Source organism: Mesoplodon mirus, assembly GCF_964341445.2.
Source record: "Mesoplodon mirus genome assembly, contig: HAP1_SCAFFOLD_247, whole genome shotgun sequence".
Lineage (NCBI taxonomy): Eukaryota > Metazoa > Chordata > Mammalia > Artiodactyla > Ziphiidae > Mesoplodon > Mesoplodon mirus.
Genome location: NW_028295663.1, coordinates 784,906 through 856,994, shown reverse-complemented (window position 1 = coordinate 856,994; position 72,089 = coordinate 784,906). Strand labels below are relative to the sequence as shown.

The 72,089-nt window shown below is 37.7% G+C and overlaps 2 pseudogenes across 2 annotated transcripts in view; both read right to left on the bottom strand.

Moving 5' to 3' along the window:
* Positions 1–1,698, bottom strand: part of LOC309797329 (uncharacterized protein C2orf78-like) — a 9,726-nt pseudogene extending 8,028 nt beyond the window's left edge. Inside the window, exon 1 of the transcript in view lies at positions 1,689–1,698. The product of the transcript in view is annotated as an uncharacterized protein C2orf78-like (transcript). The remainder of the gene's footprint in view (positions 1–1,688) is intronic.
* Positions 1,699–15,136: 13,438 nt separating this feature from the next.
* Positions 15,137–63,786, bottom strand: LOC309797328 (ferritin heavy chain-like; annotated as a pseudogene). The gene is made up of 2 exons: positions 63,698–63,786; positions 15,137–15,736 (listed from the first exon to the last, which is right to left on the bottom strand). The product of its transcript is annotated as a ferritin heavy chain-like (transcript).
* Positions 63,787–72,089: the final 8,303 nt, after the last annotated feature.

Below are 72,089 nucleotides of genomic sequence, written 5' to 3'. Positions count from 1 at the left end.
TAAGTACGTATAAGAATCTATTATACCATAAAAGTGACATTTCAAATCAGTGGGACACATTAGTCAATAAATTGTGAAACATACATGTTGAGGTATAAGTAATTCTCTGGAAGATTCCACGGCACGGCAAAAGCAGATGTCTCTGAGGAGGGAAATGTGTGGCTGGGGAATGTGGGGAAAAGGGTGTCTTTTCTTTGAGTGCCCTTGTGTACCTTTTCTAATGTTCTGTCATGTGAATTTATTACCTCTGAAGTTCACCTGAGTTCAAACCCCAGTTCCCCCAATTGCCAGCTCTTAATCTTGGGCAAACTCTTCACACTCTCCAAGCCTCTTTATCTGTGAAATAAGGTCAGTAACTTAGCCTGGTGCTGCCTGGCACAGAATACACTGTCAATAAATGGAGATTATTAGTGTAAAAAACCGAAATGCCCATCGATGGATGAATGGATATTTTAAATGTGGTGTATATGTGAAATATTACACAGTCATAAAAAGGAATGAAGTACTGACACGTGCTACGACACGGACGAACTTGAAAACATTATGCTAAGTGAAAGAAGCCCCACACAGTGGTCACATTTGTATTATTTCATGAAATGTCCAGAAAAGGCAAAACCATAGCGACAGAAAGGAAATGTGTGGTTTCAGGGACTGAAGGAGGAGGGGATGAAGAGGGCCTGCTGATGGTTATGGGGGCTTCTTTGTGGGGTGATGAAAACGTGATGGGATAGATGATGGTGATGGTTGCATAGGCTTGAGAATGTACGAAATGACACTGAATCTGCGGTCTCAGGTGGTGAATTTTATGGCATGTGAATGACATCTCAAAAAAATAATTTTGAAAATGAAAATTGCCAGTTTTCCCATTTTCACTATCCACTATCCACTGCCTCCATCTCTCCCTTCTCCCCACGTCATTCCTTTTGACGCCCACCCCTGCCGCTCTCTCCCAACCTCACTCCCTCGAGCTGCCCCACGAGGCCTCCCAGGGAGCCCCTGAACCGCTGGGCGCCTGCGTCCTGTGGCTGTTGGAGCGGCTACCCAGTGCGCGTGCCCCCACCGCTCTCACCCGTGAGAGTGGACGCTTCCGTCGGAATTTTCTCGTGCGTTTCAGTTGATGGTGATGTTTACAGAAGGTGGCACACCCCCTGGTCAATGGAGGAAGCCCCTCAAGTTAATACTTAGGCCTGTCCAGAAGTTTGATGTCGTCCAGCAGTAACGTCAGCATGCTGTGCTCTGAAAGCCAGGTTGGACGCCTGCAGGCACTTGCAAATACTGAGGACTTCAGAGGCATTTGGGCCTCAAATTGAGGCCTTGTACCTCCACATGCGATGTGACCTCAGCCCTTTGCTGCACGTCTCTAAGTGAAGTGGCACAGGAATACTGGCCTTGCCTGTCGTTGCCAGGATTAACTGAATAGTGCATTAGCTGCCCTGGTGCTTAGGTGTTGAGTACATGGTGATTTACATACCAGGCCCTATCCCCTAGGATAACTCTGAGCCCTAGCCACCTCTCTGGTAGATTTCCCTATACCCCCACTATAATCACACCTGCATAAGGCAACTCAAACCTTTCCGAGATGTGTCCTGAACCTCTTGTTTTCTTAAATACCTGTGTGGTGGTTGTGAGACTTAAGGCCAACCTCCCCAAGAGACTTTTTCTATTCCTCCTAGTAAACCTAGACTCACCTTCCGTCATCTTCAACTCTACTCACATTTTGTTCTTTCAGCCCTGACCTCTGACCCTGCTCTTTACTTCTGCCATTTCCTCCTCACTCCTGCTTCCTTTCATAAATCCATAAATCTCTTCTGGCCTTCCTAGCCCTGGGCCACGTTCCTTCCTCTTTCCTCAGTTTTTACCCCTTTCCTCCCCTTTCCTTCATTTAACCTGGTATAAATTTGAGTCCAAAACTTTAAAACCATTGAGAGCACTTAACACCATCCATCACTTTCTTGTACCTTGAGAACAGAGTAAAATATTTAAATATTTAAATTTACATATTTTAAATATTTAAATATTTTACTGTAATAAATCAGCTAAAGACACAGAACCTCAGGTCCATCCTCGTCACACAGGGTAGTAAATTAGAGAACGATTAATATCACCATTTAAAGAAGTGAGACTGAAATCTCAACCATCCTGAACATGGGAACTGAAGGGGCCTCTCAGCAGTTCAGAGAGTTATTACCAAGCCAGTCGGCTGATTTCTGTTCAGTTTTCTCTGTAGCAGAGCCCTCCGGGTCCTTGTTTTGAGCTTGTTTATTTTTATACACAATTCTCCATGGATACTGTACATAATACTAAATAGTTGTATTAACTGGGTTTAACTGGTGATGTATTTACGTGGAGATCTAACTTCGTTTTGTTGTTATCTTTTTAGTCGCTTTCCATTCATCAAAGCTCGTGATGTATGTAATCAGTTGCTGGTGTTTAGCTATCATATTTATGATATATATGGCTTGAATTGGGAAAGGTGGATGGTCATTCTTCTTGCTTTTTAAACTGACGGAGCCTTACAAGAAGCATTTCCCTCTCTGAAATAAATCCATGTAAAACATGTTTGGTTGCTCTCCGAATGCAAGTGTGTAGTTGTGTGGATTTGGCACACAACTGGCAGCCTTGTGGTTATGTCTGTAAACAAGGAAGCCTGTTTTCCAGTCCGCAAGTCAGCTGTTACCCAGTGAAACGAACTTGACTGCCATTTCTGACCCCTCACATGGAGCTGTCATACTCAAGAATGTTCACATGTTTTCAAGAAATGTTGTTTGCGGGCTATATGTACAAATTCCTGATCTGAAAGCCAATATAAAGCAACATCTCCCAAACCTCTGCTCTCTCACCAAGGCCACACACATTCCCTCGCTTATGGCCTCATGGCAAGCTAATACTGTCAGTATCAGTTTCTCCTTCCCAGTGGTCTTGGGAGACTGCATAGTTGCTCTGCGAAAGGCACCACTGCTGAGGTTGAGAGAAGCGCATCTTGGGTGTCAGTCCTGCCCTTGCATGCCCAGAGAGAGGGGTGTGCACCTCGTTCTCCTGTTAGGGTTTTCCTATGCTGCAGGGTTTGCTGCTTGTTGTCAAGATGATGTCCTAGTGATTTGTCTTCTGCGTGGTTATATAATCCCAGCACACTTCTTTATGATCTGTAGACTTTTATGGGGTTGTGGCCAGGTCCGTTTTTAAATATTTGGAAATGTCCAATTGAACAACATTGCAGTGACAGTGAAGCTTGATGGGAGAATTGTATTACTGTTACCCTAGTTTTGGCTTAAGGGTGGTGAGAAGATGAAATGTTTGATGGGTCAGTTTTAGTTGTGTATGTGTATGTGATTTATTTTTAAAAATTCTAATGTCTATTATTCACAGCTTATGTTGACTTTCTGATTATTCATCAGTCCCTTTAGTGATGTATTTTCCTCTGAAAAACTACATTTTCTTCCAGACTGTTTTTGTCTGATGGTGAAGAATAAATTTTTCATTTGCTGTATAAAGTTGATCTGAGAAAAAATGTTTACCTTGGATCTTCACTTGGCTTCTGTGAAAGAAACATAATAAAATAATATGGGCAATTCCCAATACTAATCCTAACCATATACAACAGAGGTCTGTAGAGTAACATAGCAAAAATTAGTTCCTGTAATTTTACTTAGTCATTGCCTGTTTTAGACTAAGGAGCAGTGAGAGACATTTATAAATAATGATACCTCAGATCACTTTTGTTAAATGTCCTCTAATATTTGGATCTGGCTTGTGTTATCTTTTTTACAATCTTGTCTTCTTTCTTTGCACTTTAGTGTAACAACTCTGTGATTTCCTATCTTCTTCAGACACTCAGGTCCATCAGAATTTCCTGTGACTGTGACAGTAGAGAGTCCTTCCTCCTCAGAAATCAAAGAGGTCGATGATTCCTCAGAACGTGTTCAGGAAGAGCCAGAGAAAATCCGTTTGAAACAAGAAGCATTGCAGGTACAAAGATATCACTTTAAAGCTATAGAGAAGATTATTTTTCAAATGGAAGGCTGATTGCAACACTGCACAGCTTGTGTGAGGGTTCTGTTTTCTCCTCCCATCTGCATTGTATCCCCTTGAATGGTTCCTTAAGCTTAGACCAAGGTGAATGGTGGACATTTGAACTCTAAGAAATAAAAATCAAAACATGTCGTTAGTAATTTATTTTCCTTTCCTTAGAACCTTATTATATTAGATTTAGAGAGAACCTTAGTGATCATATGATAAAGAAATTGAGTTCTGAATGAATATAATCAGCTGATTCAGTGCTCTTGTTTTACAGATGAGAAAATTGACAGTTCTAGTTGAACTATCTTTTTATAAGAGGAAAATATGGCCTCATTTTAAATAAAAGTAAAGTTGAAAAAAAGTTTTGTTGTTGATATTCTCCTTTCCTAAAATCAAAATTATCAAGAAGCTACATTCTATTACCAAATAAACCTGACCTCTAATGTCATTCCATACTTTTGTTTGTATGGACAGAAAAGAAAAATTGATTTTCATAAGAAATTTTTGCACCTCAAAAGTAATATATTTATTTTATTTCAACTTTAATGCAAGCTGAACACTTCTAGTAAATAAAGGAACACCATTTGGGGGGACCTTGTCTTTGTGCTACAAAGTCCATGTTTAATTTTTAAAAATTATTTAATGTGATTTTCTTTTCATATGAAACATGAAACTTGACAGGTTTCAGAACTAATTATCCCATTATTGTAGAACTATGGGAATTACTTTTTGATTTTCAAAAGAGAAAGTTAGAGTTTTATTTTTTTAATTAAAATTAATGATAATATAGAGAAATTTTAAGAAAAGAACTTAGAAAATTATGAAATGTTAGAGTAGGAGAAATCTATAGTGCATGTAGAGTTACTCCCTTTCGTTTTATAAATGAGCACCTCCAATTTGTAGCACGTAAGTGGTTTATTAGTGAATGGCAGAGTACGACAAGACCCTAGAGCATCTAACCCGCATTCCTTGTCATTTTAGATGTGGTGTATTCATTTCCTTCACGAGTAGACCAGGAGATTGTATTTCTAAAAGCAATGATAGACACTGGCGAAAACCAAGATGTTTAAACACTGGGACCACAGAATAGCAGATTCAGAATGCACTGAGAACCCTTTTAGCTCTTCTCTGTTTTGACAAGACACTACAATGATGGTATCAAAGTGTTTAAGCATATAAACCCACAACAATCAAGAGATTTCAACATAGTTTTGAAAGATGGAAGACGGGTGGAAGAGTGTGAAACTGAAGCAGTAGAACCGAGGAAAAGCATCACCTAGAATATGCACAGGGACCACCTGCAACTGAGGAGGATTCTGACCCCACCTGCAGAAGTAGCCCCATGCTCAGATGCGCATGTAGGAGAGAGGGTGGAGTTAGTTAAAAGTGTGACTGAAATAGGGGAGCTCATTGAAGGGTTGTGTTTGGAGGAGTGGACTCCCAGCTCTGCCCTCACGCTCCTGAAATGAGATGATTTCATTTTGAAAACAGTGAAACTGGCAAGAACTAGGGCAGCTAGTGTGAGTTTTTACACCCTAGAAAATTGTGTTTGGGGGAGATCCTGTTACAGTTACTCCCCACTTCTTCCTGCATAGAAGCCAATCAATCGTTGACTTCAGGGAGCTTTCTGTACTCATTCTTAAATAGAAAAGAACTGTCATTTGCCTGATAGTTGTGTAAAGCTTACAACATGAGAGAGGGGGAAAAAGAGTGAAAACATATCCTAGTAGGACCAGGGACAATTTAGGGAACAAAATAATTTAAGAAAAAACCCTAATTAATATCCTGAGAGAGGTTTAAAAAGAGCTAGCAACTATAAAATAAGACTAGGGTGTTAACTAAAAAGAGAATGGTCAGAAAGCAAGAGAGGTCTCCTGGAAATGAAAATATGGTTGCTGAAATAAATTCAGTAGGAATTTTAAAAATTTCTCAGTATATAAAAAAGAAAGACACAATGGAAAATGTGATAGAAATATGTTAGAGAGGCTGCACCTGGGAGATCCAACATGTTACTATTAGAAACTCCAGACCCAGAAAAAAAATGGAGGGAAGCTGTCAAAGGGCAGCAAAATTCCCACAGCTGAAAGTAGACATCAGGTCTCAGATTGAATATAGTTATTCAAGATGAGCAAGAATAGACTCATACCTAGGCACCCTTCATTGTGAAACTTTAAAATACTGAAAAAATAGATTAACATAGAATAAAATACTGAGAGGATACATCCATTCCAGAGAGAAAAATACTGGTCACCCAAAAAAAAAAAGTTAAAATCTGACTTTATCATACTTGTCATCAGCACCATGGATCCTGGAAGGCATTAGAAAGATACCTCTAAAGTTTTTCAGGCACATAATTTTCACCCTAGGGGTTTGTATCCAGCCAAACTATGAGTCATAAGTGGAGGCTGAAGAAGATATTTTGTACACAAGGAAATTTGAAAAATTGACCTCCTGTGCTACACCTTAAGCTATTTATAGAAATAATCCAGCAAAATGAGGCAATAAACCAAGAAGGAAGGTAATAGGGGATTCAGTGCAGATTGCAGCTAGTCTAGAGTGGAGAGGCTTCTATTGATTGTGTGACTGAGAGCTTAGAAACACCTTGAGGCATATTGTACTTACTAGGTATTAGGCACTGTTGGAAGGGAGGAGGGAGAGGAAGAGGAGAAGGAACTTGAACTCCAGAGGAGAAAAGGCTATATGGACATAAACCTGAAGCAAGCTAAGCTGTGGTTGATTTTTAACCTACTATTGGTGAGGAAGAGAAGAATCCACTTAAACTTGACACTATAGATGTCCCTCTTTTCAGTGACACACAGGGGTAATGACCACCTATCTAATTTGTTGTCCAAACCAGAACTTGTCCAAACTCCTTACACTTCAATAGTGTAAGGAGGCACTCTAATGCTGTAACATCAGGACAACAGGTATAAACTGGAACAGCCCAAGGCAGCTTGGAGTATGTGGTCACCCTGCACAAGGGCAGTGACACTAGCACAGTATGGAACGAGGTGTAGTCTATACACAGAGACACAGTACATCTGCAGTGGGCAATATTAATTTCATTGTAATAATGGCAATATTGTCTTGGTTTGCAGGTTTTATTGTCAACTTGCATGTAATCACAAATAACTAAAGTAAACTATACATAGTATGTATTAGTATTAACTTGGTATGTACTGAAATGTATTGTGTACTAGTGTGTACTTAGTATATATTAGGCTCTAAGTGTTTTTGCATATATTAACTCATTGAATCCTCTGAATAGCCTTATGAGGTTGGTGCTAATATCATTCCCGATTTTGAGAACAGGAAGCTAAGACAGGGAGGGAACTTGCCCAGGCTGTACCTAATTTAAGGTTGGATCGAGGCTTTGAGTTTAGGCTCTCTGCCTGTTCTCTTAAACCTTACTCCGTACTGACTCTCAAATAACACAAGACTTAACTGCACATAGAACAGAATATAAATTTCAACTTTGACAATGTAAAAGCTAGGTTTGGAAGGTAGACAGGAGGTAGAAAAAAGGGAAGATGGTATGAATGTCCTCATTTTACAAAGCGTGACGTTGAGAGAGTTTATAGATGATGAACAATGTAAGTTTTTAAAGTATATCACTCCAAGTCAAAGAGATCATGAGCAGTGGAATAACTCATGATGACATAACTTTACTGAGCAGTGTGGACATAGGAAAGAGTGTAAAGGAACTAAACCCTTACTTATTAGTAAGTTAGAAAGTGAACAGATAATGCCTCCAATTTAGTGAGAAAATAGTCATGTAAGAGTATCACTTGGAAATGGAGAAGAATTCAAAATAACAATAATTGGACTTCCCTGGTGGCGCAGTGGTTAAGAAACTGCCTGCCAAGGCAGGGGACATGGGTTCAAGCCCTGGTCCGGGAAGATCCCACATGCTGCAGAGCAGCGAAGCCCGTGCACCACAACTATGGAGCCTGCTCTCTAGAGCCTGCAAACCACAACTACTGAGCCCACGTGCCACAACTACTGAAGCCCGCGCACCTGGATCCTGTGCTCCATAACGAGAAGCCACCGCAATGAAGAGTAGCCCTCACTCGCCGCAAGTAGAGAAAGCCTGCATGCAGCAACGAAGACCCAACACAGCCAAAAATAAATAAAGAATAATAAAAAAATAAAAAATAACAATAGTTGACGTAGACCTCATAAAAAAGGAAATCCAAACAGCCAGTAAACACAGAACAGTGTACGACTCCATTAAGTAATAAGAGAAAAGTGAGTCAAAGCCAAGGAAACTACATGCCAATGAGATGGACAAATACATAAAATCTGGTAGTATCAGGTATTGTAGACCTGGAGTACTATGGGAATCTTCTACCCTGTTTATACTGGAGTATAAATCGACACAACTACTTTGGAAAACATTTAGCACTCTCTATCAACTGAAGGTATATAAATAGCCTGTGAGCCAGCAGCCCTCACCCCCGCCCTGTGTAAATGCACCAAAATAACCGGTACAGCAGGATTCCTGTCCATGTTTTTTTTTTTTTTTTTTTGTGGTACGCGGGCCTCGCACTGCCATGGCCTCTCCCGCTGTGGAGCACAGGCTCCGGACGCGCAGGCCCAGGAGCCATGGCTCATGAGCCCAGCCGCTCCACAGCACGTGGGATCCTCCCAGACCAGGGCACGAACCCGCGTCCCCCGCATTGGCAGGCAGACCCCCAACCACTGCGCCACCAGGGAAGCCTCTGTCCAAGTTTTGCATTAGCACAAACTGAAAACAAACCAAATGTCCATTAAGAGTCAAAATTAAAGATGATATAAATAGATGGAGAGGTATACCATGTTCTTAGAGTGGAAGAATCAACATTGTGAAAATGACTCTACTACCCAAAGCAATCTACAGATTCAATGCAATCCCTATCAAACTACCACTGGCATTTTTCACAGAGCTAGAACAAAAAGTTTCACAATTTGTTTGGAAAAACAAAAGACCCCGAATAGCCAAATCAATCTTGAGAACGAAAAACGGAGCTGGAGGAATCAGGCTCCCTGACTTCAGATTATACTACAAAACTACAGTAATCAAGACAGTATGGTACTGGCACAAAAACAGAAAGATAGATCAGTGGAACAGGATAGAAAGCCCAGAGATAAACCCACACACATATGGTCACCTTATCTTTGATAAAGGAGGCAGGAATGTACAGTGGAGAAAGGACAGCCTCTTCAATAAGTGGTGCTGGGAAAACTGGACAGGGACATGTAAAAGTATGAGATTAGATCACTCCCTAACACCATACACAAAAATAAGCTCAAAATGGATTAAAGACCTACTTGTAGGGCCAGAAACTATCAAACTCTTAGAGGAAAATGTAGGCAGAACATTCTATTATATAAATCGCAGCAAGATCCTTTTGGACCCACCTCCTAGAGAAATGGAAATAAAACCAAAAATAAACAAATGGGACTTAATGAAACTTCAAAGCTTTTGCACAGCAAAGGAAACCATAAATAAGACCAAAAGACAACCCTCAGAATGGGAGAAAATATTTGCAAATGAAGCAACTGACAAAGGATTAATCTCCACAATTTACAAGCAGCTCATGCAGCTCAATAACAAAAAAACAAACAACCCAATCCAAAAATGGGCAGAAGACCTAAATAGACATTTCTCCAAAGAAGATATACAGATTGCCAACAAACACATGAAAGAATGCTCAACCTCATTAATCATTAGAGAAATGCAAATCAAAACTACAATGAGATATTATCTCACACTGGTCAGAATGGCCATCATCAAAAAATCTAGAAACAATAAATGCTGGAGAGGGTGTGGAGAAAGGGGAACACTCTTGCACTGCTGGTGGGAATGTGAATTGGTACAGCCACTATGGAGAACAGTATGGAGGTTCCTTAAAAAACTACAAATAGAACTACCATATGACCCAGCAATCCCACTACTGGGCATATTCCCTGAGAAAACCATAATTCAAAAAGAGTCATGTACCAAAATATTCATTGCAGCTCTATTTACAATAGCCAGGAGATGGAAACAACCTAAGTGTCCATCATCGGATGAATGGATAAAGAAGATGTGGCACATATATACAATGGAATATTACTCAGCCATAAAAAGAAACGAAATTGAGTTATTTGTAGTGAGGTGGATGGACCTAGAGTCTGTCATACAGAGTGAAGTAAGTCAGAAAGAGAAAGAGAAATACCATATGCTAACACATATATATGGAATCTAAGAAAAAAAAAATTCATGAAGAACCTAGGGGTAAGACAGGAATAAAGACACAGACCTACTAGAGAATGGACTTGAGGATATGGGGAGGGGGAAGGGTAAGCTGTGACAAAGTGAGAGAGTGGCATGGACATATATACACTACCACATGTAAAATAGATAGCTAGTGGGAAGCAGCCGCATAGCACAGGGAGATCAGCTCGGTGCTTTGTGACCACCTAGAGGGGTGGGATAGGGAGGGTGGGATGGAGGGAGATGCAAGAGGGAAGAGATATGGGAACATATGTATATGTATAACTGATTCACTTTGTTATAAAGCAGAAATTAACACCCCATTGTAAAGCAATTATACTCCAATAAAGCTGTAAAAAAAAAGTGTAGGCTGTTTTTATTAGTGGATGCAAGCTAGTGATGCTGTAAAAGCTTTCAGCAAGTATGTATTTCTTTCTTATATAAAGAACTGCCATTAAGGCTGCCCGAATTTTTTTTTAGATTACATTTACCTATAGATAACTTACAGGTTCAAATCTACAGTGGAAATAACTTTTTTTTTTTTTTACTAGTTTTGGAAAGATGTTTTTAAACCAGTTCCTTAGAAAACTCCTATGTGACCCACACTAGTAAAATATACCTTCAGGTGCCTCCTCTGTCTCTAGGCAACAGCAGTGTAAAATATGTAAACAAATGAGTGTCCTTGTTTGCTAAAATTTAATCTGTTAAGCATGTTGTATTATTGCTCTTCCCCAAATTCTCTCTCCCCGTCAGGTAACATTCCTTATTATTAGGAAGAGGAAGTTCCTTAACATATTATTTCGACAGCATAATTTACCCAGATAATGGTCATTATGATGATGCTTTATTTTTTTTTGATTTATTTTATTTTATTTTGATAATGCTTTAGATTCATTTAGAGTCCACCATTCGGAGAGGAAGAAGCGCTGGCCTACATTATTTCTCATACTTATTAAAAATTGCTGCATTCCCATTTGTGAGTTTGTTGAACGACTGGGTAGCATACCTCTTTATAAAGATAAAATGGAGAGTAATAAATGAAAACACTCCCTAGCTATACTATTGATTTAATTGTTTATTAAAATAACCTCATATTGGACTTGTATTTTACTCTTAGAAAATTGGCAAAGTGCTAATATATTTAGTTTAACTGGACCTAGTACATGTCTTATTTAACTTTGATTCCCCAGCACAAACTCATTTATTAAGAATAAATGCTTGGGACTTCCCTGGTGGTGCTGTGGTTAAGAATCCACCTGCCAATGCAGGGACACGGGTTCGAACCCTGGTTTGGGAAGATCCCACATGCCGCGGAGCAGCTAAGCCTGGGTGCCACACTACTGAGCCTGCGCTCTAGAGCCCATGAGTCACAATTACTGAAGCTCATACACCTTAGAGCCCGTGCACCGCAGCTACTGAGCCCACATGCCGCAACTACTGAAGCCCATGCTCTCTAGGGCCCACGTGCTGCAACTACTGGAGCCCACATGCATAGAGCCCCTGCTCTGCAACGAGAAGCCACCGCAGGGAGAAGCCTGCACACCGCAATGAAGAGTAGCCCCCACTCACCGCCACTAGAGAAAGCCCATGCACAGCAATGAAGACCCAACGCAGCCAATAAATAAAATAAAATAAAATAAAATAGAATAAACAGTCGAGAATATTGGACTTTATTTTTTTAAAAAAAGAGTAAATGCTTGTTGAATCGAATTAATCAGCCAAACAGTAGACAAATGAAAGTTGTGGTTAATAAGATGAGCCAGACAAATACTATTCTTGTTGAGAAGCTTACTTTAATCACCTTCTTATTTTCCAGCCTTATATAATCATGTATTAAAATGATAGAATATTTCTCATATTGAGAAAATAATAGTTGTGTATAATGCTGAATCTGCCTGGGAATAAAATAGACACCTTATCAAATTCAGTGGAGGTGTCATGAGAATTGATACCTAAGAGTTGTTGTGGGAGCACATTTAAATTTTAAAAATATGCAAGATTTTTGATATTGTCTCATGCCCACTATTGTTTGGGAATAATGCAGTTTCAATTTATAGAATTGCATCATGTATTTTAGGGCTGGAGAGAAACTTGGTAAGTCCTGCATTGAACCTAAAGAGGAATGCATTGCGATAAGGTGCTCATTCAAAAATCAAATAATGATGTGAATAATGTTGATCATCTCTACTGGAGGAAAAACATGCTACACATGAAACACATTACTTATTATATATTTATTTAACAATCTTGGACTTTATTAATACAATGTTTTGTAGTATGTATGCCTTATTTTTTTCTTATAGTTAAATATCTGAATTCTGAGAAATTTCAGCATGCTTTGGTGAGAGGAACAGTCATCTTATTTTCAAAAAGATGCAGGCACAGACTGTTTTTGATCCAAAGGTGTATTACTGACCAAAATTCAGCAATCTAGTCTGGAAAATAAATGAAGAATTCTGCTGCTGGTGAGATGAATACATAGGTAGAGGGAGGTGAAGAATATACACTACTTAGCAGCCTTAAACTTTCTCTTGACTTTGATGTAAGTGCTGGAGAAACATCAGTGTCATCATTCCCAGAAGCCATTCATTTAGAAATGGAAATGAGAATAGATGGAAAAATACAGTGTTGGGAGTTACCTATCAGGAAACAAAATGGATGTGTGTGATATCTCCCCACTGTCATGGTGAGGGCCCTGCATTACACTTACTGTCTAAAGCTTACTGTGCTGAAACTTTCACAGCAAAGGTTCCAGTTTCTCATAATGACCTCTAAGTGAAAGTGAATGAGGTTTAGCTACCAGGTATGTGCTTCTGGAACAACACACGATGGGATCTTTTTTTTTTTTTTTTACTTTATTTTTATTTTATTTTATTTTTTGGCTGTGTTGGGTCTTTGTTGCTGCATGCAGGCTTTCTCTAGTCGCAGCAAGTGGGGGCTATTCTTCATTGTGGTGCATGGACTTTTCATTTCAGTGGCTTCTCTTGTTGCGGAGCATGGGCTCTAGGTGCACAGGCTTCAGTAGTTGTGGCTTGCGGGCTCTAGAGCACAGGCTCAGTAGTGTGGCACATGGGCTTAGTTGCTCCACGGCATGTGGGATCTTCCCAGACCAAGGATCGAACCCGTGTCCCCTGCATTGGCAGACGGATTCTTAACCACTGCGCCACCAGAGAAGGCCACAGTGGGACCTTTTAACGTTGTTTCCAAAGCTATTTTCTTTGGAATACTGTTCTGTGAGATTTGGTAGAAAAAGAATCCCATGATCAGAATGTTAGGGAAACACTGAATATTTTATCCACACGTTATACATTCAAAATGTATATTTTTTACATCAGACATAAAATTCCTAGAGCAAACAAAAACTGAAAAAACAAAACAAAAAATCCTGCTAATTCGATTAATACAAGTTTTCCACTGAACACTTGTGAATGTTTTTGAGGGACTGGCTGATACTGAACACAGTCTTCGGAAGGCTGATCTAAGGAATTAAAATTCTGTAAATTATGAGGAAAACACGTTTAGGTGAGAAGAGATGCATATGGTAGCAGTCTTCAGTATTCTGTATTTCCATTCGGGAACTTGTTCTTATTTGATCCCTTCCACCCTTGATCCTTTTTCCTTTCAGTGGACTCTGTAGTAGGGATAAAGGGAAAAATGTCATTTAGTACCCTAGAAGAGCCAATTACTCTACTGTAAATACAGTGGAGGCTGGTAAAAGTGTGTTGATAATAAGACATATTAGCTTAGGTTCTCTTGGTAGCAAATAACAAAAACTAAATCAAAGTTGGATATATGAAACCCAAGGGCAGAAATACAGCCAGGCTCAGGAAAGGTCTAGGAAGCAGCTATATCATTTCCAGTAATCTGATCGCCGAACTGCTTTTCAACAAAGGGCGTCTTCCTAATGAACTTCAAAATGAACTCTGCTGCTGGTTGGAATTAAATATATATATATATATATATATATATATATATATATATATATACATATATATATATACACACACACAAGCATGCATATATACATATGATACAAAGAAAGAAAACATAAAAGTGGATGTTTTGTTATTACAACATGCATGCCAGGCATTGGTGACCATGGGAAGTCACCCCCGTGTTTCTGAGCGAGACAGCCTAACACTCATTTTTCCATTATCACTATTGCCCAGAGTGAACTTGTCAAAGAGATACTCCACCATTCAGACTTCCAAACCCCTCCACCCCCATCTTGCTACTCATACTTAACCATTAGTATTTGCATAATTAATGCACATAAACATTTCAGGTGAAACTGAAGACACCCTTTATTTTAATCCCTGCCCAATCCCATTCCCTTCACTTGTTCCCCAGAGGCAACTGCAATCATGATTTTCAGTCTATGGTTCTATACTTTTACTATGCACATGCACCCACATTCACCAGGGATCCCTACCTCACCCCACCCCACCCCAGTCTGCCCCCATATACCTACATTATTTATAAGGGGAAGACTGATTTTGTGTTTTCCAGGGCCCCATGGAACACCTTCTCCCTCCCACTGTGGAGATCCTGAGCTGCATATGGTTGGGGTATGGCTGTGTTCAGAAACTCCTGGATACCTGTTTTAAAACTTAAAAAATGAGAGATTTGCCCACATGAATCAACCAGAGACCTTTATTTATTTTTGAACCAATAACTTTATTGGAAGAAACGGAAAAACTGGAAGAAAAAAACTTAAGTGATAAAGTCCAGGAAAAGAGAATCCTGCACTTGTTGCAAAAAAAAAAAAAACAAACCCAAAACTTAAGTGAACTTCTTCAAGGGCACTATTGCCATCTGCATGGCAGGCACGGTGACCAGGGCTCTGGTCACCCCGTGGCTCTGGGGAAGTCCAGTCCAGGCTCAGTTCTTCTTGTCGCTGTCGCTCAGGGTGAGCTTGTCAAAGAGGCACCCTGCCAGGTCGACGTCCGGGGCCCCCATCATGCTCAGGGTGGTGACATGACCCTCCAGCTCGCTGATGAACGCCACCTACTGGCCGAGGTAGTGAGTTGCCAGGAAGTGGCGCAGGTGGGGGTCGCACTTGTCGGTGGCCACCTGGTGCAGAGGAGCAGGCTCCGGGTCACTTGCTTCTCCAGGAACAAGGCGCACTTCCTGGCCTTGAGGCCGCTCTTCCACTCGTCACTGACTGGCTTCCTGATGTCTTGGAAGTTGAGGCGGCCCCCGCGCTGGTTCTGCAGGCGCTTCAGGCCCTGGGCCCGCCGGCTGTGCTCGTGGAAGCGGCGCAGGAAGAACCGGCCGAAGTGCTTCAAGGCCACGTCGTCGCGGTCGAGGTAAAAGGCCGTAGCCAGGCACACGAAAGAAGCGTGGAGCTCCAGGGTGAAATGGCTGTTGACGGCGGCGTCGCAGTCGGCGTGGTAGTTCTGGCGCACCTGCGAGGGCGGCGCGGGCAGCGTGGCGGGCGTGAAGGCCAAGGGGAAAGCGAAGCTGCGGGGCCTGCAGTAGCTGCCTCGGAGCCCCTTTCCCGTGATTTACCAATTTCCTTCCTCTTGGGTAAGTGCAGACTTCTCTTTTCTTTGTCAGAAAACAAAAGGCTTAGATGCATTCTTAGAGAAAGAACTTAACTGTGTGGATGTATTTATCCCCTCCAACCTCATTTGTCCTTTCACTGCCACTCAGCAAGCATTTTTTTTAACCCCTCAGTTATGTTGTATGGAATGAGCCACAGTGGTAGGAAATACCATTGATCTCAAATTATCTTTCATTCATTCATTCAATAAATATTTATTGATTACTTAATATGGCCCAGGCACTGGTATGGGATTTGGGCATATATTAGTAACAAAGAGAGACAAAGTCTGTTCCCATGAGGTTTGTATTCTAGTGGAGAAGCAGACCAAAACAAAACAAAACAAAAAACTGCTGTTTTTCTCCCTTTATTGTCTCAAGTAAATACGTATAAGATATTACACATGTATATGATATTAAAATGTCAATAGTTTCTTAGAAGTTAAGGATATTATAGTGGAAGACATAAGACCAATCTAGGTATTTATAATTAATTAATTCAACAGCCATTTACATACAGTACTCCAAATATGTGTCACTGTTTGACTCTGGAGATACACAGAAGAATCAAACATGTCTCTGTTCTCAAGGTACAAGAAAGTGATGGACTGTGTTAAGTGCTCTCAATGGTTTTAAAGTTTTTGGATAAAATAGCTGTTTTCACTTAAAGTTTTATTACCATGGCTTTGACTAATGTACTTTTTTGGGGGGTCTCTTTATTTCTCTTTGAAAGCTCATGCTGTGCTATAATCATTGTTTATGAAGGAAGCAAAGGATCAAATATCAACTGTCACATTGTAAACTTATCTAAGCAATTTTAGAGGCATTTAATTGTTGAGTCTGTAAAGAAATAGAATAATAACAATGTCTATTTGATAAGTTGATTTTAATGATAGGATCATACATTAGAGATGGAAAAGAACTACATGATCAGTTTCTCAGTGAGATAAAATTGTATTCTATGTTTGCTTAACACCAGTGTTTAGTCCTAATATAATTGCAGTCTTTCAAAAATTTCCTTGGAAGAGTCCATTGTAGACTTCACTGGAAGAATCTATTTAAATAGAAGAAATCTTGATTTTGTAGAACATTTTCTCATTATGTCCCAAGATTATTTAATAATTAATTTATCTGGACAACTTTACTCTTCAAATATTAAAATAATACTATTGAATGGTTATATGTGTACTAAGGGGTGATAATGGTGTTTCTCAGATGTTTTATCCCTCATCATTACTTCCTAGGTTAGAAGATAATGTTAAAATACATGTTATAACTAAGAGAAACCTAAGGTTTAAAATCTAACTTTTCTAAGGAAAATCAATAAACTAGCATGAACTGTAACCTCAAATTTCCATGAAGGAAATATACATATATATAAACAAAAACATTGCATCCAGTTTTTCTTTAATTAGGAAAGTAAAGCTAAATACAAGCACAGAATGAAAAAACTTCAGAGCAGATCATGTTTTTAGAAAAATTTTAAATTTTATTTTTTAAATTTATTTATTTTATTTTTTTAATTTTTGGCTGCATTGGGTCTTTGTTGGATGCGGGCTTTCTCTAGTTGCAGCGAGTGGGGGCTACTCTTTGTTGCAGCGTGCGGGCATCTCATTGCGGTGGCCTCTCTTGTTACGGAGCACGGGCTCTAGGTGCTCGGGCTTCAGTAGTTGTGGCATGCAGGCTCAGTAGTTGTGGCACGTGGGCTTAGTTGCTCCGCAGCATGTGGGATCTTCCTGGACCAGGGCTCGAACTCATGTTACTTGCATTGGCAGGCGGTTTCTTAACCACTGTGCCACCAGGGAAGCCCCCAAATTTAAAAAAATTTGATAATCAAATTTTATAGTTTATAACTTGGTCTGTGCTAAGATAATGTCTTTTAAAATATCAATATAGGACTATAAGATGAAGCTTTCTTTGAAATGTTTGTGGTCAGTGCTGGTATTATGTTAGGATTCTCCAGAAAAACAGAACCAATAGAAGATATATTTGAATATTATATAAAATAAGGAATTAGCTCACGTGATTATGGAGGCTGACAAGTCTCAAAATCTGCAGTTGCCATACTTGAGATCCAGGAGAGTCCATGGTGTAGGTCCAGTCCAAAGGCCAGGAGGCTCAAGACCCAGGAAGTTCAAGTTGAAGGCAGGAAAAAGCAATGTCCCTGCTCCAAGGCAGTCAGGCAAGAGAAGTTCCGTCTTACTCAGAGGAAGGTCAGAATTTTTATTTTATTCAGGCCTTCAAATGATTGTATGAGGCTCATCAACTTTAAGGAAAGCAATCTGCTTTACTGAGTGTACTACTTCAAATGTTAGTCTCATGGAAAAACACCCTTTCAGGCACAAACAATAATATTTGACTAAATATCTGGGTACCCCCTGGCCCTTTCAAGTTGACATATAAAAATTAGCTATCACAGTATTATTCATGATAAATGCAGAGTCAACAAATACAAATTCTCATGCTATAATCTGCAGAAACTGTTTTGACTTTCAGTTCCCTTCATTAATTTAAAAATGTTACAGAACTAATAGTTACACAACTGATATTAGACAATAAGTTCCGACTCCATGTCAATGATTAGCTCTCATTCATTCATTCAGCATATTTCTATTGAGCACCTATTATATGACAGGTATTTTATAGGTACAAACATAAAAACTTGTTCTATAAGCTCTTCATATTTGTATTTCTTTTGTAGCTAAGTGCTAGTAAGTGTTACATATAACTCCTTCTTTGAAAATTAATACATGAAGTAGGATCAATGGTATAATCTTAAGGAAGTAGACCATAAGTAGCAGCAGTTGGTGGCTTATCTCACTCTCTGTGTTGTGTGTGTGTGTGTGTGTGTGTGTGTATACATATGTATAAATAAATCATTTAATGAGAGGTAGTGAAAAGTGATACATCAATATTCTATATCTCTGGGCTGTTCACTCTGCATTACCTCATTATTACAGATACTGGATTAAATTTGATTATTATTACTCATATTTTACAGATAAAGAAATTGTGAATTAAAGTATGTAACATGATCAAACACAGAGCTTGTAAATAGCAGAGAGTGACACTCTGAATTGGATTCCTCTCTAGGTAGTTTGGGAAGTTTGGCTGGACCATGAGCTCCTTTAGAACAAAGACTGTTCAACTTGTGATGCTAAATTTCACATAGTAGGGGCTCAAAAATATAAATTAAAATGTTGAGTGGCCTATTAAAAGCTTTAGTCTCATTATTTCTCCAAATTAAAAAAATGAGTGGGAGTAGATGTTGAATATATATTTAAACTCTGTTTCCTTTAGAAGGAAAAAAAATCAAAGACACCCAATGGTGATAAATTACTATTATAATTTTACTTTACTATGCATAAACATAAAACCAGGCATAGAAATTGGTATGCTTTTATAACTGTAAACCAAACAATTTGTAAATATATGCAAATACAACTATAAAACTATTAATATTAAAATTCAGAAATTCTAATTATGCATCAGATTATGCTTTTTGTCTTAAACACAGTCCCTTCTCACTGAGAACATACTAGTTGACGAGATGCAAGTTTCCTTTTGAGTGTGCCATGCCTGTGCCCCGATATCCATGAAACATCTCAGTTCTCTACCACCCTTCTTTACTGAAGACATGATATACTTTAGCTCATATGATGATTCATAATGTACTTTTGCTTTCAGGTAGTGGAAGTCATCATTCAACTATTGTCTGTCCATGTTCTTTTTTATTAGTTTGTGAAAAGTAATTCTGATGCAGTTTGTTGATTTCATGAAATACCATTAAAAGTCTCAGTAACTTCAATAACTGAAGAGGCTGTTCAAACTGGGAATTGAGGGGGAAGAGAACTACTGACAGAATTTTAAGGGATAACACTCTTCCCTTTGAGTTTCATTCTATTAAACTATTTTTCACTTCCCAGTCATCACTTTAAAAGGAAATTTTAGTGTTTGCAGCTGGTAAAATGTGACTATAAGGGTGGACATGCAACAGTTGTCCTTTTTACACTAGAACATGCCAGCCTAGCAGCAGTCACACTCAGTGTGATTCAAAACACACACGCAGGCATGGACAGTGAGTTTGTGCTGCTGCGTTGAGCTATAGACAGATCAAGATAATTCTGAAAATGCTTCCAGTAATTTTTCATTTGGATGTAAACACAAGAACAGATCCATGGAATTCACAAATACAGGTAGAGAACACTGAGTTAGAATGGCATGGACACACCATATATCTAGTCAATAACTATTTAGGACCTAATATATTCCAGCTTTGTGCTAAATGCTGAATGATTGCAACAGGCGTTGACTTTAATCTCATGGGCCCTAGAGTCAGTTTCAGTTCACTATGTTCACTGACAGAATGTATATGTGATGAACGTAAAATTAGATGCTAATGAGTTGATAATAGAATATGTATATATATATTAAAATATTCATATATATTCAATAATATTTTGTTTGAAATCTTTACTACTATTGTCACAGATACAGAAATTGCTACAGACGTTCTCATACCTTTTCCTACATAGCAGTTAGGTTTAGGGAAAATAATTTTGGTGGAATAGTGTTAGTCAACCTACAAATCCAGAATGTCTTGGTTGAAGGTGTAGATACTTTGTTTCACTAAAATCAAGTGTAAGTTTTTCCAAACAAGTTAGGAAAAAAACGCAAAATCCTTATAAAATGTTCCTTATGATTCCATACCTTACTATACTATTAACCCAATGTGTTAATAAGCTTATATTTAATGTAATCATTATTCTTCATAATTTGACATGAGTAATGTGCTCACATTTTAATTTTCTAAACTTTTTTTTTTTTGCGCTATGCAGGCCTCTCACTGTTGTGGCCTCTCCCGCTGCAGAGCACAGGCTCTGGATGCACAGGCCCAGCAGCCATGGCTCACGGGCCCAGCCGCTGCGCAGCATGCGGGATCTTCCTGGACCGGGGCATGAACCCGTGTCCCCTGCAATGGCAGGTGGACTCTCAACCACTGCGCCACCAGGGAAGCCCTAATTTTCTAAACTTTTATACCATATTCTCAATGACTTATTTGCTGATTTCCTTTCTTATAAAAATATGATACCTCAACCAACCACTGTTAAACTCAGCAAAAAATACAGTTTCCAAAGTAAATGTTTTATAGTGTTTCCTGTGTATTATTCAAACTTATTACTTTTCCTCTGACCTTTTTATATTTCAGTTCATACATGAAAAATAAGCAATGTCCTTTTGACTTATTTTCTTGAAGTCTTTTGCCATTTTCCAAATATATCTGAATAGTTAAGGTCAGTTAAACCTATTTAAAGTTTCAAATTTCTAGGAAATATCTGATATTTAGTAACTTTCTGCCCAAATGATTTTAAATCTCATTTATTATAAAGTGAATTAAAAGATTGGCATATATTCTTTAAATAGAAAGATTATCAACCTGCTTTTGCTAATGTAGATGGGGCTCTTAAGTTCTGATTTCATACATGACAAACAACCCATGATTAAAGGCTCATTAATAATCTGCCAAATACTGTCAGCTGTATGACTCAATTCTCCTATTAGTAATGTAATCCCTTGATTTTCTTCTGCCAGAAAAGTGATTCTTTGAAACCATTGGCAGTAATATCAATTTATACATTATATATATATGTGTGTGTGTGTGAGTATGTATATGTCTCTTGGAATAGAGACTGAATGCCAAGACAAAACCTTGCATTCCTTTACAGGACGTGCAATGCAGATCTGTTGTGGAGTAACTGCTGGATCTGGGAAGGAAGGTGAGGCTAAAGGCAGCCCATTAGAAAGGGAAGAGGCTGTTGGAACTGGGAATTGAAGGGAAGAGAACTACTGACAATTTTAAGGGATAACACTCTTGCCTTTGAGTGTCTGTCCGTGGCCTGGAGTAGAAGGGGGAAGCTGTACTAGAGCAGCTTCTGGTGGCAGGAATATTATTTTCTTATACATGCAGCTATTGAAACATTGCTTAACGTTCCTCAGATCTTAACTGTCAAGGACAAAAAACAGTAATGATAACTGGAAATGTCAGTTCCACATCCACAATAATCTATTTACAATTGCTTCCCTCTTTCACGAGTTCTCTATCAATTATCCATGCTTTTATCTCCCCCTAAATCATCACTTTTTCCTTAATCACATGTATTCCTCAATTATGCTGTAGAGAACTGCAATTTTCCCTACGTGGCCCTTCCCCCTTAATCCTTTTTTTTTTTTTTATTTTCCACATTAACAATCCCTAATTTTTAGAAAAAAGACAATAGCATATAAATGAATCAAGGTGCAGAATTCCTCAAATTATAAAAATCAATTCCTGGAGCGTTATTGATTGGTAACTATATTGATCACATCAATGTAAGTATTTTAATCAGTCTGTCTACAGAGATTGCAGCTACAAGATAAAAAAACATAATCAGTTTATTCAGTTGTTACAAATGTAGGAGGGAGAAATGGAAATAGGATTAACAAGATTTTATGCAGAACCAAGAGTCCACTTCCTTTTCTTTCCAGAGACACTATTCTATAAACCGTGGTATTGCTTCTCCTAGCCAGACTATTAAGCATGTTTGGTTAGATTACATTTTGAATTATACCAGTTCATTGGAGTAAATGTCTCTATGGGACACTTGGGTTTATAAAACTCTGTTTCATAGCTGGATGATGTAGAGCATCCCTCAGACTATCTTCTTGCAAAAGATGCTGTTGGGTCAAATGAACAAGAGAAAACAGATAATAATATAATATTAGAACTGTCTACAAAATAACATCTCAATTCACACTTTGTGCTACGTTCAGTGACATGTTGTGTGTATGTATGTATGGAGCGCACACATTTGTACATACATATTGGGCTTTGATCGCTAATGTTAATGTTCGCTAAAATTTGTACCTTAATGTGGATTGTAGTATGAATATATACGTAGTAAATTATTATAAAGAGATATGATTATTAATATAGAATAGTATTCTATATTTTATAATTAGGGTTAGAGTGGTATAATTTAAAAATAATATTGAATATTTTTGCCTACCCTTCCAATATTGGACGTTAGTTAGGTAAAGTAGACATTAGTGGAAACATGCATCTTAGCTGATTGTGTATGTATATACTCTGTCAATTTTTAATTCTTTAAAAAATACAAATATTGTATTAGAAACCATGGAGTGTTAGAAGTCAGCGGTAGTGGAAAACTGAGGTTATTGATTATTTTGTGTTTTCATATCCACAATATGAAGTGACTTTGGAAGTTTTTTGCTAGCTACTAGAAAATAAGCTAAGATTTATTTTAGCTCTTTGAATGCATCTACTGAAGTTCCATCACTAGGAAAGTGAGGTCACCCTTCTTTGATTAAATCATCAAACATAACATAGTACCATTTACATGTCCTCAAAGTTTTATTACAACACAATTAATTAGCCAAGATTTTAGCTATTTACGAGGTCTTCTAACTATATACCAGATAGTTTCTGTGTACATGGCATGAACTACCTTATAAAATAGAGCTGCCTCTTTTTATTTCCTAAATATTATAATCTATCTATATTAGTGAACTGGAGCTGTGGATCAGATGATAAGATATGCATAACTGTGTGCACTGAGTGATTGGAATGCCACTTGTTATCTTTTTTCTGGAAATGTCTATATAAGAAAATAAAAGGTACTTTATAGAAATATGAAAAAAAATAGCAGCCTGATGCTGTTCATTCTTACCCTTTTTGGGAATTTGAATAAGTAATTTATTCTCCCTTAACCTCAAGTTCTCTATTTAAAAAAGTGACCTTGGACTAGATCCTGTTGTAGATACTGTGGTCAAATGACTTTATGCCCAGGGATTTCAGCCGTTGGCTGTGAATCAAAATCAGTTGAGGAAATTCTGATTCAGCAAGTTCGGGGTTGAACTCTGGCATATGTACAGTTGACCCTTGAACAACTTTGGGGTTAGGGGTGTGGACCCTCACACAGTCGAAAATTCAGGTATGACTTTACAATCGGCCTTCCGTATCTATGGTTGAACATCTTCATATTCAGTCAAGCCCAGATTGAGTAGTACTGTAGATTAAGTGAACCCACCCAGTTCAAGTCCGTGTGGTTCAAGGATCAACTGTACTTTTAAGAAGTGCCACAAGTGATTCTAATACTCAGCCAGGATATGGAATATTGATTCTATGCTATTTGGCAAAGAACAAAATGGGAATCTCTAAGTCTATATATTGATTATAACTTATCTAAATATCATACCTTAGTAAGAAAAAATATCATTGGGTGTAGCAATGGTAAAATAGCTGCAGTGTATTTCATTATAAGAGAAGATGGTTACAGTGTTACTGGTAGAAAAATGATCAGAATAGTGTATTGGTTAGGGTTCTCCAGAGAAAAAGACCTAATAGGATATTTATATTATATTGGATTGGATTGGATATATAATAGGTCATTGTATTTTACATAATAGGGTAAAATATCCTATTGCGGTTGACCCTTGGACAATATGGGTTTGAACTGTGTGGGTCCACTTATACACGGATATTTTTCAGTAAATACTGCAGTGCTACATGATTCATGGTTGGTTGAATCTGCGGACGCAGAACCGGATTATGCAGTTTTTAATTGCACCCTAACCCCCATGTTGTGCAAGGATCAAATGTATATATGTGGGGAGGGGTGATTTCTTTTAAGGAATTGGCTATTGGCTTTGGTTTATGTGATTGTGGGGTTTGGCAAGTCAGAAATCTTCAGGGTAGGTCAGCAGGTTGGAAATTAAGGTAAACGTTCATGTTGCAGTCTTGAGTCCAAAAGCTAGAAACTCAGACAGAATTTCTATATTGCAGTCTGGAGGCATAGTTCTTTATTCATGGGAGAACTTTAGTCTTCATTCTTAAGGGCTTCAACTGATTGGATGATGTCCAGCACACTATGGAGGGATCATCTGCTTTTCTCAAAGTCTACTGATTTACAAGTTAATCACATCTAAAATATACCTTCACAGCAGCTTCTAGACCAAACAACCAGGCACCATAGCCTAAGTTTACATGTAAAATTAACCATCATAAATGGTAAACATGAGTGAGGGCTGGCTGATGCAGGCAGAAGAATGCCGAAGTGGGTTCATTCAGAGGGAATGTGATTGGGTATCAGAGGAGGGCTGGTCTATGCTGTGTGGGTGGAGGACGCAGCAAGGTTGTGGACTACTTGAATCTGTTGGGGCTCAAAAATGGTGCCCTGAGCCAGCATGAAGTCTAAATGTGGTAGGCAAATGAGGGTAGGCAGAGGCACATAGGATGTCATACTTGAGACCAATTAGGCTTCATTTAACCAGTGAGTTTCATCACATTGATTTTCATAGTTTATTCTCATTCCCTTGTTCATCTGTTCATTATATAATACTCCAGTCAGAGCCTTTCAACTTGCTTGAGCATTTGTTTATTAGCTTGGTGGTGTTGGTTTTGGTTGTCAGTACTGCACTATTCATTTTTGGAGTAGTATCACTTCATACTAAGGCAGTGGTTGCCTGTTGATTTAACAGGCCCATTGTAATTTCTCTGCACTCCATAGCAATATCACTTTTCTTCAACCCAGGAAGGGTTGTTTGAATAAGCAAGTTGCTTCCACTTTTAGTCTTTCAGCTGCCACTTGGATACTTACCATACTTTGAATCCACTTGCCAAACTATCATGACCCTGTTATCCTGTGTGCCCACCAGTTATACACATATTTTCTTTCCTTACCTATCTTGCATATGCTGAATTTTGACTTTCTTCAAATTTGGTTACCTTGGATAATACCATTACTACTTTGGTTTTTAAAGCCTTTAAAAGTCTTTTGGGACTGTAAAAGGTGCAGGGCTCTAGAAATGGAATCCTCAGATTTTGGTGTGCATAAGATTCACCTATAGCTATATGAAATGCAGATTCTTGGCTCCATTTCTAGAAAATTCTGATACAATTTATATGGAGAGAGGGGGGTCTGCAAATGTGCATTTTACAGGAGCTACAGTTTCTACTATGCTTAATAGCTATTCTATGTTGATTCATCATAATGCAATGCAACTATGCACTTAAAATAAAACTAAACCTTTTTTTGAGAATAGTAGATTTATCAAACAGTTGCAGAAATAGTACAGAGAGTTCTCATGTACTCTTCACCCATCTTACTCTAATATTACTATTTTACATAGTACATATGTTAAAACTAAAAAGACAGCAGTGCATTACTTTTAGCTAAACTCCAGACTTTATTCACATTTATCGATTTTTTTTACAATTACGTCTTTTTTCTGTTCTAGGATCTAATCAAGTATATCACATTGAATTTAGTTATAATCTCTCTTCTATGCTCTCTGACAGGTTCCCAGCCTTTCCTTGTTTCCCATGACCTTTATAGTTTTGAGAAGTACTGGCCAGGCTGTTGTAGAATGGCCCTGAATTTGGGTTTGTTTGGTGTTTTTCTCATGATTAGACAGACCAGGGTTTTTTGGGTTTTGGGGAAGATTACCATAGAGATGAAATGTCTTTCTCATCACCTTGTGTCAGTAATGACTTATTACTGGTGATGTTAACCTTGATCACTTGGTTAAGGTGAGGTCTGCCAGATTTCTTCACTGTGAAGTTACTACTGTTCTCTTTCCAAAATCTGCCTTTTGGAATCCAGCCAATACTCCTAAGAGGGAGTTTAAGCCCCATCTCCTGGAGGGCAGAGTATTTACATATGTTATTTGAAATTCTTTGTAAGAAAGATTTGTACCTTCTTCCCCGTTTATCTATGTATTCAGTTATTTATATCAGTATGGACTCATGAATATTTATTTTATATTTCTCTATAACTCTAAAGTTTAATTAATTTTATTACTCAAATTGTTCCAGCTTAGGCCATCAGGTGCTCCTTCAGTTGGGTTCTTGTGTCCCTTTGATCTGCCTCTATCCTTTTGATTTTTGAGTGCTGCCTTATTTCCTGCCACTACATAATGCTCCAGGCTCATCGTGTGTTTTCATTGCCCCAGGCCTAGAATTAGTCATTTCTCCAAGGATGTCTGGTTTTTGTTGTTTTGGAGAACCATGTTTAGAAACTAAGGCCTGGATGCTAGATGTGTTTGTTGCTACTTGGTGTCATTGTTTCTAGTCTCTCTGCAGAGTTATGAAATATATGCATGTATATTAACCAATATATACACACATATCTATAATCATTTCTATAGGTGTCTATCTCTATACCTATTAAACTAAACGTGAGTTCATACTAATGTCTAAGACTCTAATCCAGTATCACATGGTTCATTCTAGCTTTTGCCCCTTGCTTATTTGTAACTTCTTTTACTGACAGCGAGAAACCTGACTCAAATTATTTACCATTTATTTACTTATTTGTTCTACACTAGTGTAAATGTGTTTTCAGATTTCTTAACTGTATTCCTGTGAGAAACAAACTTACCAACTAAAATTGTGTTTATGTACAGTTATTTTTGCGCCGTCTTATATTTACCAATCAAAACATCATTTTCCAAAGTCACTTATGTCAATTCCTTTTTCTCCACCCCCTTCAGTGCCGTTTTATCATATATTGGGAATACAGTTAAATTTATTTGTCACAGTATGCATTACATCCAGGATACTCTGATTAAATTTGCATACATTAAAGTTCACCCTGTGATGTACTATTCTATGTGTTTTGACAAATGCGTAGTCATGTATCTTATGCCTAGTACCATACAGTACAGTTTCATCAACCTAAAATATTCTCTGTGAGTGGCCTTTGTAGTCATTCACTCCCAACCTCTGACAAATGCTGATTTGTCTTCCATCCCTATAATTTGTCTTTTCCAGAATGTTGAATAAATGGCATCATACAATATGTAGACTTTTGAATTTGGCATCTTTGACTTGGCAACATGCATTTAGGATTCATCCATGTTGTTGTGTGAATCTATAGTTTCTTCCCTTTTATCACCTGAAGTAACCATTATCTCGAATACCAAGTTTGTTTATCCATTCACCTGTTGAAGGATAATATGATATGATTATTTCCAGTTTGGGACAGTTATAAAAAAAGCTGCTATAAACATTTGGGTATAGGCCTTTGTGCGAACATAGGTTTTCAATTAACTGGGGAGTATGATTGCTGGATCCTATTGTAAAACTATGCTTAGCTCTGTAGGAAACTGTCAAACTGTTTTCCCAAATAACTGTATCATTTTATATTCTCACTAGCAATGGATGTATGTTCCTGTTGCACTTCGTCGGCATTTGGTATTGTCAGTTATCTGATTTTAGCTATTCTAATAGATGTGTAGTGATATCTCATTGTGGTTTTATTTGTATGTCCCTAATGTCATATGATGTTGAGCATCTTTTCATATGCTTATTTGCCATCTGTATATCTTCTTTGGTAAAAATATGTATATATGTATTTTTCTTTCTTTTGTTCTTATAGATTGTGTGTGTGTATATATACACACATATATAAAGTTAGGTTGCTTGTTTTCTCATTGTTGAGTTTTAAGAGTTCTTTATATATCCTAGATATGAGTCCTTTATACAATATATTCTTTTGGAAAGTAAAACAAATGAAATGGATACAAGGTACAAATAAAAGTTTTAATCAACAGTCATATGAAAAATTTTGAAGCTTCCCAGTTGAACTATAGGATATTTTAGATAAGTAAATACTCATTAGCTTGCTAGTTACAGTATTATTAAAGGGAATGGTTGAAACATTGGCTCTTATACAAGTTCCTCAGAATTTTTCTAAGTAAGGAAGCTAAAATTATACCCTTATGAAAATTCTCTTACTATAAATAAACATCATGAAATCTAAATATCTTGAGACTTTAAAGCATATTCCTTTAAATAAAAGAAAATATTTGTGAGATATAAGAAGATCTCTATGACTTTTGCTTCCCCTTTATGCTTTGAATATAGTTTACTTCTGTTTTCTGATTATAATTATACTGTATGAAATAGCAATATTATAGTGGATGCTTATTCTGAGACAGATAACATGCAAAACCATGTTACATAAATTATATTGATTTACAAATAACCCATTTGTTTGATTTCATACGAAATTTAGAAAGAATATATATTGTGTCCAGTTTACAGAGGAAGAGCCAGAGGCAAAAGAGGCATTTATCATTCCTCATTCACAAGGAGAAACTAAGGCATACTTGTTAGTAAGGGTAGAAAGCATCATTCAGCTACATGTAACAAAGGAAATGATAAATATTCCCTTGACAAGTTAATAAACATGTTTAGAACAATTAATTCTGTCATGAAAAATACTGTGATAAAAGAATAATCCAAGATGAATTTGTCTGTATTTCAAATCTTTAGAAAACAACTTTTTCACGGGCATTGTTGTAGCATCATAAAAGAGGTAAAAATCTAACTGTTATTATTCATGGAAAAATCAAGGATTGCAATTGGATCTATAGAGTAACAAATATAAATCTGTGATGTTAATCACCTACTGCTTAAGAGGTAAATGTCTCAGTTTTCAAAGTCTAATGTATTTATTTATTTATTTATTTAATTTATTTATTTTTAAAAATTTATCTGTTAATTTATTTTTGGCTACATTGGGTCTTTGTTGCTGCACGTGGGTTTTCTCTAGTTGCAGAGATAATGTATTTATTTTTATTTCTTTGGAGATTTATTTTCTTCTTACAGATCATATGGTATCACCACTGTTTAAAAGTCTCATATTATTCTTTCATTTAAAAATTATTTTGTTAAAGTACTTAAAATTTTTATACAATTTTAAAGGTTACTTTCCATTTACGGTTATTACAAAATATTGGCTATATTCCCTGTGTTGTACAATATATCCTTGAGCCTATCTTACACCCAAGAGTTTGTACCTCCCACTCCCCCACTTCTATATTCCCCTTTCCCCTCATGTCTGGTAACCACTAGTTTGTTTTCTATATATGTGAGTCTGCTTCTTTTGTGTTATGTTAATTAGTTTGCTGTATTTTTAGCTGATACATATAAGCGATATCATACAGTATTTATCTTTCTGTCTGATTTGTTTCACTTAGCATAATGCCCTCCAAGTCCATCCGTGTTGCTGGAAATGGCAAAATGTCATTCTTTTCTATGGCTGAGTAGTATTCCATTATATATATATTTGTATATATATTATATATATGTATATATATCACATCTTCTTCATCCATTTATCTTTTGATGGACACTTAGGTTGCTTCCATACCTTGGCATTGTAAATAACACTGCTTTGAACATTGGGATGCATATATCTTTTTGAATTAGTGTTTGTTTGTTTGTTTATTTTTTTGGTATATACCCAGGAGTGGAGTTGCTGGGTCACATGGTAGCTCTGCCATTCGTTTTTTGAGAAACCTCCACTATGTTTTCCACAGTGGCTGCACCAATTTACTTTCTCAACAACAGTGTACAATGGTTCTCTTTTCTCCACATCCTCACTAACATTTGTTTTTTGTTGACATTTTGATGATAGCCATTCTGACAGGTGTGAAGTGATATCTCATTGTGGTTTTTATTGGATGGGCCAAAAGGTTCATTCAGTTTTTTCTGTAAGATGGCTCTAATAGCACTTAGTTGTCTTTAACTTTATTCAAAACAATTTTGTTAGATTGTATGTGACAGCTGTCATATCAGCATGCATATAAAGAAAGACTTATCAAAATTGGTAAATTTTTGTGTAGCCATTTTAATATTGAAGATGGAAGAGAAAAGCAACATTTTTGGCATATTATGCTTTATTATTTCAAGAAAGGTAAAAACGCAACTGAAATGCACAAAAAGATTTGTGCAGTATATGGAGAAGGTGCAGTGACTGATTGAACATATCAGAAGTGGTTTGTGAAGTTTCGTGCTGGAGATTTCTTGCTGGATGATGCTCCATGGTCAGGTAGATCAGCTGAAGTTCATAGTGATCAAGTCGAAACAGTAATTGAGAACAATCAACATTATACCATGCGGGAGATAGCCAACATACTCAAAATATCCAAATCAAGCACTGAAAATCATTTGCACCAGCTTGGTTATGTGACTCGCTTTGATGTTTGGATTCCATATAAGTTAAGTGCAAAAAATCTTCTTGACCATATTTCCACCTGCAATTCTCTACTGAAACGTAATGAAAACGTTGCATTTTTAAAACACATTGTGATGGGTGATGAAAAGTGGATACTGTACAACGATGTGGAATGGAAGAGATCATGGGACAAGCGAAATGAACCACCACCAGCCACACCAAAGGCTGGTCTTCATCCCAAGAAGGTGATGTTGTGTATATGGTGGGGTTGGAAGGGAGTCCTCTATTATAATAGAGCTCCTTCCAGAAAACCAAAGGATTAATTCCAACAAGTAGTGCTCCCAATTAGACCAACTGAAAGTGGCACTCAACAAGAGCATCCAGAATTAGTCAACAGAAAATGCATTAATCTTCCATCAGGATAACACAAGACCATATGTTTCTTTGATGACCAGGCAAAAACTGTTACAGCTTGGCTGGGAAGTTGTGATTCATCTGCCATATTCACCAGACATTGCACCTTTAGATTTCCATTTATTTTGGTCTTTACAAAATTCTCTTAATGGAAAAAATTTCAATTCCCTGGAAGACTGTAAAAGGCACTGGGAACAGTTCTTTGCTCAAAAAGATAAAATGTTATGGGAAGATGGAATCATGAATTTGCCTGAAAAATGGCAGAAGGTAGTGGAACAAATGGGTGAATATGTTGTTCAATAAAGTTCTTGGTGAAAATGAAAGATGTGTCTTTTATTTTTACTTAATAACTGAAGGCACTTTTTGGCCCACCCATTATTTGCGTTTCCCTGATGATTACTGATGTTAGGCATCTTTTCATATGCCTGTTGGCTATCTGCATTTCTTCTTTGGAAAAATGCCTATTCAGTTCTGCCCATTTTTTAATTGGGTTGTTTGTTTTTGATGTTGAGTTTTATGAGCTGTTTATATATGTTGGATACGAATCCTATATTGGTCATATCATTTGCAAATATTTTCTCCCATTCAATAGGTTGTCTTTTCATTTTGTTGATGGTTTCCTCTGCTGTGCAAAAACTTTTAAGTTTAATTAGGTCCCATTTGTTTATTTTTGCTTATATTTTCTTTACTTTAGGAGAGGAATCCAAAACATAGAGCAGAAATAAATGAAATAGAGTCCAAAAAATCAATGAAACTAAAATACGGTTCTTTGAAAAGATAAACAAAATTTGATAAATCTTTAGCCAGACTCATCAAGAAAAAAAGGAAGGGCTTCCCTGGTGGGGCAGTGGTTGAGAGTCTGCCTGCCGATGCAGGGGACACGGGTTCGTGCCCTGTCTGGGAAGATCCCATATACTGCAGTGCAGCGGGGCCCGTGAGCCATAGCCGCTGGGCCTGTGCATCCGGAGCCTGTGTTCCGCAGTGGGAGAGGCCACAGCAGTGAGAGGCCCGTGTACCACAAAAAAAAAAAAAAAAAAAAAAGGGAGGGGGCCCAAATCAATAAAATCAGAAATGAAAAAGAACTTACAGCTGACACCACAGAAATACAAAGGATCCTAAGAGACTACTATGAGCAACTCTATGCCAATAAAATGGACAACCTAGAAAAAAATGTACAAATTCTTAGAAAGGTACAATCTCTGAAGACTGAACCTGGAAGAAATAGAAAATATGAACAGACTGATTACCAGTACTGAAATTGAATCAGTTATTTAAAAACTTCCAACAAACAAAAGTCTAGGACCAGATGGCTTCACAGGTGAATCCTACCAAACATTTAGAGAAGAGTTAACACTGATCCTTCTGAAACTAATCCAAAAAATTGCAGAGGAAGTACCACTTCCGAACTCATTCTTTGAGGCCACTGTCACCCTGATACCAAAACCAGACCAAGATACTACAAAAAGTGAAAATTACAAGCCAGTATCACTGATGAACATAGATGCAAAAAGTCTCAACAAAATACTAGCAAACTGAATCCAACAATACATTAAAAGGATGATACACCATGATCAAGTGAGATTTATCTCAGGGATGCCAAGATTTTTCAGTATCCCAAATCAGTCTGACACACCACATAAGCAAATTGAAAAATAAAAGCCATATGATCATCTCAATAGATTCAGAAAAAGCTTTTGATAAAATTCAACATCATTTATGATAAAAACTCTTCAGAAAGTGGGTATAGAGGGAACCTACCTCAAAATAATAAGGGCCATATATGATAAGCCCACAGATAACATCATACTCAACAGTGAAGAGCTGAAAGCATTCCCTCTAAGATCAGGAACAAGACAAGGATGCCCATGCTTGCCACTTTCATTCAACATAGTTTTGGAAGTCCTAGCCACGGCAATCAGGGAAGAAAAAAAAAATAAAAGGAATCCAAATTGGAAAGGAAGAAGTAAAAACTGTCACTGTTTTCAGGTGACATGATACTATACATAGGAAATACTAAAGGTGTCACCAGAAAACCACTAGAGCTCATCAGTGAACTTGGTAAAGTTGCAGGATACAAAATTAATATACAGAAATCTGTTGCATTTCTATATGCTAACAATGAAATATCAGAAAGGGAAATTACGGAAACAATCACATTTACCATTGCATCAAGAAGAATAAAATACCTAGGAATAAACCTACCTAAAGAGGCAAAGACCTGTACTCCAAAAACTATAAGACATTGATGAAAGAAATTGAAGATGACAGAAACAGATGGAAAGATATATCGTGTTCTTGGACTGGAAGAATCAATATTGTTAAAATGACCATACTACCCAAGGCAATCTTCAGATTCAGTGCAATCCCTATCAAATTACAAATGGCATTTTTCACAGAACTAGAACAAATAATTTTAAAATTTGTATGGAAACACAAAAGAGCCTGAATAGCCAAAACAATTTTGAGAAAGAACAGAGCTGGAGGAATCATGCTTCCTGTCTTCAGACTATACTACAAAGCTACAGTAATCAAAACAGTATGGTACTGGCACAGAAACAGACACATAGATCAATGGAACAGGATAGAGAACCCAGAAATAAACCCACATACTCATGGTCAATTAATCTATGACAAAGGAGGAAAGAATATATAGTGGAGAAAAGACAGTCTCTTCAATAGAGGTGCTGGAAAACTGGATAGCTACATGTACAAGAATGAAATTAGAACGTTCTCTAACACCATGTACAAAAGTAAGCTCAAAATGGATTAAAGACCTTAGTTTAAGAGTGGACACTATAAAACTTCCTAGAGGAAAACATAGGCAGAACGCTCTTTGACATAAATTGAAGCAATAGTTTTTTGTAAAAATACTTTTAATAGAATTTTTAAAATATGAACACGTGGTGGGAAAATTTTCTTCGCATTTGCCTTTTTATCTTCTTTCACAGAATTGGTCATCTGACTGGGTATAAAATATTGGTATAAAATATTTTTTATCAGGCATTATTCTGTTGACATCTAGTATCCAGCAGTTCTGGTAAAGGGTTAGATGTACATCTGATTCCTTAGTAGGTCCCTTGTTTTTCTGCTCTGACATCTTTTTAGAAAGCCTTATACTTGAGTTTCTGAAATTGCCTCAGCGTATGTTTTGGTATGGATCTTTTTTTAATACTTTGAACTCTGTACTTTACTCTGTGGACCTATTTCAGTCTGAAAACTCAGTTATTTGTTCAGCTAAGGGATATTATTTTATTAATGTCTCTGATGATTTCTTCTCTATTTCTTATGTTAACTGATTTTAGAACTTCTGCTAGTTTTGTGTTGGACTTAATCACCACACTTCTTAATTATCCCTCATATATTTAATCATTGTACCTTTTATTCAACATTCTGTAGTATTTCCTCAATTTCATTTCCCTTTGGCCTGATTCATTGCATTATTCAGTTCATATACTAAAGACTTAAATTCCAGAAATAGTATTTTAATTAATTATTTATAATATATAAATGTTATATTGCGTTAATTTCAAACTATTAATCTTTATAACTTGCTTAAACTGGATTGTAAATACACATAATATTCTCATATCTGATGTTTTTCCAAAGGATGTTCCACTTGATATATGATATATATATAGGTATTACTTGAAAAAAAAATCTTTTCTGACGTCAAATGAGTTTAAGGAAACACTGCATTTAACAAATATTAAGTTTATTTCTTGAATCCGTTATTGTAAGTAGCATTTAATGAACTCATGGGCGTTGGGAAACTCTAAGAAGCTATTATATAGGGCGAATTTTTCAGATTTATTTTACTAAAATATTTATAAATTAAAGAACATATTACAGGGGCCCGGAGGAAGATGGCGGAAGAGTAAGACACGGAGATCACCTTCCTCCCCACAGATACATCAGAAATTCATCTACACGTGGAACAACTCCTACAGAACACCTACTGAACGCTGACAGAAGACCTCAGACCCCCCAAAAGGCAAGAAACTCCCCACATACCTGGGTAGGGCAAAAGAAAAAAAGAATAAACAGAGACAATAGGATAGGGACGGGACCTGCACCAGTGGGAGGGAGCCGTGAAGGAGGGAAGGTTTCTACACACTACAAGCCCCTTCGCGGGCGGAGACTGCAGGTGGCGGAGGGGGAAAGCTTCGGAGTAGCGGAGGAGAGCACAGCAACAGGGGTGCGGAGGGCAAAGCGGAGAGATTCTGGCACAGAGGACCGGTGCCCTCAGGCAGACACCAACCCGAGAGGCTTGTCTGCTTGGCCGCCGGGGCGGGCGGGGCTGGGAGCTGAGGCTCGGGTATCGGCTTTCAGTCAGCGCAGGGAGAGGACTGGGGCTGGCGGCAGGAAGAGAGCCTGAAGGGGTTAGTGCACCACGGCTAGCCCGGAGGGAGTCCGGGGAAAGGGTCTGAAGCTGCTGAAGAGGCAAGAGACTTTTTTCCCTTTTGTTTCCTGGTGCGCGAGGAGAGGGCATTAAGAGGGCTGCTTGGGGAAGCGCCGGAGACAGGCGCGAGCCGCGGGTAAGGCGCGGACCTCGGAGACGGGCGTGGCACGCTGGGGCCGCTGCCGCCGCCGCCGCCGCCGCCGCCGCCGCCGCGGGGCCTGTGTGCTAGCGCAGGACACTGTCCGCCCCGCCTTCCGGGGCGCCTGTGCACCCCGCCACTGCCGGGGTCCCGGGACCCGGGGATGGCTTTCCCGGGAAAGCGCACGGAGCGCCACGGGCCGCTGCAACGTCACGCCGGCCTCTGCCGCCGCAGGCCCGCCCCACACAGCGCGCCCCTCCCTCCCCTCTGCCTGAGTGAGCCAGAGCCCCCGAATCAGCGGCTCCTTTAAACCCGTCCTGTCTGAGCGAAGAACGGACGCCCTCCGGTGACCTAAACGCAGAGGCGGGGCCAGGTCCAAGGCTGAGACCCGGGAGCTGTGAGAGCAGAGACAGGGAAATCTCTCTGTGCAGCCTCGGAGGCAGTGGATTAAAGCTCCACAGACCATTTGATGTGCCCTGCGTCTGTGGAGTGCATGAATGGACAGCGAATCATCCCAAATTGAGGAAGTGGACTTTAAGGACAAGATTTAAGACTTTCCCCCCTTTTCCTCTTTTTCCAACGAATTATCCCAAATTGAGGAGGTGGACTTGGAGAGCAAGATTTTTGATTTTTCCCCCTGCTCTCTTTTTGTGAATGTGTATGTGTAATCTTCTGTGTAAGATTCTCTCTGTATAGCTTTGCTTCCACCATATGTCCCAGGGTTCTATCAGTCCGTTTTTTTTTTTCAATAATTACTTTTTAATTTTAATAACGCTACTATATTTCATACTTTATTCTATTTTACTTTACCTGCTCTTTCTTTTTTTCCTACCTTCCCTTCCTCCCTCCCTCCCTCTGCTCCTCCTTTCCTTCTTTCTTTTTCTTTCCTCCCTCCATCCCTCCCACCCTTCTTCTTTCCACTTTCTTTTTCTTTCCTTCCTCCCTCCCTCCCTCCTGTCTTTCTTTCTTTCTTTCCTTCCTCCCTCCCTTCTTCCATTCACTCTTCCTTTTGCTTTCATTCCTCCCTCCCTCCCTCCTGTCTTTCTTTCTTTCTTTCCTTCCTCCCTCCCTCCCGTCCTCCATTCACTCTTCCTTTTGCTTTCATTCCTCCCTCCCTCCCTCCTTTCTTTCCTTCTTTCCATCCTTCCTCCCTCCCTCCCTCCTTTCTTTCTTCCTTCCTAACTTCCTTTCTTCCCTCCTTCCTTTCTTTCCCTCTCTCTTTCTTTCTTCTACTAATTCTTTCTTTCTACTTTTTCTCCCTGTTATTCTGAGCTGGGTGGATGAAAGGCTCTTGGTGCTGCAGCCAGGAGTCAGTGCTGTGCCTCTGAAGTGGGAGAGCCAACTTCAGGACATGGGTCCACAAGAGACCTCCCAGCTCCACATAATATCAAGCAGCGAAAATCTCCCAGAGATCTCCATCTCAACACCAGCACCCAGCTTCAGTCAATGACCAGCAAGCTACAGTGCTGGTCACCCTATGCCAAGCAACTAGCAAGGCAGGAACACAACCCCACCCATTAGCAGAGAGGCTACCTAAAAACATAATAAGGCCATAGGCACCCCAAAACACACCACCAGACGTGGACCTGTCCACCAGAAAGACAAGATCGAGCCTCAACCACCAGAACACAGGCATTAGTCCCCCCCACCAGGAAGCCTACACAACCTACTGAAACAACCTTAGCCACTGGGGTCAGACACCAAAAACAACGGGAACTACGAATCTGCAGCCTGCAAAAAGGAGACCCCAAACACAGTAACATAAGCAAAATGAGAAGACAGAAAAACACACAGCAGGTGAAGGAGCAAGATAAAAACCTACCAGACCTAACAAATGAAGAGGAAATAGGCAGTCTACCTGAAAAAGAATTCAGAATAATGATAGTAAAGCTGATCCAAGATTCTATTTCCAAGATCCATAATCTTGGAAATAGAATAGACAAAATGCAAGAAACAGTTAACAAGGACCTAGGAGAACTAAAGATGAATCAAGCATCGATTAAAAACACAATAAATGAAATGAAAAATACTCTAGATGGGATCAATAGCAGAATAACTGAGGCAGAAGAATGGATAAGTGAGGTGGAAGATAAAATAGTGGAAATGACTGATGCAGAGCAAAATAAAGAAAAAAGAATGAAAAGAACAGAGGACAGTCTCAGAGACCTCTGGGACAACGTTAAACGCACCAACATTTGAATTATAGGGGTTCCAGAAGAAGAAGAGAAAAAGAAAGGGACTGAGAAAATATTTGAAGAGATTATAGTTGAAAACTTCCCTAATATGGGAAAGGAAATACTTAATTAAGTCCAGGAGGCACAGAGAGTCCCATACAGAATAAATCCAAGGAGAAATACACCAAGACACATATTAATCAAACTGTCAAAAATTAAACACAAAGAAATCATATTAAAAGCAGCAAGGGAAAAACAACAAATAACACACAAGGGAATCCCCATCAGGTTAACAGCTGATCTCTCAGCAGAAACTCTACAAGCCAGAAGGGAGTGGCAGGACATAATTAAAGTGATGAAGGAGAGAAACCTGCAACCAAGATTACTCTACCCAGCAAGGATCTCATCCAGATTTGATGGAGAAATTAAAACCTTTACAGACAAGCAAAAGCTGAGAGAGTTCAGCACCACCAAACCAGCTTTACAACAAATGATAAAGGAACTTCTCTAGGCAAGAAACACAACAGAAGGAATATACCTACAATAACGAACCCAAAGCAATTAAGGAAATGGGAATAGGAACATACATATCAATAATTACCTTAAATGTAAATGGACTAAATGCTCCCACCAAAAGACACAGATTGGCTGAATGGATACAAAAACAAGACCCATATATATGCTGTCTACAAGAGACCCACTTCAGACCTAGAGACACATACAGATTGAAAGTAAGGGGATGGAAAAAGATATTCCATGCAAATGGAAATCAAAAGAAAGCTGGAGTAGCAATTCTTATATCAGACAAAATAGACTTTAAAATAAAGACTATTAGAAGAGACAAAGAAGGACACTACATAACGATAAAGGGATCGATCTAAGAAGAAGATATAACAATTGTAAATATTTATGCACCCAACATAGGAGCACCTCAATACATAAGGCAAATACTAACAGCCATAAAAGGGGAAATCGACAGTAACACAATCATAGTAGGGGACTTTAACACCCCACTTTCACCAATGGACAGATCATCCAAAATGAAAATAAATAAGGAAACACAAGCTTTAAATGATACATTAAACAAGATGGACTTAGTTGATATTTATAGGACATTCCATTCAAAAACAACAGAATACACATTTTTCTCAAGTGCTCATGGAACATTCTCCAGGATAGATCATATCTTGGGTCACAAATCAAGCCTTGGTAAATTTAAGAAAATTGAAATTGTATCAAGTATCTTTTCCGACCACAATGCTATGAGACTAGATATCAATTACAGGAAAAGATCTGTAAAAAATACAAACACATGGAGGCTAAACAATACACTACTCAATAACGAAGTGATCACTGAAGAAATCAAAGAGGAAATTAAAAAATACCTAGAAACAAATGGCAATGGAGACACGACGACCCAAAACCTATGGGACGCAGCAAAAGCAGTTCTAAGGGGGAAGTTTATAGCAATACAATCCCACCTTAAGAAACAGGAAACATTTCGAGTAAACAACCTGACCCTGCACCTAAAGCAATTAGAGAAAGAAGAACAAAAAAACCCCAAAGTTAGCAGAAGGAAAGAAATCATAAAGATCAGATCAGAAATAAATGAAAAAGAAATGAAGAAAACGATAGCAAAGATCAACCAAACTAAAAGCTGGTTCTTTGAGAAGATAAACAAAATTGACAAACCATTAGCCAGACTCATCAAGAAAAGAAGGGAGAAGACTCAAATCAATAGAATTAGAAATGAAAAAGGAGAAGTAACAACTGACACTGCAGAAATACCAAAGATCATGAGAGATTACTATAAGCAATTCTATGCCAATAAAATGGACAACCTGGAAGAAATGGACAAATTCTTAGAAATGCACAACCTGCCAAGACTGACTCAGGAAGAAATAGAAAATATGAATAGACCAATCACAAGCACTGAAATTGAAACTGTGATTAAAAATCTTCCATCAAACAAAAGCCCAGGACCAGATGGCTTCACAGACGAATTCTATCAAACATTTAGAGAAGAGCTAACACCCATCCTTCTCAAACTCTTCCAAACAATATCAGAGGAAGGAACACTCCCAAACTCCTTCTACGAGGCAACCATCACCTTGTTACCAAAACCAGGCAAGGATGTCACAAAGAAAGAAAACTACAGGCCAATATCACTGATGAACATAGATGCAAAAATCCTCAACAAAATACTAGCAAACAGACTCCAACAGCACACTAAAAGGATCATACACCATGATCAAGTGGGGGTTATTCCAGGAATGCAAGGATTCTTCAATATACGCAAATCAATCAATGTGATACACCATATTAACAAGTTGAAGGAGAAAAACCATATGATCATCTCAATAGATGCAGAGAAAGCTTTCGACAAAGTTCAACACCCATTTATGATAAAAACCCTGCAGAAAGTAGGCATAGAGGGAACTTTCCTCAACATAATAAAGGCCATATATGACAAACCCACAGCCAACATTGTCCTCAATGGTGAAAAACTGAAACCATTTCCACTAAGATCAGGAACAAGACAAGGTTGCCCACTCTCACCACTCTTATTCAACATAGTTTTGGAAGTTTTAGCCACAGCAATCAGAGAAGAAAAGGAAATAAAAGGAATCCAAATTGGAAAAGAAGAAGTAAAGCTGTCACTGTTTGCAGATGACATGATACTATACATAGAGAATCCTAAAGATGCTACCAGAAAACTACTAGAGCTAATCAATGAATTTGGTAAAGTAGCAGGATACAAAATTAATGTACAGAAATCTCTGGCATTCCTGTACACTAATGATGAAAAATCTGAAAATGAAATCAAGAAAACACTCCCATTTACCATTGCAACAAAAAGAATAAAATATCTAGGAATAAACCTACCTAAGGAGACAAAAGACCTGTATGCAGAAAATTATAAGACACTGATGAAAGCAATTAAAGATGATACAAATAGATGGAGAGATATACCATGCTCCTGGATTGGAAGAATCAGTATTGTGAAAATGACTCTACTACCCAAAGCAATCTACAGATTCAATGCAATCCCTATCAAACTACCACTGGCATTTTTCACAGAACTAGAACAAAAAATTTCAAAATTTGTTTGGGAAAACAAAAGACCCCGAATAGCCAAAGCAATCTTGAGAACGAAAAACGGAGCTGGAGGAATCAGGCTCCCTGAATTCAGACTATACTACAAAGCTACAGTAATGAAGACAGTGTGGTACTGGCATAAAAACAGAAAGATAGATCAGTGGATCAGGATAGAAAGCCCAGAGATAAACCCACACACATATGGCCAACTTATCTTTGATAAAGGAGGCAGGGATGTACAGTGGAGAAAGGACAGCCTCTTCAATAAGTGGTGCTGGGAAAACTGGACAGGGACATGTAAAAGTTTGAGATTAGATCATTCCCTAACACCATACACAAAAATAAGCTCAAAATGGATTAAAGACTTAAATGTAAGGCCAGAAACTATCAAACTCTTAGAGGAAAACATAGCTAGAACACTCTATGACATAAATCACAGCAAGATCCTTTTGGACCCACCTCCTAGAGAAATGGAAATAAAAACACAGATAAACAAATGGGACCTAATGAAACTTCAAAGCTTTTGCACAGCAAAGGAAACCATAAACAAGACCAAAAGACAACCCTCAGAATGGGAGAAATTATTTGCAAATGAAGCAACTGACAAAGGATTAATCTCCAAAATTTATAAACAGCTCATGCAGCTCAATAGCAAAAAAACAAACAACCCAATCCAAAAATGGGCAGAAGACTTAAATAGGCATTTCTCCAAAGAAGATATACAGACTGCCAACAAACACATGAAAGAATGCTCAACATCATTGATCATTAGAGAAATGCAAATCAAAACTACAATGAGATATCATCTCACACCAGTCAGAATGGCCATCATCAAGAAATCTAGAAACAATAAATGCTGGAGAGGGTGTGGAGAAAAGGGAACACTCTTGCACTGCTGGTGGGAATGTGAATTGGTACAGCCACTATGGAGAACGGTATGGAGGTTCCTTAAAAAACTACAAATAGAACTACCATATGACCCAGCAATCCCACTACTGGGCATATACCCTGAGAAAACCATAATTCAAAAAGAGACATGTACCAAAATGTTCATTGCAGCTCTATTCACAATAGCCCGGAGCTGGAAACAACCTAAGTGTCCATCATCGGATGAATGGATAAAGAAGATGTGGCACATATATACAATGGAATATTACTCAGCCATAAAAAGAAACGAAACTGAGCTATTTGTAATGAGGTGGATAGACCTAGAGTCTGTCATACAGAGTGAAGTAAGTCAGAAAGAGAAAGACAAATACCGTATGCTAACACATATATACGGAATTAAAAAAAAAAAAAAGTCATGAAGAACCTAGGGGTAAAACGGGAATAAAGACACAGACCTACTTGAGAATGGACTTGAGGATATGGGGAGGGGGAAGGGTAAGCTGTGACAAAGCGAAAGAGAGGCATGGACATATATACACTACCAAACGTAAGGTAGATAGATAGTGGGAAGCAGCCGCAGAGCACAGGGAGATCAGCTCGGTGCTTTGTGACCGCCTGGAGGGGTGGGATGGGGAGGGTGGGAGGGAGGGAGATGCATGAGGGAAGGGATGTGGGAACAGATGTATATGTATGACTGATTCACTTTGTTATAAAGCAGAAACTAATAAAAAAAACATATTAAGGCACAGGACAGTTTAAGAAATGGAACAATGTCACTTTAGAATATACAGCATTGGAAATATATTTTTTACAATCAAATTTTATTAAATTTAATGTGGTGTATTATTAGAAATTTCTAATATCTTTGTATTAAATAAATTAAGAAGTACTTTATGAAAATAGGAGCAAGGGAATATCATTTATTCCTCCATGCCCCATTTCATTTCCTCCTCCAGGATTTTGAAACTAATTTTTCACATCTTTATTTTGGTGACAAGTTAAAGTTTGGTTGTCTTTTTTCTAGATGATTGAAATTATATAAAATGAAGGGAATTAAAGTACTACAGAAAGGCTTGACTAAGTTTATTTTAGCTTTCCTCCTTATCACTGTTAGGAAAACAGTATTCAATCAAGATCTGTCTGTATGGAGACTAACTGTTGATAGGGTCTAAAAAAACAGTGTTAAGATTATGTCTTGTATAAAATTTATTTTAATGAGATCAACAGTGGGCCACAGAAATAGCTCTTTAAAAGTAAAACCAATCAGTCAACATACGTATTGACTGCATATATATTTGTAATAATAAGAGCTGTATTGTATATTGACTGTTTTGTTGCCAGATTACAGGAAAAACCACAGTTGTTTACAGCAGTGATTTTTTTACCCAGCAGGATGGACAAAACATTCTCAGAAATGTTATAAATATTTTCAATGTAGTCAATTTTGTGATTGCAACTATATTTATTTTGATTGATTTAACTCATGGTTAAGTGTTTGCCAGGCCCTGTGTATGTAGTCTGTGGTGCATTATTGTGCATTATTGAACTAGAGTTCCTTAGGTAATGGAGTTTTATGAACTTTATTAACTTTTTCATTTTCTTACCCAGGAGTAAATAAATAAGGTTCTTGCTCTAAATAATAAATTTCGTAAACTATTGGTAAGATGACTTTACTTTTAAAAAGGCTAGCAAAAATAAATAAATGAAAAACTTGTTGCTATCTTCTATCATCATCATCTTGCAGAACACAAATTTCATATTCACATTAAAAAGACATATTGCTCATGTTGATCATTAACTAGGAAAATGAGCCATAGGGGATACATTATGCTAAAGAACAGTTAAGTGAGAAAAATTCCCAAGACATTTGCCTCTTGAAAACAGCCTATAAGTAAAATCTTTTAAGCACCATGCTGTCATTTGATAAACTGTTATACTGAAAAGGTAAAAGTCAATACCCAAACTTCAGATGTCACCACACACATATACTGTGTGTCTTCACTTGTCTGTAAATTGAAGTCCTCTTTTTAATTTTAGTTATAATAGTCAGTATTCTGGTAGTTAGCAGAAAGTTAACCATAATAGCTTAATGATATAATAGCAGCCCTGGGAATTGAGATAATTCATGATCTATATATAGTCTCAGTGTACTGCTACTTCATTTAAGATATATAGGTACAAAATGAATGCGATAAGCATTCTTTATTTCTTTCACAGGTATGAAAGACTTGGGCTTCTGTGTCAAAAAGTCCTCAGTTGAAAGCTTGTTCCAAGCTATGTGAACTTGCATATAGTGATTTACTCATCAGATGAATGGGACTAATAATACCATATATTATAAGTATTAACTTAGATGATTCATTTAAAATGATGCTAATGTTACACTTAGCTCATTGGCTTCAATTAATATGTGGTAGCAATTATTTTTAAAAGACTGACCTTGATAAAGTAGTCTATTCATTATGTAAAACCTCAAGTTCATTTTTAAACTTTAGGTTCTTCTGATATAAGTTTGGAAGGCTAACATAATACCTTTCCTCCCTTTTTTCTTTTTCTTTTTTTTTTTATTAGTTTCTGCTTTATAACAAAGTGAATCAGTCATACATATACATCTGTTCCCACATCCCTTCCCTCATGCATCTCCCTCCCTCCCACCCTCCCCATCCCACCCCTCCAGGCGGTCACAAAGCACCGAGCTGATCTCCCTGTGCTCTGCGGCTGCTTCCCACTATCTATCTACCTTACGTTTGGTAGTGTATATATGTCCATGCCTCTCTTTCGCTTTGTCACAGCTTACCCTTCCCCCTCCCCATATCCTCAAGTCCATTCTCAAGTAGGTCTGTGTCTTTATTCCCGTTTTACCCCTAGGTTCTTCATGACTTTTTTTTTTTTTAAATTCCGTATATATGTGTTAGCATACGGTATTTGTCTTTCTCTTTCTGACTTACTTCACTCTGTATGACAGACTCTAGGTCTATCCACCTCATTACAAATAGCTCAGTTTCGTTTCTTTTTATGGCTGAGTAATATTCCATTGTATATATGTGCCACATCTTCTTTATCCATTCATCCGATGATGGACACTTAGGTTGTTTCCAGCTCCGGGCTATTGTGAATAGAGCTGCAATGAACATTTTGGTACATGTCTCTTTTTGAATTATGGTTTTCTCAGGGTATATGCCCAGTAGTGGGATTGCTGGGTCATATGGTAGTTCTATTTGTAGTTTTTTAAGGAACCTCCATACCGTTCTCCATAGTGGCTGTACCAATTCACATTCCCACCAGCAGTGCAAGAGTGTTCCCTTTTCTCCACACCCTCTCCAGCATTTATTGTTTCTAGATTTCTTGATGATGGCCATTCTGACTGGTGTGAGATGATATCTCATTGTAGTTTTGATTTGCATTTCTCTAATGATCAATGATGTTGAGCATTCTTTCATGTGTTTGTTGGCAGTCTGTATATCTTCTTTGGAGAAATGCCTATTTAAGTCTTCTGCCCATTTTTGGATTGGGTTGTTTGTTTTTTTGCTATTGAGCTGCATGAGCTGTTTATAAATTTTGGAGATTAATCCTTTGTCAGTTGCTTCATTTGCAAATAATTTCTCCCATTCTGAGGGTTGTCTTTTGGTCTTGTTTATGGTTTCCTTTGCTGTGCAAAAGCTTTGAAGTTTCATTAGGTCCCATTTGTTTATCTGTGTTTTTATTTCCATTTCTCTAGGAGGTGGGTCCAAAAGGATCTTGCTGTGATTTATGTCATAGAGTGTTCTAGCTATGTTTTCCTCTAAGAGTTTGATAGTTTCTGGCCTTACATTTAAGTCTTTAATCCATTTTGAGCTTATTTTTGTGTATGGTGTTAGGGAATGATCTAATCTCAAACTTTTACATGTCCCTGTCCAGTTTTCCCAGCACCACTTATTGAAGAGGCTGTCCTTTCTCCACTGTACATCCCTGCCTCCTTTATCAAAGATAAGTTGGCCATATGTGTGTGGGTTTATCTCTGGGCTTTCTATCCTGATCCACTGATCTATCTTTCTGTTTTTATGCCAGTACCACACTGTCTTCATTACTGTAGCTTTGTAGTATAGTCTGAATTCAGGGAGCCTGATTCCTCCAGCTCCGTTTTTCGTTCTCAAGATTGCTTTGGCTATTCGGGGTCTTTTGTTTTCCCAAACAAATTTTGAAATTTTTTGTTCTAGTTCTGTGAAAAATGCCAGTGGTAGTTTGATAGGGATTGCATTGAATCTGTAGATTGCTTTGGGTAGTAGAGTCATTTTCACAATACTGATTCTTCCAATCCAGGAGCATGGTATATCTCTCCATCTATTTGTATCATCTTTAATTGCTTTCATCAGTGTCTTATAATTTTCTGCATACAGGTCTTTTGTCTCCTTAGGTAGGTTTATTCCTAGATATTTTATTCTTTTTGTTGCAATGGTAAATGGGAGTGTTTTCTTGATTTCATTTTCAGATTTTTCATCATTAGTGTACAGGAATGCCAGAGATTTCTGTACATTAATTTTGTATCCTGCTACTTTACCAAATTCATTGATTAGCTCTAGTAGTTTTCTGGTAGCATCTTTAGGATTCTCTATGTATAGTATCATGTCATCTGCAAACAGTGACAGCTTTACTTCTTCTTTTCCAATTTGGATTCCTTTTATTTCCTTTTCTTCTCTGATTGCTGTGGCTAAAACTTCCAAAACTATGTTGAATAAGAGTGGTGAGAGTGGGCAACCTTGTCTTGTTCCTGATCTTAGTGGAAATGGTTTCAGTTTTTCACCATTGAGGACAATGTTGGCTGTGGGTTTGTCATATATGGCCTTTATTATGTTGAGGAAAGTTCCCTCTATGCCTACTTTCTGCAGGGTTTTTATCATAAATGGGTGTTGAATTTTGTCGAAAGCTTTCTCTGCATCTATTGAGATGATCATATGGTTTTTCTCCTTCAGTTTCTTAATATGGTGTTTCACGTTGATTGATTTGCCTATATTGAAGAATCCTTGCATTCCTGGAATAAACCCCACTTGATCATGGTGTATGATCCTTTTAGTGTGCTGTTGGAGTCTGTTTGCTAGTATTTTGTTGAGGATTTTTGCATCTATGTTCATCAGTGATATTGGCCTGTAGTTTTCTTTCTTTGTGACATCCTTGCCTGGTTTTGGTATCAAGGTGATGGTTGCCTCGTAGAATGAGTTTGGGAGTGTTCCTTCCTCTGATATTGTTTGGAAGAGTTTGAGAAGGATGGGTGTTAGCTCTTCTCTAAATGTTTGATAGAATTCGCCTGTGAAGCCATCTGGTCCTGGGCTTTTGTTTGATGGAAGATTTTTAATCACAGTTTCAATTTCAGTGCTTGTGATTGGTCTATTCATATTTTCTATTTCTTCCTGAGTTAGTCTTGGCAGGTTGTGCATTTCTAAGACTTTGTCCATTTCTTCCAGGTTGTCCATTTTATTGGCATAGAGTTGCTTATAGTAATGTCTCATGATCTTTGGTATTTCTGCAGTGTCAGTTGTTACTTCTCCTTTTTCATTTCTAATTCTATTGATTTGAGTCTTCTCCCTTCTTTTCTTGATGAGTCTGGCTAATGGTTTGTCAATTTTGTTTATCTTCTCAAAGAACCAGCTTTTAGTTTGGTTGATCTTTGCTATCGTTTTCTTCATTTCTTTTTCATTTATTTCTGATCTGATCTTTATGATTTCTTTCCTTCTGCTAACTTTGGGGTTTTTTTGTTCTTCTTTCTCTAATTGCTTTAGGTGCAGGGTCAGGTTGTTTACTCGAGATGTTTCCTGTTTCTTAAGGTGGGATTGTATTGCTATAAACTTCCCCCTTAGAACTGCTTTTGCTGCGTCCCATAGGTTTTGGGTCGTCGTGTCTCCATTGCCATTTGTTTCTAGGTATTTTTTAATTTCCTCTTTGATTTCTTCAGTGATCACTTCGTTATTGAGTAGTGTATTGTTTAGCCTCCATGTGTTTGTATTTTTTACAGATCTTTTCCTGTAATTGATATCTAGTCTCATAGCATTGTGGTCGGAAAAGATACTTGATACAATTTCAATTTTCTTAAATTTACCAAGGCTTGATTTGTGACCCAAGATATGATCTATCCTGGAGAATGTTCCATGAGCACTTGAGAAAAATGTGTATTCTGTTGTTTTTGAATGGAATGTCCTATAAATATCAACTAAGTCCATCTTGTTTAATGTATCATTTAAAGCTTGTGTTTCCTTATTTATTTTCATTTTGGATGATCTGTCCATTGGTGAAAGTGGGGTGTTAAAGTCCCCTACTATGATTGTGTTACTGTCGATTTCCCCTTTTATGGCTGTTAGTATTTGCCTTATGTATTGAGGTGCTCCTATGTTGGATGCATAAATATTTACAATTGTTATATCTTCTTCTTAGATCGATCCCTTTATCATTATGTAGTGTCCTTCTTTGTCTCTTCTAATAGTCTTTATTTTAAAGTCTATTTTGTCTGATATAAGAATTGCTACTCCAGCTTTCTTTTGATTTCCATTTGCATGGAATATCTTTTTCCATCCCCTTACTTTCAATCTGTATGTGTCTCTAGGTCTGAAGTGGGTCTCTTGTAGACAGCATATATATGGGTCTTGTTTTTGTATCCATTCAGCCACTCTGTGTCTTTTGGTGGGAGCATTTAGTCCATTTACATTTAAGGTAATTATTGATATGTATGTTCCTATTCCCATTTCCTTAATTGCTTTGGGTTCGTTATTGTAGGTATATTCCTTCTGTTGTGCTTCTTGCCTAGAGAAGTTCCTTTATCATTTGTTGTAAAGCTGGTTTGGTGGTGCTGAACTCTCTCAGCTTTTGCTTGTCTGTAAAGGTTTTAATTTCTCCTTTAAATCTGAATGAGATCCTTGCTGGGTAGAGTAATCTTGGTTGCAGGTTTCTCTCCTTCATCACTTTAATTATGTCCTGCCACTCCCTTCTGGCTTGTAGAGTTTCTGCTGAGAGATCAGCTGTTAACCTGATGGGGATTCCCTTGTGTGTTATTTGTTGTTTTTGCCTTGCTGCTTTTAATATGATTTCTTTGTGTTTAATTTTTGACAGTTTGATTAATATGTGTCTTGGCGTATTTCTCCTTGGATTTATTCTGTATGGGACTCTCTGTGCCTCCTGGACTTGATTAACTATTTCCTTTCCCATATTAGGGAAGTTTTCAACTATAATCTCTTCAAATATTTTCTCAGTCCCTTTCTTTTTCTCTTCTTCTTCTGGAACCCCTATAATTCAAATGTTGGTGCGTTTAACGTTGTCCCAGAGGTCTCTGAGACTGTCCTCTGTTCTTTTCATTCTTTTTTCTTTATTTTGCTCTGCATCAGTCATTTCCACTATTTTATCTTCCACCTCACTTATCCGTTCTTCTGCCTCAGTTATTCTGCTATTGATCCCATCTAGAGTATTTTTCATTTCATTTATTGTGTTTTTAATCGATGCTTGATTCATCTTTAGTTCTTCTAGGTCCTTGTTAACTGTTTCTTGCATTTTGTCTATTCTATTTCCAAGATTATGGATCTTGGAAATAGAATCTTGGATCAGCTTTACTATCATTATTCTGAATTCTTTTTCAGGTAGACTGCCTATTTCCTCTTCATTTGTTAGGTCTGGTAGGTTTTTATCTTGCTCCTTCACCTGCTGTGTGTTTTTCTGTCTTCTCATTTTGCTTATGTTACTGTGTTTGGGGTCTCCTTTTTGCAGGCTGCAGATTCGTAGTTCCCGTTGTTTTTGGTGTCTGACCCCAGTGGCTAAGGTTGTTTCAGTAGGTTGTGTAGGCTTCCTGGTGGGGGGGACTAATGCCTGTGTTCTGGTGGTTGAGGCTCGATCTTGTCTTTCTGGTGGACAGGTCCACGTCTGGTGGTGTGTTTTGGGGTGCCTATGGCCTTATTATGTTTTTAGGTAGCCTCTCTGCTAATGGGTGGGGTTGTGTTCCTGCCTTGCTAGTTGCTTGGCATAGGGTGACCAGCACTGTAGCTTGCTGGTCATTGACTGAAGCTGGGTGCTGGTGTTGAGATGGAGATCTCTGGGAGATTTTCACTGCTTGATATTATGTGGAGCTGGGAGGTCTCTTGTGGACCCGTGTCCTGAAGTTGGCTCTCCCACTTCAGAGGCACAGCACTGACTCCTGGCTGCAGCACCAAGAGCCTTTCATCCACCCGGCTCAGAATAACAAGGAGAAAAAGTAGAAAGAAAGAATTAGTAGAAGAAAGAAAGAGAGAGGGAAAGAAAGGAAGAAGGGAAGAAAGGAAGGAAGGAAGAAAGAAAGAAAGAAAGGAGGGAGGGAGGGAAGAAGGATGGAAAGAGAGAAGGAAAGAAAGGAGGGAGGGAGGGAGGAATAAAAGCAAAAGGAAGAGTGAATGGAGGAAGGGAGGGAGGGAGGGAGGAAGGAAAGAAAGAAAGAAAGACAGGACGGAGGGAGGGAGGAAGGAAAGAAAAAGAAGGAAAGGAGGAGCGGAGGGAGGGAGGGAGGAAGGGAAGGTAGGAAAAAAAGAAAGAGCAGGTAAAGTAAAATAGAATAAAGTATGAAATATAGTAGCATTATTAAAATTAGAAAGTAATTATTGAAGAAAAAAAAAACGGACCGATAGAACCCTGGGACATATGGTGGAAGCAAAGCTATACAGAGAGAATCTTACACAGAAGATTACACATACACATTCACAAAAAGAGAGCAGGGGGAAAAATCAAAAATCTTGCTCTCCAAGTCCACCTCCTCAATTTGGGATAATTCGTTGTAAAAAGTGGAAAGGGGCGAGAAGTCTGAAATCTTGCTCTCTAAGTCCACCTCCTTAATTTGGAATAATTCGTTGTATAAAGAGGAAAAGTGGGGACAGTCTTAAATCTTGTCCTCAAAGTCCACTTCCTCAATTTGGGATGATTCGCTGTTCATTCATGCACTCCACAGACGCAGGGCACATCAAATGGACCGTGGAGCTTTAATCCGCTGCCTCTGAGGCTGCACAGAGAGATTTCCCTGTCTCTGCTCTCACAGCTCCCGGGTCTCAGCCTTGGACCTGGCCCCGCCTCTGCGCGTAGGTCGCCGGAGGGCGTCCGTTCTTCGCTCAGACAGGACGGGTTTAAAGGAGCCGCTGATTCGGGGGCTCTGGCTCACTCAGGCAGAGGGGAGGGAGAGGCGCGCAGTGTGGGGCTGGCCTGCGGCGGCAGAGGCTGGCGTGACGTTGCAGCGGCCCGTGGCGCTCCGTGCGCTTTCCCGGGAAAGCCGTCCCCGGGTCTCGGGACCCCGGCAGTGGCGGGGTGCGCAGGCCCCCTGGAAGGCGGGGCGGACAGTGACCCGCGCTCGCACACAGGCCCCGTGGCGGCGGCGGCGGCGGCGGGTGGCGGCGGCGGCGGCGTTGGGCCGCGGCGATGGCGGCAGCGGCGGCGGCGGGCCGCGGCGGCGGCGGCGGCGGCGGCGGCGGGCCGCGGCGGCGGCGGCGGTGGCGTCGGCGGCGGGCCGTGGCGGCGACGGCGGCGGCCGCGGCGGCGGCGGGCGGCGTCGGCGGCGGTGGCGGGCGGCGGCGGCGCCGGTGGCCCACGCCCGTCTCCGAGGTCCGTGCTTTACCCGCGGCTCACACCTGTCTCCGGCGCTTCCCCAAGCAGCCCTCTTAATGCCCTCTCCTCGCGCACCAGGAAACAAAAGGGAAAAAAGTCTCTTGCCTCTTCAGCAGCTCCAGACCCTTTCCTCGGACTCCCTCCGGGCTAGCCGTGGTGCACTAACCCCTTCAGGCTCTCTTCCTGCCGCCAGCCCCAGTCCTCTCCCTGCGCTGACTGAAAGCCGATACCCGAGCCTCAGCTCCCAGCCCCCCCGCCACGGCGGCCGAGCAGACAAGCCTCTCGGTCTGGTGAGTGCCTGAGGGCACCGGTCCTCTGTGCCGGAATCTCTCCGCTTTGCCCTCCACACCCCTGTTGCTGTGCTCTCCTCCGCTACTCCGAAGCTTTCCCCCTCCGCCACCTGCAGTCTCCGCCCGCAAAGGGGCTTGTAGTGTGTAGAAACCTTCCCTCCTTCACGGCTCCCTCCCACTGGTGCAGGTCCCGTCCCTATCCTATTGTCTCTGTTTATTCTTTTTTTTTCTTTTGCCCTACCCAGGTATGTGGGGAGTTTCTTGCCTTTTGGGGGGTCTGAGGTCTTCTGTCAGCGTCCAGTAGGTGTTCTGTAGGAGTTGTTCCACGTGTAGATGAATTTCTGATGTATCTGTGGGGAGGAAGGTGATCTCCGCGTCTTACTCTTCCACCATCTTCCTCCGGGCTCCTCTTTTTTGTTCTTTTCTAGCTAGTCACTGAAATCTCATTTATATTTTTCCTTGTAGAAGTGTTAGTAGGTAGCACATTTCCAGCATGTGAATAGCTTTTGGAATCAATAAATCCTGAAGATTAGTTTGAGACAGAGGAACTAAACTTCAAAAAGTAGCTTATCAAGGGCTACATTTATATGGCCTTTAGACATTTCTTATATTATTGTCCTGAATTTTTATTTAATTTCAAGAGTAACTGTCTTGTCTCTCTAACAACAACAGAAAAGGAACCTTAGGTATTGTCTGTGTTTCCATTACAGATTTTTCTCTCCCAGAGGCTCAATAATAATGGTGTAATAAGTAGTAGATCTTATGGAGATTTTTAGTCCACTGAATACAGATCCACTAAATATTGGTACTGACACACTGTACTGTACTGTGAAAATTTTGAAGGTTCATCATGCTGATTTTGCTTTTTAAAAAAATTGGAGGAAAGATTGCAAATATGCAATATGTAGTAGATTTCAGTGATTTTTATTTTTTTATTTATTTAAAAAAATAAATTTATTTATTTTATTTTTGGCCACATTGGGTCTTTGTTGCTGCGCATGGGCTTTCTCTAGTTGTGGCAAGCAGGGGCTACTCTTTGTTGTGTTGTGCGGGCTTCTTATTGCGGTGGTTTCTCTTGTTGCAGAGCATGGACTCTAGGCACACAGGTTTCAGTAGCTGTGGTGCGTGGGCTCAGTAGTTGTGGCTCACGGGCTCTAGAGTGAGGGTCGGTAGTTGTGCATGGGCTTAGTTGCTCTGCGGTATGTGGGATCTTCCTGGACCAGGGCTCGAAACCGTGTCCCCTGTATTCGCAGGCAGATTCTTTTTTTTTTTTTAATTTTTGAATTTTATTATGTATTTTTATGCAGCAGGTTCTTATTAGTCATCAGTTTTATACACATCAGTGTATACATGTCAATCCCAATAGCCCAATTTGTCACACCCCCACCCCCAACCCCCTGCAGCTTTCCCCCGTTGGTGTCCATATGTTGGTTCTCTACATCTGTGTCTCAACTTCTGCCGTGCAAACCGGTTCATCTGTACCATTTTTCTAGGTTCCACATACACGTGTTAATATACGATATTTGTTTTTCTCTTTCTGACTTACTTCACTCTTTATGACAGTCTCTAGGTCCATCCACGTATCAACAAATGACCCAATTTCATTCCTTTTTATGGCTGAGTAATATTCCATTGTATATATGTACCATGTCTTCTTTATTCATTTGTATGTCGATGGGCATTTAGGTTGCTTCCATGACCTGGCTGTTGTAAATAGTGCTGCAGTGAACATTGGGGTGCATGTGTCTTTTTGAATTATGGTTTTCTCTGGGTATATGCCCAGTAGTGGGATTGCTGGATCATATGGTAATTTTATTTTTAGTTTTTTAAGGAACCTCTGTACTGTTCTCCATAGTGGCTGTATCCATTTACATTCCCACCAACAGTGCAAGAGGGTTTCGTTTTCTCCACACCCTCTCCAGCATTTGTTGTTTGTAGATTTTCTGATGATGCCCATTCTAACCGGTGTGAGGTGATACCTCATTGTAGTTTTGATTTGCATTTCTCTAATAATTAGTGATGTTGAGCAACTTTTCATGTGCTTCTTGGCCATATGTATGTCTTCTTTGGAGAAATGTCTATTTAGGTCTTCTGCCCAGTTTTTGGATTGGGTTGTTTGTTTCCTTAATATTGAGCTGCATGAGCTGTTTATATATTTTGGAGATTAATCCTTCGTCCGTTGACCCGTTTGCAAATATTTTCTCCCATTCTGAGGGTTGTCTTTTCATCTTGTTTATGGTTTCCTTTGCTGTGCAAAAGGTTTGAGGTTTCAATAGGTCCCATTTGTTTATTTTTGGTTTTATTTCCATTACTCTAGGAGGTGGATCAAAAAAGATCTTACTGTGATATCTGTCAAAGAGTGTTCTTCCTAAGTTTTCCTCTAAGAGTTTAATAGTGTCCAGTCTTACATATAGGTCTCTAATCCATTTTGAGATTATTTTTGTGTATGGTGTTAGGGAGTGTTCTAATTTCATTCTTTTACATGTAGCTGTCCAGTTTTCCCAGCACCACTTATTGAAGAGACTGTCTTTTCTCCATTGTATATCCTTGCCTCCTTTGTCATAGATTATTTGACCATAGGTTAGTGGGTTTATCTCTGGGCTTTCTATCTTGTTCCATTGATCTATGTTTCTGTTTCTGTGCCAGTACCATATTGTCTTGATTACTGTAGCTTTGTAGTATAGTCTGAAGTCAGGGAGTCTGATTCCTCCATCTCCGTTTTTTTCCCTCAAGACTGCTTTGGCTATTTGGGGTCTTTTGTGTCTCCGTACAAATATTAAGATATTTTGTTCTAGTTCCATAAAAAATGCCATTGGTAATTTGATAGGGATTGCATTGAATCTGTAGATTGCTTTGGGTAGTAGAGTCATTTTCACAATATTGATTCTTCCTATCCAAGAACATGGTATATGTCTCCATCTGTTGGTATCATCTTTCATTTCTTTCATCAGTGTCTTACAGTTTTCTGCATACAGGTCTTTTGTCTCCCTAGGTAGGTTTATTCCTAGGTATTTTATTCTTTTTGTTGCAGTGATAAATGGGAGTGTTTCCTTAATTTCTCTTTCAGATTTTTCATCATTAGTGTATAGGAATGCAAGAGATTTCTGTGCATTAATTTTGTATCCTGCTACTTTACCAAATTCATTGATTAGCTCTAGTACTTTCCTGGTGGCATCTTTAGGATTCTCTATGTATATATCATGTCATTTGCAAACAGTGACAGTTTTACTACCTCTTTTCCAATTTGTATTCATTTTATTTCTTTTTCTTCTCTGATTGCCATGGCTAAGACTTCCAAAACTATGTTGAATAATAGTGGTGAGAGTGGACATCCTTTTCTTGTTCCTGATCTTAGAGGAAATGCTTTCAGTTTTTCACCATTGAGAAAGATGTTTGCTGTGGGTTTGTCGTATATGGCCTTTATTATGTTGAGGTAGGTTCCCTCTATGCCCCCTTTCTGGAGAGTTTTTTATCATAAATGGGTGTCGAATTTTGTCAAAAGCTTTTTCTGCATCTATTGAGATGATCATATGGTTTTTCTTCTTCAATTTGTTAATATGGTGTATCACATTGATTGATTTGCGTATATTGAAGAATCCTTTCATCCCTGGAATAAATCCCACTTGATCATGGTGTATGATCGTTTTAATGTGTTGTTGGATTATGTTTGCTAGTATTTTGTTGAGTATTTTTGCATCTATGTTCATCAGTGATATTGGTCTGTAATTTTCCTTTTTTTGTAGTATCTTTGTCTGGTTTTGGTACCAGGTTGATGGGGGCCTCATAGAATGAGTTTGGGAATGTTCCTTCTTCTGCAATTTTTTGGAGGAGTTTGAGAAGGATGGGTGTTAGCTCTTATGTAAATGTTTGATAGAATTCACATGTGAAGCCATCGGGCCCTTGTTGGCCGTTCCCTTGCTTGTTGGAAGATTTTAAATCACAGTTTCAATTTCATTACTTGTTATTGGTCTGTTCATATTTTCTATTTCTTCCTGGTTCAGTCTTGGAAGGTTATACCTTTCTAAGAATTTGTCCATTTCTTCCAGGTTGTCCATTTTATTGGCATAAAGTTGCTTGTAGTAGTCTCAGGATGCTTTATATTTCTGCGGTGTCTGTTGTAACTTCTCCTTTTTCATTTCTAATTTTATTGATTTGAGTCCTCTCCCTCTTTTTCTTGATCAATTTTGTTTATCTTCTCAAAGAACCAGCTTTTAGTTTTATTGATCTTTGCTATTGTTTTCTTTGTCTCTATTTCATTTATTTCTGCTCTGATCTTTATGATTTCTTTCCTTATGCTAACTTTGGGTTTTGTTTGTTCTTTGTTCTCTAGTTTCTTTAGGTGTAAGAGTTGTTTGTTTATTTGAGATTTTTCTTGTTTCTTGAGGTAGGTTTATATAGCTATAAAGTTCCCTCTTAGAACTGCTTTTGCTACCTCCCATGGGTTTTGGATCATCTCGTTTTCATTGTCTTTTGTCTCTAGGTATTTCTTGATTTTCTCTTTGATTTCTTCAGTGATCTCTTGGTTATTTAGTGACATATTGTTTAGCCTCCATGTGTTTATGTTTTTTACGTTTTTTCCCCTGTAATTCATTTCTAATCTCATAGCATTGTGGTCAGAAAAGACGCTTGATATGATTTCAATTTTCTTAAATTTACTGAGGCTTGATTTGTGACCCAAGATGTGATCTATCTTGAAGAATGTTCCATGTGCACTTGAGAAGAAAGTGTAATCTGCTGTTTTTGGATGGAATGTCCCATAAATATCAATTAAATCTATCTGGTCTATTGTGTCATTTAAAACGTGTGTTTCCTTATTTATTTTCATTTTGGATGATCTGTCCCTTGGTGTAAGTGAGGTGTTAAAGTCCCCCACTATTATTATGTTACTGTTGATTTCCTCTTTTGTAGCTGTTAGCAGTTGCCTCCTGTATTGAGGTGCTCCTGTGTTGGGTGGATATACATTTATAATTGTTATATCTTCTTCTTGGATTGATCCCTTGATTATTATGTAGTGTCCTTCTTTGTCTCTTGTAACATTCTTTATTTTAAAGTGTATTTTATCTGATATGAGTATTGCTACTCCAGCTTTCTTTTGATTTCCATTTGCATGGAATATCTTTTTCCATCTCCTCACTTTCAGTCTGTATGTGTCCCTAGGTCTGAAGTGGGTCTCTTGTAGACAGCATATAGATGGGTCTTGTTTTTGTATCCATTCAGCAAGCCTATGTCTTTTGGTTGGAGCATTTAATCCATTCACTTTTAAGGTAATTATCGATATGTATGTTCCTATGACCATTTTCTTAATTGTTTGGGGTTTGTTTTTGTAGGTCCTTTTCTTCTCTTGTGTTTCCCACTTAGAGAAGTTCCTTTAGCATTTGTTTTAGAGTTGGTTTGGTGGTGCTGAATTCTCTTAGCTTTTGCTTGTCTGTAAAGCTTTTGATTTCTCCATGGAAACTGAATGAGATCCTTGCCGGGTAGAGTAATCTTGGCTGTAGCTTCTTCCCTTTCATCACTTTAAGTGTATCATGCCACTCCCTTCTGGCTTGTAGAGTTTCTGCTGAGAAATCAGCTGTTAACCTTATGGGAGTTCCCTTGTATGTCATTTTTCGTTTTTCCCTTGCTGATTTCAGTAATTTTTCTTTGTCTTTAATTTTTGCCTATTTGATTACTATGTGTCTTGGCGTTTTTCTCCTTGGGTTTATCCTGCATGGGACTCACTGCGCTCCCTGGACTTGGGTAGTTATTTCCTTTCCCATGTTAGGGAAGTTTTTGACTATAATCTCTTCAAATATTTTCTCAGGTCCTTTCTCTCTCTCTTCTCCTTCTGGGACCCCTATAATGTGAGTGTTGTTGCGTTTTATGTTGTCCCAGAGGTCTCTTAGGCTGTCTTCATTTCTTTTCATTCTTTTTTCTTTATTCTGTTCCACAGCAGTGAATTCCACCATTCTGTCTTTCAGGTCACTTATCCGTTCTTCTGCCTCAGTTATTCTGCTGTTGATTCCTCTAGTGTAGTTTTCAGTTATTGTATTGTTGATCTCTGTTTCTTTGTTCTTTAATTCTTCTAGGTCTTTGTTAAACATTTCTTGCATCTTCTCAGTCTTTGCCTCCATTCTTTTTCGGAGGTCCTGCATCATAATCTTCACTATCATTATTCTGAATTCTTTTTCTGGAAGGTTGCCTATCTCCACTTCATTTAGTTGTTTTTCTGGGGTTTTCTTTTGTTCCTTCATCTGGTACATAGCCCTCTGCCTTTTCATCTTGTCTATCTTTCTGTGTATGTGGGTTTTGTTTCACAGGCTGCAGGATTGTAGTTCTTCTTGCTTCTGCTGTCTGCCCTCTGGTGGGTGAGGCTACCTAAGAGGCATGTGCAAGTTTGGCATGCAGATTCTTAACCACTGTGCCACCAGGATAGCCCAATTTTTATTTTTTTAATTAAAAATTTTTTCCAACTTTATTGAGATATAATTGAGAAATAACATTGTATAAGTTTCAGGTATATAATGCGATGATTTGATACCTGTATGTATTATGAAATGATTACTACAGTAAGGTTAGTTTATCCATTGCCTCACATAATTAAATGTTTGTGTGTTTGTGGTGAGAACATTTAGGATCTGTCTTAGCACCTTTCAAGTATATAATATGGCACTGTTAACCATAGTCACCGTGTTGTATATTAGGTCCCCAGAACTTACTCACCTTATAACTGGAAGTTCGTACGCTTTGACCAACATCTACCCATTTCCCTCACCCTCCAGTACCTAACAACCACCATTCTGCTGTTTCTGTGAGTTTTTTTGTTTTAGATTCAACATATAAGTGAGATCATAGATAGAGTGTTTGTTTTTCTCTGTCGAACGTATTTCACTTGGCATAATGTCCTCAAGGTCCAGCCCTGTCACAGATGGTAGGAGATCCTTCTTTTTTATGGTTGAATAATATTCTTTTATATTTAGATATATGTATGTGTGTATATATATATATATGTATGTACATGGGATAACATATTCTGCAAAGCAACTTGCCTAAAGCCACAGGATAACAACATGGCAATGCTGGACTATGAACTCATTTCTGCCTGCCTCAAAAGGCTGGGCTTTTAATGCTCTTTCATGCAGACTGTCAGAAATGAAAAACAATTTCCTTTTTCTTTATTAAACTACATATTCCTAGAACGAAATTCTCCAAAGGTTTTGTTACCCCTTATGTGACACTGTAATACAATTGATTATTATAATATTTGTATAATATACCATCAACTTTAGGCACGTGGCTGGCTTAAAGTGGAGGCTAACATGGACACACATATCACCAAAGGAAATTTTAACAGAGAGAAAGTTTGCTACAGCCTACTGTAACCTATTTTCCTAACCTAAGCAAATCTTTATTTTAAACAATTTTAATATGAGCATAATTAAACTGGTTAACAATGTTTAATAATTACCCAGTGTTTATTTTCACTAGGGTTGTAGCAAATAGAAAATATATGTTTCAAAAAAAAGGATGAGGTATAATGTTTTCCCTTTTTTAGTAGGATACAATTTGATGTAAAAAGTTAAGTGCTGTGCACTTGGGCAAAAAAGAAGCAGTGAAAGGGCAATAATTAAGAAATCACAGGTTTCCATTTTGTAAGATACTGAATAACAGGAGTGGCTATTCATTACCTTTCAATTCTTCCATGTACTGTCAGTTTCTTCCTCATGATGCAAATATCTGTTGAATAAATTATGCCATAAATATTTGCTTACTTAAAGGCATTGTCTTTGTTTTGCACAATAAAAGTTCCTTATTTACTCTAATGATAGATTGAAAAGAGAACAATATCCTTAACTTTTTTTTAAATGGTGAAAGATCAGGAGAGCACGATATGAGTATCAGTGGCCATGCAGTCCACTTCCACCTTGTCTGTGGCTTTTACATCCAGAAAGGAATTTATCCCCCCTCCTGCCACATAACTGACCAACAACAGGCAAGATGGAAAAGCAGGGTACAACTCATTCCAGAAAATGAAAGTATATCTTTATGTTTTCTTTATTAGAGGCTCTGGTACATATGTTATTGCCCTAGTTTCAATAGTTGGGGTCCAAGGTTTCAATATGTATATTTCATTTTTCATAATATTGCTGAATGTCAGTGTGGAAATAATGCACACAATTAGAAGACACTGACTCAGATCTCACACTTTAGGTAACTCAAGTTATCTGGAGTTTTCTCAGTTATTAAAATGAAGATAATAATACTTTCTGGTTTCTCTATATTGTTAACCTCAAAAAAACCAAAGATTGTGAATGGGCTTTGAAAACTTTAGGAGGCTACACTAACACAGATAAATAAGGCTCTCCTGATTTCTCTCTCCTAAAAACTACAGATTTGAGGGCAGGTTATTTCTTAAAGTCTCATTGATGCTAAAAAAAAAATCCAAAGAGATCAAACATTGCTCCTGTTTATTTCTATATGACAACTTATGCCAATACAGGTAATTACAGCAATGGAAAAAAAAAACCACATAATTTCTCCAAGGAAAGTTTATTTCACTGGAAGTAGCCATCACCAATAAGCAATAGGAAGCTTTTCTAGTGACTCTCATTTCGCAAATACATTTTTTTCATCTTAATAGATAAGATTGAGCTTTAATTGAAGGCTATCACACAAGATAAACACCATTAAAGCTTTTTTTTCCCTTGGGTTCTTTGTACATTTTTGGAACTCTCCTTCATTCCTCTCTTGCTCCTACTCTTCTACAAATATTTGCTGAGTATCATTCTGTGATGCTTGTAATATTAGGGACTTATGTAAAGTGATCATTTAATTCTCACCAAAGTTTGAGTTTGATGATATGGTTTCCACTTTATAGTTGAGGAAACGTGTTCTGTGAAATGCAAGGTCATGTAACCAAAATGTGGAAAAGCAGATTATATGGGATGGAATAGTGTAAGGGTGAAAGCTGCTTCACAAAGTCAAAGGCTTGAATGGAGAGCCACAGAAACCAGATAATGCTGAGCCAGAGGGCATAATATTGGCCTCTTTGATGTGTGAATAAATAAGTTTGGCAATTTCCTAGATTTGGTTTTTGTTTTTGTTTTTTTTGGCGGTACGCGGGCCTCTCACTGTTGTGGCCTCTCCCATTGCGGAGCACAGGCTCCGGACACGCAGGCTCAGCGGCCATGGCTCACGGGCCCAGCTGCTCCGCAGCATGTGGGATCTGCCCGGACCGGGGCACAAACCCGCGTTCCCTGCATCGGCAGGCGGACTCTCAACCACTGCACCACCAGGGAAGCCCTACTAGATCACTTTTTTTTTTTTTTAGATCACTTTTTTTTAAGAGTAATTCTGCTTTTACTTATGGCTTCATTTTCACCAGTAATTGATACAACAGTGTAATGTTCATAGCACTACAAAAATATGAGAGAAGTATATATGAATGTTGGTCTCATAGTTGATAAGTTATTGATGAATCTGAAGCAAAATTCAACTTCTTTAATAGATATAGGTGTATTCATATTGTCTATTTATTCTTGAATGAACTTGATTAGTTTGTGTATTTCAAGGAATATATCTATTTCATCTATCTTGTCAAAATTATAGTCAAAGTATTCACGTTACTTCTTGTTATCCTTTAGATAGCTGTGGAATCTGTAGAGTGATGTCACCTGTTTCGTTGCTGATTTTAGCAGGGTTTTTTTTTTTTACTAATTAGACTGGCTTGAGGTTAATATACTTTATTGGTCTTCTTAAAGAATCAGCTTTTACCTTCATTGATTTATCTCTATTTTTTTCTGTCTTCTATTTGATTGAGTTCTCCTCCCAATTTTGTTCTACTGTTGACATCCATTTTGCTCTTATATATCTTATAAATTCCATACTACTTAAAAAAATTACCTTTCTTTAAATACTGAATCACCAATGATCTTACTTATTTACCCATGTAGTTATCAATTTCACTACTCTTTATTCCTTTAGACACTTATTTCCATCTGGTATAATTTTTCTTCTGCCTAAATGAAATTATTCAACTCTTTTGGGGGTACTTTATGTCTGCTGGTAATGAATTTGTTCATCTTTTGTATGACTGAAAAAAATCCCTATTTTGCCTTTGTTTAAAGAGATGTTTTCACTGTACATAGAATTCTAAGTTTACGAATTTTTTTTTCTTTCTTTAAGGAGGCTGTCTACTTTTTCTCAGTTGCATTATTCAGATAAGAGATCTGATTTCATCCTGATTTTTGTTTCTTTATATGTAATGTGTCTTTTTTCCCTCTGGCTCCTTTAAAATTTTTCTGTTTATCACGGTTTTTGCACAATTTGTTTACGATATGACTTGTCCTTTTTTTAATGTTTCTTGTGCTTGAAGTTTGTTGAAGTTCTTGGATTTGGGGACTTATAGTTTCCATTAAATTTGGGGAAGAGTTGCCATTATTTCTTCAAACATGTTTTCTGTCTTGCCTTCTCTCTCCTCTTCTTTGGAGACTCCAATTTTATATATATATACATTAGATTGTTTGAAGTTTTCTTCAAACAGTTTAATGATGCTCTGCTCATTTTGAAAAATTTTTTCTTTTTGTTTGTGTTTTATTTTGGATAATATTTCTTGCTTAGTCTTCAAGTTCACTAATCTGCAGTGTCTAATATGTCATGGATGCCATTCATGTGTGTTTTTTTATTATCTTACACTTTGAATTTTTCATTTCTGGAAGTTTGATTTAGGACTTTTAAAAATATATTCCAGGTCTCTAACTTAACTTTTTGAACCTTTTGAGTATAGTAATAAGAATTGTTCTATGGTCATTTCTGCTAATTCTAACATCTGTGTCGATTATGAGTTGGCTTTGATTGCTTCATTTCTTCATTACAAGGGTGATTACTGCCTCTTTACTTCGTTGATAATTTATTATTGGATGCCAGCCATTGTAAATTTTACCTTTTTGGGTGCTTGATAATTTTGTATTTTTACAAATATTTTTTACCTTTTTTCCTGGGATACTGTTAAGTTGCTTGGAAATGGTTTGATCCTTTTAGGTCCTTTTAAAGATTTGGTAGAAAGAAATATAGCAGTCTCCTGTTATATTATATGGCTAAATAATGTTGCTGTATTGTTCTTTTATAGTATATGGTTAAATATTCCCCACCACTGGGGCAAGACCTTTCCATGTATATTGTCCATTGCCCTGTTAATCTTAAGGTTTTACAGTCTGGCTGATAGCAAAAGTCAGTATTTCAGGCCCTATATGAATATTAGGCACTGTTTTCTATAGTCCATTTAAGTGGTTCCTTTCCTGCCCTCTAGTAATGTAGTCACACCCATAAGCTGATCAGTAATCAGCTGAACAGTTAGTGTGGAGGTGCAAGATTCTGGAGTTCCCTCTCTGTGAATCGTTCTCCTCTCTGGTACTCTGTCTTGAGAACTCTACCCACCTTGTTCTCTAGAGTCTCTCAGCCCTTTCTCCTTTATTTAGTGAGACTGCTGGTCTCTGCCTGGGATGCCCCTCCCTGGGCTGTGGCCTGGAAACTCAGGTAATGTGAAGCAATCATAAGGCTCACATCATTTATTTCCTGTCTCTCAGGAATGAGTCTCTGCTCCTTGATGTCCAGTGTCTTGCAAACTGTTGTCTTATTTCCCTACCCTTTTTTTAAGGTGTTCCAGAGGGTAACTCTGATCCTTGTTACTCTATTTTGGCCAGAACACAAAATGTAATTTACTTTTTCCTGCTTTGTCTCCACCAATTTGTCAATCTACCTTCTCAAAAGTCACCAATGACTTCCAAATCATCAAATACCGTCAGTCCCTGACTTACCATGGTTCGACTTTGTGATGGTGTGGAAGTAATACACATTCAGTAGAAACCATACTTCAGAGTTTGAATTTTATCTTTTCCCAGGCTAGTGTTATGTGGTATGATACTCTTTCGTGATGCCGGGCAGCAGGCGTGAGCTGCGCTCCGAGTCAGCCACGCTGTCATGAATGGGAACAACTGGTACACTTAAAGCCATTCTGTACCCATTAACCATTCTGTTTTTCACTTTCAGTGCAGTATTCAGTAAATTACATGAGGTATTTAACTCTTTATTAAAAATAGGCTTTTTGTTAGATTATTTTGCCCAAACGTAGGCTAGTGTAAGTGTTCCAAGCCCGTTTAAGATAGGCTAGGTTAACAAGCTATGTGGTTCGGTAGGTTAGGTCTATGAAATGCATTTTCAATATATGATATTTTCAAGTTACAGTGGATTTCTCAGGATATTACCCCATCATAAGTTGAGGAAGATCTGTACCTTATTACATTCTTACTGATCTCCATCATTAGAAATTATAGCTCACACTTACATCATTGAAACCAAGTTCTCGCTTAACATCCATCCCATTCTATTTTTCTTTTCCCCCAATACTCATGATATTTATCTACTTTAAAATCCACGAAATAAATACCAAACTCCTTAGCATACAACATTAGGTGTTTTACAGGTTTGATGCAGCATAGCTCTTCTTTTGCCATAGCCAATAATACTCCAATACACAAATTACATATTAGTTGTAATTCTTCAACCATGGCTGCAACTGGTATCTTTTCTTAAAATCCATTTTTTATTCATTTGTTTGCTCAACACATGTTTGTTAAGTTCCCATTTTGTGTCACAGTGTGCTGTATCCTCAAACTATTGCAATTAAAGATACAAACATTATGTTTTCCTATAATAAAATTTCTACCAATTCTTTGCCAGATGAAATAAATTTTGCCATATGAATTATTTCAAAGATTTTGTTCAGACTTCATCCTTGAAGTACATTCTTTCTGAGTAAGTTTTGAGTGGGGCAGGTTAAGATTGCAGATCAGTGAAATAGAATTAAATGTGTCAGTACAACCAGGATGACCTAAGGTTGGTGTGTCAGAAGCTAAAGTATGAAGCAAAGGAATAAAAATTTAGGTGACCGTCATTCAATGGGAACTTGGTTTAGTCTAGTGACCATTGTGTGTAACTGTTATTATTATTATTATTATTATTATTATTCCCTGCAGTATGAATCACAGGCAGAACATCTCCACTTAAGGTCAAAGACAACGTGACATTTTCATTTAAAGAAGAAAAGATGATTAGCAAATTGCCTACAGTTAATGGCCAGTTAGGAAAATATCTGATATTCAGATACCTTTGAAAGTTCACTATCTCCCTACTTTGTGATATGGCATATACTTTTTCCATATGATGAGAGATGTACAATTAAAATTACACACACCCATTATTACAATTATCAAGTGAAATGTAATGAATCAGCATCATGTGTTCCAAGTAATGCTTTCAGAGCTCACTTCACTCAAATGAAAGAGATTACATTACTGTATGAAAATCAAAATCTTCCAATTATCCGTCCTACTCTGGCCATGGAAGTCAATATCAGGAGATACGGCTATCAAAAAGGAGCCTGCGAGGTTGTTTAACATCTCTCTCTCAAAGCCATATTTCTGAAAAGTGATTATCGATGTAGGATCCCATCTCTTTGCTCAATTGCCCCATGTTTTGCTTCTTGAAGTATTAGGGAGCATGTTAATGTTGTATCTTAAAGGTATTTGTTACCATAATTTTGGTTTTTTATACCAACGCACAATAAAAACATTTTTGACACCTTGTTGTCTAGGAAACCTTTTCAATATCAGATTATTCTACTAGCTTCCTCTTTTAGTTTTCATTTTGATTTTCATTTTTTTTATCAACATGACATTGTTAATTCTCTATATGCTTGGCTTCTATGTGTCACTTCTCTCTCTTTTGATATTATCAAATATTTGTATATAATTATGTTTCCACTTAGTCACCTGCTTTTCCAAGTTTTCCAAATTTAGTCTCCCTTGTTTAATATTTCTTTATAAATCATTCCAGGCATGCGTCATTATGTTCGTCTTCTCTGAACTTCAATTTCATCTAATTTTGCCCTTAATTTTCACTATGGAAGCATGCAAAGTTTATTCTTCCTGAAATATCAAGAAACTTCATATTTTATTACTTGAATAATGAAATGAAAAGAACATGACTGTGGAATTTTAGATTCATTTCTGACCTAGCAAAAGGAAACACTACCAAGAAGCTGTGTTGTGTAAAGTTCAACTATATAGGAGAAAAGTATCAGCCATTATAGCATTGAAAGCATAATGTGAATAATCACAGACCAAAACTTTGTGAATTTTAGAAATTAAAGTGTTAAAAGATGAAGTTCAGCATTCAACTATCATGAGAGGCACAGATTCTTTCCTGTAATAATGTACTTTATATAGGGAAAAATACCAAAGTACAGACTCATTTCTGATTTCTTAAAGAGGAAACACCTTTTATCTTTTCAGAAATGTAAGTCTGATACATGTTAGTTTTCCTTCATTTTCCTGGATCAGATTTTCAGTGTGTCTCACCACAAAAAAATCATTCTCATGGTCTCTCTTATGTCAGGCTTGTACCCTCCACTTTCTACACTGATGGTAGAATATTACTCTTCTTTTTTTTAAATAACAGCTTTATTTTGATTATGATACACGTACCATACAATTAACCCATTTAAAGTGAACAATTCAATGGCTTTTAGTATGTTCACTCAGTTGTGCAGCTATCACAACAATCAATTTTAGAATATTGTCATCATCCCCAGAAGAAACACTGTATCTATTCGTAGCCACTACCTTTTACCCCCATCTCCCTCAGCCCTTGGCAACCACAAATCTACCTTTTGTCCATAGATTTGCCATTCTGGACATCTCATACAAATGATTACATAGAATATGTGGTCTTTTGTGGCTTATTTCACTTAGCATGATGTTTTCAAGGCTCATCCATGTTGTGGCATATATCAATACTTCATTTCTTTTTATTGCTAAATAGTATTCCATTGCATAGATATACAATATTTTATTTTTCTACTGTGAATAAGGCTGCTATAAACATTTACATATACTTTTTTTATGTGACATACATTTTCAGTTCTCTTGGGTATAAACCCAGGAATGGAATTTCTGGGTCATATGGTGGTAACTCTATGTTTAACTTTTAGAGGAACTGTGAGATTATATCAAAGCAGCTATACCATTTTACATTCCCAATAGCAGTATATGAAGGTTCTAATTTCTTCACATCCTCACCAACACTTGTTGTTATGTCTTTTTGATGATAGCCATGTCAGGGTGTATGAAGTGGTATCTCTTTGTTGTTTCAATTTGCATTTCTCTGCATTTCTCTCTCTTAATGTCATTAACCAATGACATTAAGCATTTTTTCATGAATTTATAGACCATTGTATATCTTCTTCAGAGAAATGTTTATTCAGATATTTTGCCCATTATTGGATTATTTGTCTATTATTGATCTGTAAGAGTTCTTTATATATTCTAGATTACAGGCCCTTTATTATATATATGCTTTGCAAATATCTTCTCCCATTCTGTGGATTGTCTTTTCATTTTCCTGATGGTGTCCTTTGAAGCACAAAAGTCTTTGTAAAAAAATGTTTATGAAGTCTGATTTATCTATTTTTTTTCTTTCGTTGCTCGTGCTATGATTTTGGTATCATATTTAAGAAGCTACTGCCTAATCCAAGGTCACAAAGATTTACCCCTAAGAGTTTAATAGCTTTAGCTCTTACATTTCCATTTTGAGTTGATTTTTTTATATGATATGATATAAGAGATGGGTCCAACTTCATTCTTTTGAATATGAATATTCAGTCATCTCAGCTCCATTTGTTGTAAAGACTGTTCTTTCCCCCATTGAATTATCTTAGCAATGCTATTGAAAATCAATTAAGTGTAAATGTGAAGATTTATTTCTGGGCTCTCCATTATACTCCACTGACCTATGTCTAGCCTTATGCCAGTACCAAACTCTCTTGATGATTGTAGCTTTGTTTTAAGTTTAGACGTATGGAAGTGTGAGTCCTCCAATCTTTTCAAGATTGGTTTTGCTAGTCTGGGTCCCTTGACTGTCCATATGAATTTAGGGGCAATGTGTCAAATTGTGCAAAAAAGCTAACTGGAATTTTGATAAGGATTGTGTTTAAGGTATAGATAAATTGGGGGAATATTGCTGCCTTAAAAATATGAAGACTTCTGATCCAAGATGTCTTTCCATTTATTTAGGCTTTTAATTTCTTTCAGCAAGGTAATGCTACTTTCAGAGTATAAGTTTTATACTCTTTTGTTAAAGGCCTCTGCCCTATGAGTAGAGGCTTTAAGTGGTTTTAAAAAAATCCTTTTCACCAGCTATGATTGTTTGGCTTGGGAATGGGTCTGCTTTTCATATCATCATTCCATAAGTGCTAGCGTGAGAATAATCTTGAGGTTGATTCTGACTGCATCCATTTCTTCCTTGAATTATATTGCTTTCTTATTGCCCTATAAACAATTAATGATCATTTTCTAAATATGGTGATGTGCCATCTGCCTTACAAGCATTGTTTTTCATTTTTTCTCCATGATAATCTGGGCATAGAAAATGACTCACTATGTCCTGAAAACCCCTGTACCTTTTAGTAATTTTACCTTTAAAATGAACCTTTTTACATGGCTCTTTCCTCTACCTCTGTCAAAGAGTTTTTGGTCTTTGAAGGATCCCTCAAGTACCACCTTCTCCTTCATGAATCCTTTTGCATTCTCAGGAGGCAAAAGTATTTCCATCATATACCTATATTAACAATTTGAAATTCTTCCATAGCCCTTATCCCATTAAACTTTGCTCTAGAGTCATTTTATGTATACTTTTCTAATATACTATTCCATGAGCTCTTTGTAGGCAAGATTTCTTACCTGTTTATTAGTTCACTTCCACAGTACTTAGCCCAATTCCTTTAATATAATACGATCTCAAATTTTTGCTGAATCCAAGTGAATGTGTTCTGTATCAAAGTACTATGCAGCTTTTATTCCCTTAAAGAATTCTAAATATAAAACATTCAAGGGGCTTCCCTGTGGCGCAGTGGTTAAGAATCTGCCTGCGAATGCAGGGGATGCAGGTTCGAGCCCTCGTCCGGGAAGATCCCACATGCCGCGGAGCGGCTAGGCCCGTGAGCCATGGCTGCTGAGCTTGCATGTCCGGAGCCTGTGCTCAGCAACAGGAGAGGCCACAACAGTGAGAGGCCCGCATACTGCAAAAACAAACAAACAAACAAACAAAAAACATTCAAAATTGATCATGGAGCAATTTAAATTTGATCTCTTTTAATTCTTTTACTGGACAATTAAAGCACTATATTTCATCTTCTAATTAAGGGATCTAGCGAAAGGAACAAAGCTGGCCTTTCAGTCTTTACTGTGACTGCAGCAACACCATGGATTACAGTGTAGATTACACTGATTTACTGCTAAGTAAATGGAGACTTGTGGACTAGTCAACACTGTGTATACTCTGCTCATTGGTCATATTAGGTCACAGTATTGCTTCTATTTGCAATGGCTTCACTGACTTATGGGGAAAATAAACTCTTTTCCTCCTAGGAGCTTTAACAGATCATATTTACTTTATTTTGGTTAAAATAAATACTTAAGAAAAAGTAAAATTTCCAAGGAGTGGGTAGCATTAATAAGCACTGATTTGATAATTTAGGAGTATGAAAAGTGGTTTGAGAAGTGTTATGAGCATTCATAGTCATTTAGATATTTTTTTCTAGAGCTTTTTGGAAATGTGAAATTGAAAACAGTTAAGATTTGGACTTGATGGTAAACAGCCCTTAGATTTGCCATGAGACGGCATAGAATCCATTTTCTTCTTCAATACAAAAGATAATGGACAATTTGAGTATCATACTTGAGCAATCTTATAGACTTGTTTTCCGATCTGTACATTTTGTTTCTGTGATAAGGCATGATTCATTTCCAATTTATGTTATATTTTGTGATGGCTTTTTAAAAATTCTTGTTACATATTGGTTGTTTTGTCTTTTTCCATCTACTAGGATATATATATATAGGACAGAGAATTATATATAAATATATAGGACAGAGAATTACAACAGGGCATATAAGTACATATATACTGAGTATATACACACATACAGAGAAAAATACAAATAAGAGAAAATAAAATAAGGAAATTCTTAGGATCTTTCTAATATTATTCTAATGTCATTTTTCTTATTTTAACCTAAATCTGTGCTTGAACAAATTCATCAAATAAGATAGAATACTTCTTTAAGATGGGATCATATATTTTTTTCTACTTTAATGTCTTATGAAAAGAATTTTGCACTTACATTCCCAGATTGCCTTTCTAAAATTGATAATTTTTATTAGTGGCATTTAATTGAGTTTTAAAAATGATTAAAACTATGACTTTATAAATAAATTATTTGAAATTTCTCACAACACATGCTATGTATGTAGTCCATAGATACAAGGCAACAACAAGATGTGTGGGCTCGGGTAAAGCTCAGATTTCAATTTAAACAATTAATAGTTTATTTTCTAAAAGAATTTCTAAATATCTTTAGCATAAATGACACAATACTAATAAATTCTGTTGTTCGTATTTGTATGTATGTATGTATTTACTTATTTTTTACAAAGAACTGGAAGTGATACAACATTGGTGGAGTTGTTCCTCTTTGAACCCCTAGCATCTAATGTGAGGGAAATTTTGCTCAGTGCCTCTGTTACCTCCTAATTTCTTAGATTTATTTGACCGAACTTCCTGTTCTTTTTCCTTTTCACTGCTCCATTTGTGTTCTTCTTGAAGGTGAGATCTTTAACAGGATAAACTATGTACTTGTTCAAATAGTCTTTAATTCAATTAAAATAAAATTACCCAATTAAAAGTCCTCATCACAAGAAAAAAAATTTTGTAACTATGTATGGTGGTGGATGTTAACTAGACTTTTTGGGATGATCACTTCACAATATATACAAATATGAAATCATTATATTATACATTTGAAATTAATATAATGTTATATCAATTATACCTCAATAATTTTTTTTTAAGTATTGAAAGAAAGAAGGAAAAATCTGGACCTCAGTAGTCTCTATCAGCAAGAAACTTTTCTTTTTGTGATATTTTTTGTGTCCCTGGGACTGTCTTTCAGAGTGGCTGATGTCCCTCACCTTGGACAGACCTGGGAAACTGCTGTGGATGCTTTGGTTGCTGGAAAGAGAGAGTGTGATAAAGTCTAAAATTGGCTAGATTGTGTCACAATGATCATGGAATATCCAACTAGCTAAAGAGGTGCCAGAAGAAAAGTTTCCAAATAACCAGCATCTTTCCTTATCTTCCACAGAAAGCTTCCCCCCATCCTCAGTGCTGACTAGTGTATCTAAAGCAAAATAACCTGCACTCAAGTGCCTGCTTATTAAGAGAAGAGGTAAATATGCACGTTCAAGGGTGAGAATATAGGTATTAAGCATTTAAAGATGAGTTTCAACAATCCCTTTCTTGATCTTTTGCTTAGCAACAAATGGCTTTGACAAAAATCTCTGGGTACACACACATGCGCGTGCAGGCGCGTGCACACACATACACACACACACAAAGGGTGGGGGGGAGAGAGAAGCATTTGTGTTATTGCTTATTTAGCCTTATTTAGAAGACTGTAAGAAGACCATGTTTTTCTCAACCCTCACTGTCCAAAGAACCAGACTTCAGGTTATCTGCTAAAGAGTTCAGTATTTAATCACAATCAACCATTCAGTAAGTTAAATGTATATTTTGCTCACTAAATGCAAGGGGTTTTAGATACAACTTCTGGGTTGAATATTAAATTTCCATATTTAAGCTTTCTTCTTCTTATATCTTGCATTCATTATTCAAAACTTTATCCTCGTTGTGTTGCTTATACTTTGAGTTATCCCTATTGCAAATTTCCTAGACTTTTCTTTCCCACCTCTAACCTACCTGCTCCTAATTTTCTTCTTTCTCATTTTCTTTCTATAAATCTGTTTTGCAAAGGTTTTGTCAGAAAGCAAAGTAGATTTTGGAATCCTAGAGGTCTATTTCAAAGTTATTATAATTATTATATTACTATTATTTTTACTATAGTTTTTTGAGCTCTTGCTATCTGCCAGACACTTTAAAAATGTTCTAAATATATTAGTTCATATAATCTCCATAAGAAAAAAAATTATCATCAAAGTAGCATTCTCATTTTACAATCAATCACTCTCATAAATATTGTTTCTCTGGATCTGTATTCATCAGTTTAGTAAATAAATAGTTCGTGTGTTCATTTTGTACCGTGTAATGTATAAGTTACTATTGTTAAACAGTGATTAGCCTCATAATCTTTTTCTTAATGAGGATAATAAATAAGCAAAGAAAAAAACTCTTAATAGCAGGTA